At 42.8% G+C, this 70,669-nt stretch overlaps 4 protein-coding genes across 8 annotated transcripts; all 4 read left to right on the top strand.

The window, feature by feature from the left end:
• Positions 1-35,611: 35,611 nt before the first annotated feature.
• On the top strand, positions 35,612-39,386 carry LOC121576441 (ADP-ribosylation factor 4-like). Of its 2 annotated transcripts, none has more exons than XM_045222568.1 (6): positions 35,612-36,199; positions 36,375-36,455; positions 36,577-36,686; positions 37,198-37,269; positions 37,667-37,712; positions 38,431-38,517. In XM_045222568.1, exons 1-6 carry the CDS (start codon positions 36,133-36,135, stop codon positions 38,433-38,435), a joined length of 381 nt encoding a protein of 126 aa, XP_045078503.1. In that variant the 5' UTR covers positions 35,612-36,132; the 3' UTR covers positions 38,436-38,517. The 2 variants fall into 2 exon arrangements, with proteins under 2 accessions (XP_045078503.1, XP_045078502.1); XM_045222567.1 differs by lacking the exon at positions 37,667-37,712 and adding an exon at positions 39,094-39,386 and having other exon boundaries at positions 35,621-36,199; positions 38,431-38,559.
• Positions 39,387-43,056: 3,670 nt separating this feature from the next.
• On the top strand, positions 43,057-47,653 carry LOC123481068 (ADP-ribosylation factor 4-like). Of its 2 annotated transcripts, none has more exons than XM_045222566.1 (6): positions 43,057-43,910; positions 44,086-44,166; positions 44,288-44,397; positions 44,854-44,925; positions 44,971-45,016; positions 45,735-45,821. In XM_045222566.1, exons 1-6 carry the CDS (start codon positions 43,844-43,846, stop codon positions 45,737-45,739), a joined length of 381 nt encoding a protein of 126 aa, XP_045078501.1. In that variant the 5' UTR covers positions 43,057-43,843; the 3' UTR covers positions 45,740-45,821. The 2 variants fall into 2 exon arrangements, with proteins under 2 accessions (XP_045078501.1, XP_045078500.1); XM_045222565.1 differs by lacking the exon at positions 44,971-45,016 and adding an exon at positions 46,450-47,653 and having other exon boundaries at positions 43,264-43,910; positions 45,735-45,863.
• Positions 47,654-54,222: 6,569 nt separating this feature from the next.
• LOC121576428 (ADP-ribosylation factor 4-like) lies at positions 54,223-57,845 on the top strand. Of its 2 annotated transcripts, none has more exons than XM_041889572.2 (6): positions 54,223-54,810; positions 54,986-55,066; positions 55,188-55,297; positions 55,809-55,880; positions 56,277-56,322; positions 57,043-57,129. In XM_041889572.2, exons 1-6 carry the CDS (start codon positions 54,744-54,746, stop codon positions 57,045-57,047), a joined length of 381 nt encoding a protein of 126 aa, XP_041745506.1. In that variant the 5' UTR covers positions 54,223-54,743; the 3' UTR covers positions 57,048-57,129. The 2 variants fall into 2 exon arrangements, with proteins under 2 accessions (XP_041745506.1, XP_041745499.1); XM_041889565.2 differs by lacking the exon at positions 56,277-56,322 and adding an exon at positions 57,706-57,845 and having other exon boundaries at positions 54,232-54,810; positions 57,043-57,171.
• Positions 57,846-61,732: 3,887 nt separating this feature from the next.
• LOC121576418 (ADP-ribosylation factor 4) lies at positions 61,733-66,450 on the top strand. 2 transcript variants are annotated; one of them, XM_041889554.2, is made up of 6 exons: positions 61,733-62,523; positions 62,699-62,779; positions 62,901-63,010; positions 63,468-63,539; positions 63,585-63,630; positions 64,349-64,435. In XM_041889554.2, exons 1-6 carry the CDS (start codon positions 62,457-62,459, stop codon positions 64,351-64,353), a joined length of 381 nt encoding a protein of 126 aa, XP_041745488.1. In that variant the 5' UTR covers positions 61,733-62,456; the 3' UTR covers positions 64,354-64,435. The 2 variants fall into 2 exon arrangements, with proteins under 2 accessions (XP_041745488.1, XP_041745479.1); XM_041889545.2 differs by lacking the exon at positions 63,585-63,630 and adding an exon at positions 65,957-66,450 and having other exon boundaries at positions 61,873-62,523; positions 64,349-64,477.
• Positions 66,451-70,669: the final 4,219 nt, after the last annotated feature.

Raw genomic sequence — 70,669 nt, 5'->3', positions numbered from 1 at the left:
AATTGAAGTGGGTCTAGGGTGGCAGGTAAGGTAGAGGTGATATGATCCTTGACTAGTCTCTCAAAGCACTTCATGATGACAGAAGTGAGTGCTACGGGGCGATAGTCATTTAGTTCAGTTACCTTTACTTTCTTGGGTACAGGGACAATGGTGGCCACCTTGAAGCACATGCTCTGAGGACGCGGCTAGGGATGCCATCTGGGCAGACAGCCTTGCGAGGGTTAACATGCTTAAATATCTTATTCATGTCGGTCACGGAGAAGGAGAGCCCACAGTCCTTGGTAGCAGGCCGCGTCGGTGGCACTGTATTATCCTCAAAGCGGGCGAAGAAGGTGTTTAGCTTGTCCGGAAGCAAGACGTCAGTGTCCGCGACGTGGCTGGTTTTCCTTTTGTAGTCCGTGATTGTCTGTAGACCCTGCCACATACGTCTCGTGTCTGAGCCGTTGAATTGCGACTCCACTTTGTCCCTATACTGACGTTTTGCCTGTTTGATTGCCTTGTGGAGGGAATAACTAAACTGTTTGTATTCTGCCATATTCCCAGTCACCTTGCCATGGTTAAATGCGGTGGTTCGCGCTTTCAGTTTTGCGCGAATGCTGCCATCTGCCACGGTTTCTGGTTAGGGTAGGTTTTAATAGTCACAGTGGGTACAACATCTCCTATACACTTCCTAATAAACTCAGTCACCGTATCAGTATATACGTCAATATTATTCTCTGAAGCTACCCGGAACATATCCCAGTCCGCGTGATCAAAACAATCTTGAAGCGTGGATTCCGATTGGTCAGACCAGCGTTGAATAGTCCTTAGCACAGGTACTTCCTGTTTGAGTTTCTGCCTATAGGAAGGGAGGAGCAAAATGGAGTCGTGGTCAGATTTGCCGAAAGGAGGGCGGGGGAGGGTCTTGTATGCATCCCGGAACTTGGAGTAGCAGTGGTCGAGTGTTTTAGCAGCGCGAGTACTACAGTCAATGTGTTGATAGAACTTTGGCAACCTTTTCTTCAAATTTGCTTTGTTAAAATCCCCAGCTACAATAAATGCAGCCTCAGGATATGTGGTTTCCAGTTTGCATAAAGTCCAGTGAAGTTTTTTGAGGGCAGTCGTGGTATCGGCTTGAGGGGGGATATACACAGCCGTGACTATAACCGAAGAAAATTATCTTGGGAGATAATAAGGTCTGCATTTGATTGTGATTGTCAACGTCCTGAGTGGCGCAGTGGTCTAAGGCACTGCATTGCAGTGCTAGCTGTGCCACTAGAGATCCTGGTTCGAGTCCAGGCTCTGTCGCAGCCGGCCACGACCGGGAGACCCATGGGCGGCGCACAATTGGTCCAGCGTCGTCCAAGGTAGGGGAGGGTTTGGCCGGCAGGGATGTGGGTTCGTTTCCCACGGGGGGCCAGTATGAAAAAAAACAAAAAACAAAACAAACAAACAAAAAAACATGTATGCATTCACTAACTGTAAGTCGCTTTTGATAAGAGCGTCTGCTAAATGACTAAAATGTAAATTAGTGAGTAATATACTCGGAAGTGGTGAATGTTGTGCACGCCTCCTAAATTGGATTAGAAAGCCACTCCGAGTACCTTTCCGCCGGCGTTGTTTTGGGTCAGCCTCTGGAATCAGTTCAATTGCCCTGGGGGGTGCGAACAAAGGATCTGCTTTGGGAAAGTCGTATTCCTGGTCGTAATGCTGGTAGTGCTGGTGAGTTACCGCCGCTCTGATAAGTTTCCTAAGAGCTAGAAGCAAGGCAGCCCTCTCTGTCGGCGGCATTTTCTTTTTCGGAGACTTGTCCCATAGCCACTCCTGCAATGTCTTCGCTGAAAAACATCCCCACAACATGATGCTGCCACCACCATTCTTCAACGTAGGGATGGTATTGGCCAGGTGATGAGCGGTGCCTGGTTTCCTCCAGACGTGATGCTTGGCATTCAGGCCAAAGAGTTCAATTTTGGTTTCATCAGACCAGAGAATCTTGTTTCTCATGGTCTGAGAGTCCTTTAGGTGCCTTTTGACAAACTCCAAGCAGGCTATCATGTGCCTTTTACTGAGGAGTGGCTTCTATCTGGCCACTCTACCATAAAGGCCTGATTGGTGGAGAGCTGCAGAGATGGTTGTCCTTCTGGAAGGTTCTCCCATCTCCACAGAGGAACTCTGGAGCTCTGTCAGAGTGACCATCGGGTTCTTGAACCAAGGCCCTTCTTCCCCGATTGTTACGTTTGGCCAGGCGGCCAGCTCTAGGAAGAGTCTTGGTGGTTCCAAACTTCTTCCATTTAAGAATGATGGAGGCCACTGTGTTCTTGGGGACGTTCAATGCAGCAGACATTTTTTGGTACCCTTCCCCAGATCTGTGCCTTGACACAATCCTGTCTTGGAGCTTTACGGACAATTCCTTCGACCCCATGGCTTGGTTTTTGCTCTGACATGCACTGTCAACTGAGGGACCTTATATAGACAGGTGTGTGCCAAATCATGTCCAATCAATTTAATTTACCACAGGTGGACTCCAATCAAGTTGTAGAAACATCTCAAGGATGATCAATGGAAACAGGATGCACCTGAGCTCAATTCTCATAGCAAAGTGTCTGAATACTTATGTAAATAAGGTATTTCTGTTTTTATTTGCTAAAATTTCTAAAAACCTGTTTTTGCTTTGTCATTATGGGGTACTGTGTATTTGTATTTATTATGGATCCCTATTAGCTGCTACTCTTCCTGGGGTCCAGCAAAATTACGGTAGTTATACATTTTAAAACATATTAAGTGTGTGCCCTCAGGCCTCTACTACTCTATAACACAAAATCCATGTGTACATGTGTGTATATTGTGTATGTTATCATGTGTTTGTATGCATGTCTATGTTTGTGTTGCTAAAATGTAAAATGTAAATGTATAGTCTGTTCTTGACTTGGGGACTGTGAAGAGACCTCTGGTGGCATGTATTGTGGGGTATGCATGGGTGTCCGAGATGTGTGCCAGTAGTTCAAACAGACAGCTCGGTGCATTCAACATGTCAATACCTCTCACAAATACAAGTAGTGACGAAGTCAATCTCTCCTCCACTTCGAGCCAGGAGAGATTGATGTTAGCTCTCTGTGTACATGTAAGGGCCAGCCGTGCTGCCCTGTTCTGAGCCAATTGCAATTTTCCTAAGTCCCTCTTTGTGGCACCTGACCACACGGCTGAACAGTAGTCCAGGTGCGACAAAACTAGGGCCTGTAAGACCTGCCTTGTTGATAGTGCTGTTAAGAATGCAGAGCAGCGATCTATTGTAGACAGACTTCTCCCCATCCTAGCTACTGTTGTATCAATATGTTTTAACCATGACAGTTTACAATCCAGGGTTACTCCACGCAATTTAGTCTCCTCAACTTGCTCAATTTCCACATTATTCATTACAAGATTTAGTTGAGGTTTAGGGTTTAGTGAATGATTTGTCCCAAATACAATGCTTTTAGTTTTTGAAATATTTAGGACTAACTTATTCCTTGCCACCCATTCTGAAACTAACTGCAGCTCTTTGTTAAGTGTTGCTGTCATTTCAGTCGCTGTGGTAGTTGAAGTGTATAGTGTTGAGTCATCCGCATACATAGACACACTGGCTTTACTCAAAGCCAGTGGCATGTCGTTAGTAAAGATTGAAAAAAGTAAGGGGCCTAGACAGTTGCCCTGGGGAATTCCTGATTCTACCTGATTCTAATCTTTTGTTGGAGAGCCTTCCATTAAAGAACACCCTCTGTGTTCTGTTAGACAGGTAACTCTTTATCCACAATATAGCAGGGGGTGTAAAGCCATAACACATACGTTTTTACAGCAGCTGACTATGATCGATAATGTCAAAAGTCGCACTGAAGTCTAACAAAACATCCCCCACAATATTTGTATCATCAATTTCTCTCAGCCAATCATCAGTCATTTGTGTATGTGCTGTGCTTGTTGAATGTCCTTCCCTATAAGCGTGCTGAAAGTCTGTTGTCAATTTGTTCACTGTAAAATAGCATTTATCTGGTCGAACACACATTTTTCCAGAAGTTTACTAAGGGTTGAAAACATGCTGATTGGTTGGCTATTTGAGCCAGTTAAGGGGGCTTTATTATACTTAGGTTGGGGAATAACTTTTGCTTCCCTCCAGGTCTGAGGGCACACACTTTCTAGTAGGCTTAAATTGAAGATATGGCAAATAGGAGTGGCAATATCATCCGCTATTATCCTCTGTAATTTTCCATCCAAGTTGTCAGACCCTGGTGGCTTGTCATTGGTGATCGACAATAACAATTTTTCACCTCTTCCACACTACTTTACGGAATTCAAAATTACAATGCTTGTCTTTCATAATTTGGTCATATACTTGGATGTGTAGTGTCAGCGTTTGTTGCTGGCATGTCATGCCTAAGTTTACTAATCTTGCCAATGAAAAAAACATTAAAGTAGTTGTCAATATCAGTGGGTTTTGTGATGAATGAGCCATCTGATTCAATGAATGATGGAGCGGAGTTTGACTTTTTGCCCAAAATTTCATTTAAGGTGCTCCAAAGCTTTTTAATATCATTCTTTATGTCATTTATCTTTGATTCATAGTGTAGTTTCTTCTTGTTTTTATTCAGTTTAGTCACATGATTTCTCAATCTGCAGTACGTTTGCCAATCGGTTGTACAGACAGACCTATTTGCCATCTCTTTGTGGAGTGATGAGGGGAAAAAAAATTTCATCCATTTTAGAATAAGGCTGTAACGTAACAAAATGTGGAAAAGGGGAAGGAGTCTGAATACTTTCCGAATGCACTGTAGCTACAGCAATACTAGGCTATTACGTATTACAGTTGCTGTCCTTAGAGACATGCATATGTAGCCAGATGATCAAATCAAATTAAATCAAATCTTATTTGTCACATGCTTCGTTAACAACAGGTGTATACTAACAGTGAAATGCTTATTCACAGGCCCTTCCCTGGCCAGTGTCTCTGGTCTGTGTACCAGCAGATTGTGTTGATGAGTGTTACTCCAGTGTCTGTCCTGAGGAGTGAACGAGGGCGTGTGTGCCTTTGTGCCGGTCTGAGTGTGTTTGTGCATGTGTGTGTGTGTGTGCGTATGTGTCTGTCTGTCTGTCTGTCTGTCTGTCTGCTCTCCAGGAGAAGAGATGCCTCATATCGCAGTTTTGCCATTTCAGTATTTATTTCTATGAAAGAGCCTTTGCAGTTCAGAATGTGCAGTTCAGAATGTAACTTTGTACAATATGAAATTACTATATATGAATATAAATTGTATATGAAACATTGAAATGGCTTGGGTTTATTGTTTTGACAATGATTGTTATTGAAATTATCGCGATGGTTGAATTGGAGAGAGAGAGCCTAAGTTCAAGCCAGATGGGGGTTCTTGCAAGGTGGATGGTCCTACTTCCATTGAACTCAGTCCTTCTGAGCTATGCACTACACTGAGTGTACAAAACATTAAGAACACCTTCCTAATATTAAGTAGCACCCCCTTTTGCCCTCAGAACAGCCTCATTTCGTCAGGGCATGGACTCTACAAGGTGTTAAGCGTTCCACAGGGATGCTGGCCCATGTTGACTCCAATGCTTGCCACAGTTGTGTCAAGTTGGCTGGATGTCCTTTGGGTGGTGGACCATTCTTGATACACATGGGAAACTGTTGAGCATGAAAAAACTTTTGTCTTGCCCATTCACCCTCTGAATGGCACACATGCACAATCCATGTCTCAATTGTCTCAAGGCTTAAAAATCCTTCTTTAACCTGTCTCCTCCCCTTCATCTACACTGATTGAAGTGGATTTAACAAGTGACATCAATGAGGGATCATAGCTTTCGCCAGGATTCACCTAGTCAGCCTGTCATGGAAAGAGCAGGTATTCCTAATGTTTTGTACACTCAGTGTACACTACATGGCCAAAAGTATGTGAACATCCCTTCAAATTAGTGTATTTGGATATTTCAGCCACACCCCTTGCTGACAGGTGTATAAAATCGAGCACACAGCCATGCAATCTCCATAGACAAACATTGGCAGTAGAATGGCCTGTACTGAAGAGCTCAGTGACTTTCAATGTGGCACCGTCATAGGACGCCACCTTTCCAACAAGTCAGTTCGTCAAATTTCTGCCCTGCTAGAGCTGCCCGAGTCAACTGTAAGTGCTGTTATTGTGAAGTGAAAACGTCTAGGAGTAACAACGTCTCAGCCGTGAAGTGGTAGGCCACACAAGCTCACAGAACGGGACCGCCATGTGCTGATTTCGCGTAGCGTGTAAAAATCATCCGTCCTCGGTTGCAACATTCACTACTGAGTTCCAACCTGCCTCTGGAAGCAACATCAGCACAAGAACTGTTCATCGGGAGCTTCATGAAATGGCTATCCATGGCCAAGCAGCCGCACACAAGCCTAAGATCACTATGCGCAATGCCAAGTGTCGGCTGGAGTGGTGTAAAGCTCACCGATATTGGACTCTGGAGCAGTGGAAACGCGTTCTCTGGAGTGATGAATCTCGCTTGACCATCTTGCAGTCTGACGGACGAATCTGGGTTTGACGGATGCCAGGAGAACGCTACCTGCCCCAATGCATAGTGCCAACTAAAGTTTGGTGGAGGAAGAATAATGGTCTGGGGCTGTTTTTCATGGTTCGGGCTAGGCCCCTTAGTTCCAGTGAAGGGAAATCTTAACACTACAGCATACAATGACATTCTAGACGATTCTGTGCTTCCAATTTTGTGGCAACAGTTTGGAGAAGGCCCTTTCCTGTTTCAGCATGATAATGCCCCCGTGCACAAAGCGAGGTCCATACAGAAATGGTTTGTCAAGATCGGTGTAGAACTTGACTGGCCTGCACAGAGCCCTGACCTCAACCCCATCGAACACCTTTGGGATGAATTGGAATGCAAATTGTGAGCCAGGCCTAATCGCCCAACATCAGTGCCCGACCTCACTAATGCTCGTGGCTGAATGGAAGCAAGTCCCCGCAGCAATGTTCCAACATCTAGTGGAACGCTTTCCCAGAAGAGTGGAGTCTGTTATAGCAGCAAAGGGGGGACCAACTCCATATTAATGCCTATGATTAAGGAATGAGATGTTCGACGGGCAGGTGTCCACATACTTTTGGTCATGTAGTGAATGTACATAAAGGTAGAGTGACTAGGCAACAGGATAGATAATAAACAGTAGCAGCAGCATATGTGATGAGTCAAGAGTTAGTGCAAAAAGAGTCAATGCAGATTGTCCGGGCAGCTATTTGGTTAGCTATTTAGCAGTCTCGCAGTTGTAAATGAGAACTTGTTCTCAACTGGCTTACCTGGTTAAATAAAGGTGAAATAAAATAATATAAAAATGGCATGGGGGTAGAAGCTGTTTAGGGTCCTGTTGGCTCCAGACTTGGAGCATCGGTACTGCTTGCCGTGTGGTAGCAGAGAGAACAATCTGGGACTTGGGTGGCTGGAGTCTGACAATCTTTAGGGCTGGATGGCAAGGACCTCGGCCCCAGTGATGTACTGGGCCGTACACACTACCCTCTGTAGTGTCTTACGGTCGGATTCCAAGCAGTTGCCATACCAAGCGGTGATGCAGATAGTCAAGATGCTCTCAATGGTGCGGCTGTATAACTTTTTGAGGATCTGAGGGCCTATGCCAAAGCTTTTAAGCCTCCTGAGTGGGAAGAGGCATTGTCGTGCCTTCTTCACGACTGTGTTGCTGTGTGTGTGGACCATGTTAATTCCTTAGTGACACAGAGGAACTTGGACGATATTGCCACTCTCGACCCGCTCCACTACAGCCCTGTCGATGTGGATGGGGGCGTGTTCGGCCCTCCATTTCCTGTAGTCCACGATCAGCTCCTTTGTCTTGCTGACGTTGAGGGAGAGGTTGTTGTCCTGGCACTACACTGCCAGGTCACTGACCTCCACCCTATAGGCTGTGTCATTGTCGTCGGTGATCAGGACTACCAAGTCGTGTCATCAGCAAACTTAATGATGGTGTTGGAGTCGGGCGTAGCCACGCAGTCGTGGGTGAAAAGGGTGTACAGGATGGGACTAAGTACGCACCTCTGAGGGGCCCCAGTGTTGAGTGTCAGCGTGGCGGATGTGTTGTTGCCTACCCTCACCACCTGGGGGCAGCCCGTCAGGAAGTCCAGGATCCAGTTGCATAGGGAGGTGTTCAGACCCAGGGAACCGAGTTTATTGATGAGCTTGGAGGGCACTATGGTGTTGAACGCTGAGCTGTAGTCAATGAACAGCATTCTCACATACGTGTTCCTCTTGTCCAGGTGGGAGAGGGCAGTGTGGAGTGCAATAGAGATTGCATCATCTGTGGATCTGTTGAATTGGAGTGGGTCCTGGGTGTCTGGGATGATGGTGTTGATGTGAGCCATGAGCCTTTCAAAACATTTCATGGCTACAGATGTGAGTGCTACGCGGCGGTAGTCATTTAGACAGGTTACCTTGGCATTCTTGGGCACAGACTGTGACTGCCTCTGACTTACACAGCCAATATGATCATTGACTAATGAGCCATCTGTGCTGTGTCTGAACCTAGATCACTACACCACTAGCACTGTGGTTTATGATACCTTCTGCTGGGCAATCTGACTGGTATCATCATCATGGATAATAAACACTTGATGAGTTTAGTAGTGGTTCTCAAAACATGATGATGATGATTGTGTGTGTGATCACTAAATCTGATCACTAAATTATATTATTATTATATTTTATTTTTTGGATTTACGTGTATTGTTTTATATTGTCAGGTATTACTGCATTGTTGGAGCTAGGAACATAAGCATTTTGCTACACCCGCGATTATATCTGTTAAATATGTGTAAATTTGATTTGATCATTACTAAATAACATTATTTCTTACCTTGCTGCAGTACAAATTAAACGCTGTGTAGACACATCTCTTTGCATGAGCGGCATTGTATTTCAATATGGCATTTTAAAATGAGGAATGCACACCAATAAATGTCATTAAAAATGTTCTGCACGGGAGGCACTTGCCTTTTTTTGCCAGTAACTGTCTTCGCCTTGATTTCTGGGGTCTTGGCGCCACCTCATGGTCACTTCAGGTAACAACATTTATTATTTCTACAATCTTGGATTTGATGTATCGTTTTCTCTTGAACACATTTGACCGAACACCACAAACATTCTTAACACAAATAATGGATTCCTGCATTTGGTTGAGGAGAAATGTTGTCCTCTGTAGCTCAGTTAGTAGAGCATGGCGCTTGCACCGCCTGGGTTATGGGTTAGATTCTCGTGGCGACCCACATGTAAAATGTATGACTAACATGCTGACTAACAGTTAGTTGATTTTGTCCATCCACACCAGACGTGATCAGGTAACGCAGGTTGAAATATCAAAACGAACTCTGAACCAACTATATTAATTTGGGGACAGGTCGAAACGCACAAATGTTGCTAGCTAATTTGTCCTGGGATATAAACATTGGGTTGTTATTTTACCTGAAATGCACAGACAATTAATCCACAGATAAAAGAGTAAACATAGTTAATTTCTAGTAATCTCTCCTCTTCGGTCTTCTTCTTCTTTGGATTTTATATGGCGGTTGGCAACCAACTTTGAGGTGCATTACCACCACCAACTGGACTGGACTGGAGTGTGGACCTTAGTTCAGCTTCAATGACCCATGTGGGTATATGCTCCTAAAAAAACAATGAGGAGATGGGAGAGGTGGGACTTGTAGCGCGTCATGCGTAAAAAAAATAGAACCAAGGTCTATTTTAGCGCCTGGCTACGCAGACGCTCGTTGACGGTTGGGTGCGGAGAGCTCGAGTAAAGGACGCCCAGGTAGCGAAGAAGGACCGAAGTTTATTGCTCATATTTTATCGAAAGCACTATGAATAAGTGTAGAAAGGTATATGGAGTCCCTTGAGAAAGCAAGAAACAGATGTATGTCAGGAGAAGTGCAGTATTATCATAAGGAAACGTATACCTGGATGACGAAGGAGGAATGGAGGGAAAAAGAGAGGCAGAGGAGGTCTAAGAGAGAGAGGGAGGAAGACTGTGAGCCTGAGTCTGTTAAAAATGGCAGAAAAAAGGGAGAAGGTTTGTTAAAGAAGAATGGTAGGAAATGTAAGCAAAGTGAGCTGAAGACAGGAGGAGAAATGGAAGTGAATGAGGGTGAAGTATTGGAGGTGGTAGGTGTGGTGAAGTACTCAGAGCTCGAGGATTGCACAGAGGGTCAGGATGAAGATGAGTCTGTGACAGTAGGAGTGAAGTTTGTGGAAAAAGTGGAGCCTTGCCTTTTGGCTGATCCATTTGTGGTTTCAAGATGGGTGAAAAGAGCGTTGGGTAAAGTGGAATCGGTGAGGGTAACCAGAAGTGGTCTAGTGATAATTGTTTGTGTTTCTGTTGGTCAGAGGGAGAAGGCGCTCAGATTTAGACAAATGGGGGAAAGAATGGTGAATTGTTTCGCTCTCAAGAAAAGAAAAAAGAAAATGTATTCACTAACTGTAAGTCGCTCTGGATAAGAGCGTCTGCTAAATGACTAAAATGTAAAATGTAAATGTAAAAGGAGTGATTACTGGGGTAGCGGTAAATGTAAAAGTTGACCAACTGAAGGGGAAGATTCCTGGTGTGTGTGATGTTCGTCGTTTGGTGCGACACAAACGGGGGCGAGAGTGGGGAAACAGAGGAGTCATTGTCTGTTCTTTTGAGTTTTTAAGTTGAGTCTTTGCCTGATAAAGTGAAGTTAGGGTATATAAGTTATCCTGTACGAGCTTATGTGCCGAATACATTACGATGTTACAGGTGTCAAACTTATGGGCATGTGGCAGCAGTGTGTAGGAGGGAGGTTCCAAGGTGTGAGAAGTGTGCAGAAGGGCATGAGACAAAAGAATGTGTAGCATTGGGGAAAGTAGTGGTATGTGCTAATTGTAGGGGTGCTAATGGGGCTGGGGATCAGAAATGTCCCATGCGAGAGAGGCAGGTTGAGGTTTCCAGGGTAAGAGTAGTGAAGAAGTTGTCATATGCTGAGGCAGTGAAGAAAGTAGAGGAAGATGGGTCAAGGGGGAGGAGTGGTGAGAGTAGTAGATATGTACCAATGCAGAGAGATAGGCCAACAAGTGATATATGTTTCAGTAATATTGGATTTATAGCAATGGTTATTAATTGTTCTGCAGGGATGGAACATAAGTCTAAGAAAATTGAGGTTGTGGTGGCAGCTGCAGAGAGGTATTTGGGTGTGCGAGACTTGACATCAGAAGAGTTACAGGGAGTGTTAAGTGGTGATGTTCCATCATCTCAGGTTGAGGGCATGAGGTAGGAATGAATATATTTAAATAGTGGAGTGGGGTGGTGTTAATTATTAATAATAATTTTGAATTTGTAAGTGTAGTGTTAGATGGTAGGGTATTTCTTTATTTTATTTTATTTTTCAAGCAAAATATAAGGGAGTTGTACTCCAGTCTAGTAGGTGGCGGTAATGCAACAAATTGGATGCCAACCGCCGTTAAACCTCATCAAAGAAGAAGAAGACGCTCGTTGACTTGCATGAGCAGTTTGGATGAAATTATTGAATAACATGTATGTGTACATTTATTTTGCAACCCGAGTGGTGTGGTCAGCATGTACAGTGAGGGAAAAAAGTATTTGATCCCCTGCTGATGTTGTACGTTTGCCCACTGACAAAAAAATTATCAGTCTATCATTTTAATGGTAGGTTTATTTGAACAGTGAGAGACAGAATAACAACAAAAAAATCCAGAAAAACGCATGTCAAAAATGTTATAAATTGATTAGCATTTTAATGAGCTTTCTGGATCAGTTCCCACCGTTCCTGCACCTCCTGGAAGAAACCTTCTGGATCAGTTCCTACTGTTCCTGCACCTCCTGGAAGAAACCATCTTTCCTTATCATATTTTACAGGTCAGGCAGGGGTTAGTTCTTCCAAGGACGTGAAGTTGATTTGAATCATCAATACTTTAATCTATTGCCGTGAAAAACAATACATATGCACACAGTAGATTTTAACAACTTTACAGGGATAACACAATAACATCAATGACTTATTACCATTGTGGTCCCATTGATTTGTTACAGTTAGTTAGGGTGATATATCAGCTTTTTCCCTAAAGGGGAGAGATGTAGGAGTTGTAAATTATAAAAGAACACTTGTAGTTAGTGAGTCTAATTTCAACATGACAGTACCTGATTTCCTACTGGGAATAGGTTGCTCTATGAACAAGGGCATTTTCACATGGACGTCCTCCCAGGTGTCTCTGAACTTTGCAGTACCTGATTTCCAGATGATGAAGCATGTGTTTTGCTAAATTTCACCAATTAATAATGAGCATTGGTGTTCATCATTTTCTCTCTCTCTCTCTCTCATCATGACCAGTGTGCTGGACAGGAGCATCTTTCAGGTCGACCACACTGTGGCACCCTCAGCTCACTGATGGGGCTTCCCATCCACTTGGCATCGGATGGTGGCGGTGGTGGAGGGACGTCATCTCAGTCTATGACTCCACGTTGTTTTCCTTGTGGGACGTGTCGGTGTTGTTTCTCAGGAGCTTGGGCACCATCACATTAAAAAAGAGTTGAAGAAACATTGAAGAAGTGCAATAGATCAAGAACATGACGCATGAGCAACACAGGACATAATAACCATGTTAAGAAGACAAGGTTTATTTGAGCTATGGTCAGCGCCATTTTAAATTGCCATAGTAATGACTGACACCAGCGCGTCACTGGCAGGAATCAGCAAATGTGACTAGTTTCAGGAAACTAAGGCGTATGTCGCATGTCACGACTTCACAGGAGAGGGATTCAAATGTTTATTTTAGTTTTTTATCAAAATGCGTTTTTTGGCAGAAATGCCTTCTGAAACATTTGACCTTTCATGTGCCTTAATAACAAACGTGTATGCCATCTATAAATACGAATAAAGTTATTAAATTACAAGCCTAGTTGGTTTAGCCACAGAAAAAGACAGGAACCTTCCCGCTAGCCATGATTGGCTGAGATAATGAATGGGCTGGACATGCCGAGAAATGAGTTTCGGATTGGTCTGCCGTGTAGCATCTTCTGTCTATAAAATGAGCTGCTCGTTATGTGTAGATAATCCTTTCTACTGCAGTTTTTTCGAAATATATAACGTTAGCCATGGAGAACTGCAAATGTGTTGCTACTGCTCTCAATAACATTGATGCCCTGAATTTATCAGGCGCTATCGACAAAGGACAGTTGGAAAAAGTTGTGATGGACTACTTTCAGGAGGACGATCGTACCATGCTGACTCTCTCTGACTCTGAAAATGAATCAGACGATGAGGAAATCCCTGATTTAGGTAAAAACATTTTCATTGTAGAGTCTTCTGATGACAGTGATGGGGAAGAAACGGCAATCAACAGTGTTGTTGTCACGGAAGAAGTTGACCAAGTTTTGAAATCAGTGGAATGTATGGTAGAAGCAGAGGATGATAAGGAGATTAATAGAATTCTGACGTTTGATTGACACCTGTCTCCGGATTACATCTTCAAACTAAGGGCAACCCCATGGCATCCGTGACAGAGAGGGAGAAAGATCTGATGATTCTTATGGCATTGCACATGTGAACCAGAGTGACTTGACACAACGGGCCAAGCAAGCTGTACAAACAAAACGGAAACAACACAGGATGTCTTATTTAATGAAAGGGGTTGCAGTCTGCCTTAAAGCGTTCATCCATGTATACGGGTAAGAGTCTAGCTACAGTTTCAGATATTATACGTTTCTAATTTTGTCAGAAAGTTGTTTTTATTGCAAGTTAAAGCTTACTTTTAGCTAGCTAGCTGACGTTAGGGGGCTGGCTCGCTAGCTAACATTACGTGTATGATCTGTGTAGTAATATTATCTCAGAAAGCCATTTGCATTGCTAGTTATAGCCTAATGTTAGCTAGCTAACATTGAACCTATCTGGTTAACTTTAGCTAGCTATGACCATCGGTTGTATTGCTAGTACTCTGTGGATTGGGATTATGGTTCATTGTTTAGCTAGCTAGCTAGCTACATGTCTAAACAAAAGACTCCAGTTCACCAGATGATTACTTGACCCATCAAGTTAGCCAGGTGTGTCTGTCTGATTATTATATCTATTGTATAATAATGCAAAAAATATTGGTATCTGGAATTTGTCTTTCAGCATCAGTAGAACACACCCGACTCTCCTCCACCAGTCATACAAGGAGAATGGTCAAATGCCTCCCATCAAAAGTGAGAGCTGGCCCAAGCAAGCACAGGTTACACCTGAAGCATGAGGACTTGCAGTGAGTTGTGAACTTCATCAACAACTACACAGAGGATAATGCAATAGTATTACCAGGACGCCACCCAGGACACAAACACTTTGGTGGAAAGCTTCTGCCATCTCATGTGACAAAAGCAGCGGTGTGGCTTCTCTACAAGGAATCGATGACAACACTTGGTATGTAAAGCATAAACAACACATTTTGATTATTTAATTTACCTCCAACATGATTGGCACTACTTTTATTGATCTCACATTATTTGTTCATTTTCCAGAGGTATGTGTAGTTGGGCTGTCTTCCTTCAGGAATCTGTGGAGAAAATTGCTGCCCCACATCTTAAGCACTAAGCTTGTGCTGGCAGTGCCAGAGGAACAACTATCAGGTCTTCCGATCTGCCAATCTGCCAGAAGCTGTTAAGTCAGCCAAGCTGAAGAAGCAAGAGCAACATCTCCTGCTTGTTCAGAGTGAGCGGTCTGTCTACCAGAAGATGGTTGCTGACTGCAAGACCACCTGTCAAGACCTGCAGTTGTCTCTGGGGGGCCCTACTGAACCAGCAAGCAAAGACATAATCAGGATGCATTACAGCTTTGATTTTGCTCAACAAGTAAGCAACATTTTCTTCTTTATACTGATTAAGGACACATATACAGTGGGGAGAACAAGTATTTGATACACTGCCGATTTTGCAGGTTTTCCTACTTACAAAGCATGTAGAGGTCTGTAATTTTTATCATAGGTACACTTCAACTGCGAGAGACGGAATCTAAAACAAAAATCCTGAAAATCACATTATGATTTTTAAGTAATTAATTTGCATTTTATTGCATGACATAAGTATTTGATACATCAGAAAAGCAGAACTTAATATTTGGTACAGAAACCTTTGTTTGCAATTACAGAGATCATACATTTCCTGTAGGTCTTGACCAGGTTTGCACACACTGCAGCAGGGATTTTGGCCCACTCCTCCATACAGACCTTCTCCAGATCCTTCAGGTTTCGGGGCTGTCGCTGGGAAATACGGACTTTCAGCTCCCTCCAAAGATTTTATATTGGGTTCAGGTCTGGATACTGGCTAGGCCACTCCAGGACCTTGAGATGCTTCTTACGGAGCCACTCCTTAGTTGCCCTGGCTGCTTTTACTGAGGGAAGGAGGTTGTTGGCCAAGATCTCGCGATACGTGGCCCCATCCATCCTCCCCTCAATACGGTGCAGTCGTCCTGTCCCCTTTGCAGAAAAGCATCCCCAAAGAATGATGTTTCCACCTCCATGCTTCACGGTTGGGATGGTGTTCTTGGGGTTGTACTCATCCTTCTTCTTCCTCCAAACACGGCGAGTGGAGTTTAGACCAAAAAGCTCTATTTTTGTCTCATCAGACCACATGACCTACTCCCATTCCTCCTCTGGATCATCCAGATGGTCATTGGCAAACTTCAGACGGGCCTGGACATGCGCTGGCTTGAGCAGGGGGGACCTTGCGTGCGCTGCAGGATTTTAATCCATTACGGCGTAGTGTGTTACTAATGGTTTTCTTTGAGACTGTGGTCCCAGCTCTCTTCAGGTCATTGACCAGGTCCTGCCGTGTAGTTCTGGGCTGATCCCTCACCTTCCTCATGATCATTGATGCCCCACGAGGTGAGATCTTGCATGGAGCCCCAGACCGAGGGTGATTGACCGTCATCTTGAACTTCTTCCATTTTCTAATAATTGCGCCAACAGTTGTTGCCTTCTCACCAAGCTGCTTGCCTATTGTCCTGTAGCCCATCCCAGCCTTGTGCAGGTCTACAATTTTATCCCTGATGTCCTTACACAGCTCTCTGGTCTTGGCCATTGTGGAGAGGTTGGAGTCTGTTTGATTGAGTGTGTGGACAGGTGTCTTTTATACAGGTAACGAGTTAAAACAGGTGCAGTTAATACAGGTAATGAGTGGAGAACAGGAGGGCTTCTTAAAGAAAAACTAACAGGTCTGTGAGAGCCGGAATTCTTACTGGTTGGTAGGTGATCAAATACTTATGTCATGCAATAAAATGCAAATTAATTACTTAAAAATCATACCATGTGATTTTCTGGATTTTTGTTTTAGATTCCGTCTCTCACAGTTGAAGTGTACCTATGATAAAAATTACAGACCTCTACATGCTTTGTAAGTAGGAAAACCTGCAAAATCGGCAGTGTATCAAATACTTGTTCTCCCCACTGTATATACACAGTACCAGTCAAAAGTTTGGACACACCCACTCATTCAAGGGTTTTTCTATATTTGTATTATTTTCTACATTGTAGATGGCGCTGGAGAGGATGGCTGCCGTTTTATTGACTCTTAACCAACCATGCTATTTTGTGTGTTTTTTCGCATTGTTTGTAACTTATTTTGTACATAACGTTGCTGCTACCGTCTCTTATGACCGAGAAGAGCTTCTGGACATCAGAACAGCGATTACTCACCTTGAACTGGACAAATAATTTTTATTTAATGAGTCGGACGAGAGGTATTTGCTCCAGACACCCGACAGGGCCCTCATCCCCGTCATTCGCAGTAGAAAGAAAAGGAGATATCGCGGAAGGAGATCGGGGTGTTTGGTAAGGAGCCGGCTATGAGTGGCTAATCTGCCTTTGCCATCGATACTATTGGCCAATTTACAATCGCTTGATAATAAAGTGGACGAACTACAGGCACGAATATCCTACCAACGGGACATAAAAAAACTGTAATATCTTATGTTTCACAGAGTCGTGGCTGAACGAAGACATGAATAACATACAACTGGCGGATTATACACTGTATTGGCAGGATAGAACAGCAGCATCTGGTAAGACAAGGGGTGGCGGTCTATGTATATTTGTAAACAAAAGCTGGTGCACGATATCTAAGGAAGTCTCAAGGTTTTGCTCGCCTGAGGTAGAGTATCTCATGATAAGCTGTAGACCACACTATCTACCAAGAGAGTTTTCATCTATATTCTTCGTAGCTGTCTATTTACTACCACAAACCGATGCTGGCACTAAGACCGCACTCAATTAACTGTATACGGCCATAAGCAAACAGGAAAACGCTCATCCAGTGGCGGCACTCCTAGTGGCTGGGGACTTTAATGCAGGGAAACTTAAATCTGTTTTACCTCGTTCAATCTGTTTACCGCTCCTTCTCCTGTGCCCAGTTGATAATCACCCCGATAATTGCCTCGAAACTGAACCGAAACTAATTTAACACATAACAGATCAAAGTAAACTATGATGGGGGAGAAAGGGGGAGAATGGGTGAGTTGATGAGAGAGGGGAAGCGAACGATGCAGAATTATGTAATCACAGTCACAGTGTCACTACCAAGCATTTGGTTGTCCATCACTGGAGGTTGGTGGCACCTTAATTGGGGAGGACGGGCTTGTGGAATGGTATCAACAACACCAGACAAATCGTTTCCATGTGTTTGAGGCAACTCTATTCGCTCTGTTCCAGCCATTATTATGAGCCGTCCTCCCCTCAGAAGCCTCCACTGTTGTCCATAGTCCATACAATCATTGCTAGCTAGCTGTTGACATGTTTTTGTACTGTAGCGAGCCATCACAATACAACCTCCGTCAGTAATACCACCGACGCGTTTTGGTGATGATGTATCCAGAATGGTTTCACACAGAGACCTTTCCTCAGCAGGCTAACATTAGTGAATGATGTCATATGGCTTACAGCCATATGGCAATTGATCTATAGTTCAACAACACAAAATACATGTATGTACAGTGCAGTGGGACCAGTGGCCAAGGTCTCAGGTCTGACAACCAATGCCTGAGAGTAAAACTGAAAGCAATAGCTAGCCACTGTTAGCATAGGATAGGTAAAGTGAAGGAAAAAAGTTTTTGATCCTCTGCTGATTTTGTACGTTTGCCCACTGACAAAGAAATGATCAGTCTATAATTTTAATGGTAGGTTTATTTGAACAGTGAGAGACAGAATAACAACAAAAAAAATCCAGAAAAACACATGTCAAAAATGTTATAAATTGATTTGCATTTTAATGAGGGAAATAAGTATTTGACCCCCTCTCAATCAGAAAGATTTCTGGCTCCCAGGTGTCTTTTATACAGGTAACGAGCTGAAATTAGGAGCACATCATTTGGGATGCTGCCATGTTAGTAAAATAATGTGGGTTTGTATGTGCATTGAAGTGTGGTTTGTGTTCACATTTCAGTTCCTCTTCTTCTGAATCACTGTGCAGCTGTTGTCTCAGTTTCTCTGTGCTGGGGAGCTCCCAACCCCTCTCTGGCACTAAAAATACCCCAGAGCCCTCTACCTGTATAGTGCACTACTTTCGACCATCCTCTACCTGTATAGTGCACTACTTTCGACCATAACCCTGCTCAAAAGTAGTGCACTATATAAGAAATTGGGATGAATATGCTGTACATTCACATAGATGACACAGGGAGATAATAATTAAAGTGGTCTGTGATTTCGTAAACTTTAACTTGATATTGCATCTCCTATTTGCCATATAATCAATTTAAGCCTACTAGAAAGTGTGTGCCCTCAGGCCTGGAGGGAAGCAAAAGTCATTCCCCTACCTAAGAATAGTAAAGCCCCCTTTACTGGCTCAAATAGCCGACCAATCAGCCTGTTACCAACCCTTAGTAAACTTTTGGGAAAATTGTGTTTGACCAGATACAATGCTATTTTACAGTAAACAAATTGACAACAGACTTTCAGCACGCTTATAGGGAAGGACATTCAACAAGCACGGCACTTACACAAATGACTGACGATTGGATGAGAGAAATTAATGGTAAAAAGATTGTGGGGGATGTTTTGTTAGACTTCAGTGCGGCTTTTGACATTATCGATCATAGTCGGCTTCTGTAAAAACGTATGTGTTATGGCTTTACACCCCCTGCTATAGTGTGGATAAAGAGTTACCTGTCTAACAGAACACAGAGGGTGTTCTTTAATGGAAGGCTTTCCAACAAAATCCAGGTAGAATCAGGAATTCCCCAGGGCAACTGTCTAGCCCCCTTACTTTTTTCAATCTTTACTAACGACATGCCACTGGCTTTAAGTAAAGCGGATGACTCAACACTATACACTTCAACTACCACAGCGACTGAAATGACAGCAACACTTAACAAAGAGTTGCAATTAGTTTCAGAATGGGTGGCAAGAAGTAAGTTAGTCCTAAATATTTCTAAAACTAAAAGCATTGTATTTGGGACAAATCATTCACTAAACCTCAACTAAATATTGTAATGAATAATGTGGAAGTTGAGGCAGGTCAACAAGGCAGGTCTTACAGGCCCTGTTGTCGCACCTACAGTTGTGGTCAAAAGTTTTGAGAATGACACAAATATTAATTTTCACAAAGTCTGCTGCCTCAGTTTTTATGCTGGCAATTTGCATATACTCCAGAATGTTATGAAGAGTGATCAGATGAATTGCAATTAATTGCAATGTCCCTATTTGCCATAAAAATTAACTTAATCCCCAAAAAACATTTCCACTGCATTTCAGCCCTGCCACAAAAAGGACCAGCTGACATCATGTCAGTGATTCTCTCGTTAATCACTCTGTCATGCTGATTGAGTTAGAATAACAGACTGGAAGCTTTAAAAGGAGGGTGGTGCTTGAAATCATTGTTCTTCCTCTGTTAACCATGGTTACCTGCTTCACAGGCAAGGATATTGCTGCTAGTAAGATTGCACCTAAATCAACCATTTATCGGATCATCAAGAACTTCAAGGAGAGAGGTTCAATTGTTGTGAAGAAGGCTTCAGGGCGCCCAAGAAAGTCCAGCAAGCGCCAGGACCGTCCCCTAAAGTTGATTCAGCTGTGGGATCGGGGCACCACCAGTGCAGAGCTTTCTCAGGAATGGCAGCAGGTAGGTGTGAGTGCATCTGCACGCACAGTGAGGCAAAGACTTTTGGAGGATGGCCTGGTGTCAAGAAGGGCAGCGAGGAAGCCACTTCTCTCCAGGAAAAACATCAGGGACAGACTGATATTCTGCAAAAGGTACAGGGATTGGACTGCTGAGGACTGGGGTAAAGTCATTTTCTCTGATGAATCCCCTTTCCGATTGTTTGGGGCATCCGGTAAAAAGCATTTCCGGAGAAGACAAGGTGAGCGCTACCATCAGTCCTGTGTCATGCCAACAGTAAAGCATCCTGAGACCATTCATGTGTGGGGTTGCTTCTCAGCCAAGGGAGTGGGCTCACTCACAATATTGCCTAAGAACACAGCCATGAATAAAGAATGGTACCAACACATCCTCCGAGAGCAACTTCTCCCAACCATCCAAGAACAGTTTTGTGACAAATAATGCCTTTTCCAACATGATGGAGCACCTTGCCATAAGGCAAATGTGAGAACTAAGTGGCTCGGGGAACAAAACATCGACATTTTGGGTCCATGGCCAGGAAACTCCCCAGACTTTAATCCCATTGAGAACTTGTGGTCAATCCTCAAGAGATGGGTGGACAAACAAAAACCCACACATTCTGACAAACTCCAAGCATTGATTATGCAAGAATGGACTGCCATCAGTCAGGATGTGGCCCAGAAGTTAATTGACAGCATGCCAGGGCGGATTGCAGAGGTCTTGAAAAAGAAGGGTCAACACTGCAAAAATTGACTCCTTGCATAAACTTAATGTAATTGTCAATAAAAGATTTTGACACTTATGGAATGCTTGTAATTATACTTCAGTATACCATAGTAAGATCTGACAAAAATATCTAAAAACACTGAAGCAGCAAACTTTGTGAAGACAAATACTTGTGTCATTCTCAAAACTTTTGACCACGACTGTAGACTACTGTTCAGTTGTGTGGTCAGGTGCCACAAAGAGGGACTTAGGAAAATTGCAATTGGCTCAGAACAGGGCAGCACGGCTGGCCCTTACATTTACACAGAGAGCTAACATCAATCTCTCCTGGCTCAAAGTGGAGGAGAGATTGACTTCATCACTACTTGTATTTGTGAGAGGTATTGGCATGTTGAATGCACCGAGCTGTCTGTTTGAACTACTGGCACACAGCTCAGACACCCATGCATAACCCACAAGACATGCCACCTGTCCCCAAGTCTCTTCACAGTCCCCAAGTCCAGAACAGACTATGGGTCGCAGTACTACATAGAGCCATGACTACATGGAACTCTATTCCACATCAAGTAACTCATGCAAGAAGTAAAATTAGATTTAAAAAACAGATAAAAATACACATTATGGAATTGCGGGCACTGTGAAGCAACACAATCATAGGCACAGACACATGCATACAAACACACGATCACATACGTACTATACACACACGTACACATGGATTTTATGTTGTAGATATGTGGTAGTAGAGTAGTGGCCTGAGGGCACACACTTATTGTGTTGTGAAATCTGTTGTGAATGTATTGTTTTTACAATTGTAGAATTCCCTTAATTTTGCTGGACCCCAAGAAATGTGGTAGTGGATCAGCGGTTTTCCTCTTGTTTTGTCAGTCATTGAAGAGCTTAGAGAGCTACAGTATGTTAATGTTGTCCTTAGAGTCCCCTTTGACTCCTTTCCAGTTTCAGTGATGATCCAATTAATTGCCCTGACAATATTTTTTTCTGTCGTGACTAACCACAGACCAGATAAACAGATACAACATCCTCAATAATGGTTTGAACAAATCTGCTTACTTATTTTTTTGCTACATCTGTTTTACTGCATAGTATTTCATCCTCTGAAATACATTTTTGTATTATAAATTGGTCCCTGACAAGTAAATTGACTAAAATACAACATGTCGAATGGCTCACTAGTTAATAAGACATGTATTTTGAGCCAACACAGAGTCTCAGCACACTTACATTTTAAAATTGAGCAAAAATCATTGGGTTGGTGGAGTATTCCATGTCAGATCAACAATTTCCCAATTTTAAGTCCAGCCAACTTGAACATTTAAGCTACATGGATTTTCCTAAGCTGCATTTTCTTAATATAATTTTTTATAGCCTCGTACAACCAGCCTGATCTCACAAGCTTAGATAAATGATTCGCTACACATGAAGTGGATACTGCTTTCAAGAGTACGAGTGCTGATCTAGGATCAGGCCACGCTGTCCATATAGTCGTATTCACCATACTCTAAAAGGCTAAACTGACCTTGGATCAGCACTCCTACTCTGCAACGCTTTATGAATACGGGGCCTGAGCTTGAGTGTGATCATACAAGCATACAACTTCCCCATATCCGTCCTCAAAGAGTCAATAGACAGTTTTACTTAACTGTTAAGTTCCACTGGCCATGCAAAACACCAACAGGGGTAGAATTATGGTGGAAAACGTTTGCTAGACATTAGCCCTTGTTTTCTTTAATTCATGAGACGATGGATGGTTGGGCAGGCGGTCTCTGTCAGGTTATTTTTTATGTAAAGATAGCAAGTAGCTGTTCTAATCTAATCTTTGGGATAGAACTGGCCCTGAGGTTACAGTTATACTATGGCAATTACAGAAATCAGGCCCTGGGGTTACAGTTATACTATGGTAATTACAGTAATCAGAGCAATCACCTACTTTTAACTAGGGATGCACAATTACGGTAACTTTCCCAAGATCTTCTAGAAACCCTGGTTAAAGGATTCCCAGATGTTCTCCTTATTCCAGGAATCTTCCAATCGTGGATTTCTGGAAAACCAGGGAATTTGGGGAAAGTTACTGGAATTTTGCAACCCTATTTTTAACTTACTAAGCCTAAATCTCAAACCAAACCCTTTGACCCCTTCAATCACTCGATTTGCGTGTTCACAAATCAATCGAGTCAATCTCAATGGCTAGTTGTCAAGTTGTCGAGGGCTCCACTGCGCCCTTTGGCAGCCTCTTTACCTAGTGGGCATCCTGTGCCGACTCGGTGCCTTTTTGGCAGATGGGTAAATAAACCCATGGAAACTGTTGAAGGTTAATTGAAAATGTTACATTTGGCAGAGAAAACGTATGGTTACCCTGCGGTTCAATGAGAATATGAGTGAGATGTCTCACTATGGGATTCGCTCAGGGGATCAACGTCTGTTGGAGACAGACAGGTCGAGTGACCTGTCATTCTCAAGCATCTCTTCCTTGCACTCTTGCCAGCAGGGACATGCGGTGAGACATCTCACTCATATTCTCATAGAACCGGGGTTACGCAAGTAACCCTAAATTATATTTCAAATACTTTTTTTTTTGTCTCACTATTGGATATGCTCTCCGAAGCCAGAGTAGTCCCAATAGCATCACCCCTTAAGAGCAGGGATCATCATTTCTTCTTGAGCAGATGGTCAGGGGGCCGGAATATAATTACAAATTGTTTGTAGATTGCAAATTGACTGCAAGAAACCCAAACAGATATCATATTGTACTAAAACGTACTCATTTTAAATCTTGCTCACATTTGTATACGATTGCTGGTGTTTTTACAGTCTTTTATGTCCAAACATTTTTATTATGTTTTGCTCAGAAAACTTCACCAAATAAAATCACCAGCCCGCTGACCACCAACGAAGGCGCAGCAGGTAAATAGCTCATAAATGTATGAGGGGTGGCCCAAGATACCGTAACGCAAATTGCCTGTAAGGTGATCCCTTAGAACAGAGCCCAAGAGGTAGCCATATCTCTGGTGGAACGAGCCCTCCATATGGAAAATATATAGAAGAATTTAGCAAGATTCTTATTTGTTCTACCTGGAACTTGTAAATAATACCTATGGCAGCAAATACACTTACAAGATTCATAGAAGATTCTTGTAAAATGTGACTTATGTGGGTGGTTAACATTTAGACATAACATAAATGTTGCATGTATTATATAAAAAACATACAAGAGACATGTAAGCTAAGCCTTCTGAGGTCTCACACATTTCAAAGCACTTGCATACATCAAATCAAACATTATTGGTCACATACACGTGTTTAGCAGATGTTATTGCGGGTGTAGCGAAATGCTTGTGCTTCTAGCTCCGACAGTGCAGTAATATCTAACAAGTAATATCTAACAATTTCACAACATACAGTGGGGAAAAAAAGTATTTAGTCAGCCACCAATTGTGCAAGTTCTCCCACTTAAAAAGATGAGAGAGGCCTGTAATTTTCATCATAGGTACACGTCAACTATGACAGACAAATTGAGAAAAGAAAATCCAGAAAATCACATTGTAGGATTTTTTATGAATTTATTTGCAAAATATGGTGGAAAATAAGTATTTGGTCACCTACAAACAAGCAAGATCTGGCTCTCACAGACCTGTAACTTCTTCTTTAAGAGGCTCCTCTGTCCTCCACTCGTTACCTGTATTAATGGCACCTGTTTGAACTTGTTATCAGTATAAAAGACACCTGTCCACAACCTCAAACAGTCACACTCCAAACTCCACTATGGCCAAGACCAAAGAGCTGTCAAAGGACACCAGAAACAAAATTGTAGACCTGCACCAGGCTGGGAAGACTGAATCTGCAATAGGTAAGCAGCTTGGTTTGAAGAAATCAACTGTGGGAGCAATTATTAGGAAATGGAAGACATACAAGACCACTGATAATCTCCCTCCATCTGGGGCTCCACGCAAGATCTCACCCCGTGGGGTCAAAATGATCACAAGAACGGTGAGCAAAAATCCCAGAACCACACGGGGGGACCTAGTGAATGACCTGCAGAGAGCTGGGACCAAAGTAACAAAGCCTACCATCAGTAACACACTACGCCGCCAGGGACTCAAATCCTGCAGTGCCAGACGTGTCCCCCTGCTTAAGCCAGTACATGTCCAGGCCCGTCTGAAGTTTGCTAGAGTGCATTTGGATGATCCAGAAGAGGATTGGGAGAATGTCATATGGTCAGATGAAACCAAAATAGAACTTTTTGGTAAAAACTCAACTCGTCGTGTTTGGAGGACAAAGAATGCTGAGTTGCATCCAAAGAACACCATACCTACTGTGAAGCATGGGGGTGGAAACACCATGCTTTGGGGCTGTTTTTCTGCAAAGGGACCAGGACGACTGATCCGTGTAAAGGAAAGAATGAATGGGGCCATGTATCGTGAGATTTTGAGTGAAAACCTCCTTCCATCAGCAAGGGCATTGAAGATGAAACGTGGCTGGGTCTTTCAGCATGACAATGATCCCAAACACACCGCCCGGGCAACGAAGGAGTGGCTTCGTAAGAAGCATTTCAAGGTCCTGGAGTGGCCTAGCCAGTCTCCAGATCTCAACCCCCATAGAAAATCTTTGGAGGGAGTTGAAAGTCCGTGTTGCCCAGCGACAGCCCCAAAACATCACTGCTCTAGAGGAGATCTGCATGGAGGAATGGGCCAAAATACCAGCAACAGTGTGTGGAAACCTTGTGAAGACTTACAGAAAACGTTTGACCTGTGTCATTGCCAACAAAGTGTATATAACAAAGTATTGAGAAACTTTTGTTATTGACCAAATACTTATCTTCCACCATAATTTGCAAATAAATTCATTAAAAATCCAACAATGTGATTTTCAGGATTTTTTTTCTCATTTTGTCTGTCATAGTTGACGTGTACCTATGATGAAAATTACAGGCCTCTCTCATCTTTTTAAGTGGGAGAACTTGCACAATTGGTGGCTGACTAAATACTTTTTTCCCCACTGTATATCCAATACACACAGATCTAAGTAAGGAATGAATTAAGAATATATACATATGGATGAGCGATGTCAGAGCGGCATGGACTAAGATACCGTAGAATAGTATAGAATACAGTATATACATATGAGATGAGTGATGAAAGATATGTAAACATTATTAAAGTGGCTAGTGTTCCATTTCTTAAAGTGGCCAGTGATTTCTAGTCTATGTCTATAGGCAGCAGCCTCTAATGTGCTAGTGATGGCTATTTAACAGTCTGATGGCCTTGAGATAGAAGCAGTTTTCAGTCTCTCGGTCCCAGCTTTGATGCACCTGTACTGACCTCGCCTTCCGGATGATAGCGCGGTGAACAGGCAGTGGCTCGGGTGGTTGATGTCCTTGATGATCTTTTTGGCCTTCCTGTGTCATCGGGTGCTGTAGGTGTCCTGGGGGGCTGGTAGTATGCCCCCGGTAATGCGTTCGGCAGACCACACCACCCTCTGGAGAGCCTTGCGGTTGCGGGCGGTGCAGTTGCCGTACCAGCGGTGATACAGCCCGACAGGATGCTCTCAATTGTGCATCTGTAAAAGTTTGTGAGGGTTTTAGGTGCCAAGCCAAACTTCTTTGCCTCCTGAGGTTGAAGAGGCTCTGTTGCGCCTTCTTCACCACACTGTCTTTGTGGGTGGTCCATTTCAGTTTGTCAGTGATGTGTACGCCAAGGAACTCCTCTCCCTCCACTTCTCTTCTCCTCCCCCTCCTGTCCTGCTCCTGTCCTCCTCCTCCTCCTTTCCTCCTCCTCCCCCTGTTCTCCTCTCCTCTTCCTCCCCTCCTGCTCCTCCTCGCGGTGGACTTTTTTTTTCAGAAAGTGTCACATTGTCTGACGTCATCGATGCAAGCAGAGGAGAGAAGAGGAGGAAGCGGAGAGGACAGGAGGAAGAGGAGAGGGGGAGGAAGAGGAGGAGGGGATGAGCAGGAGAAGGAAGGGGAGGAGAGGAGGAGGAGGAGAGGGGGAGGAGGAGAGGAAGAGGAGGAGGAAGAGCAGGGGGAGGAGGAGGGGATGAGCAGGAGAAGGAAGGAGAGGGGGAGGAGGAGAAGGAAGGAGAGGGAGGAGGAGAAGGGGGAGGTGGAGAGGAAGGGCGAGGAGAGAAGAGGAGAAAAGGAGGAGAGGAGGAAGCAGAGAAAAGGAGAACAGGAGGAGGAATGACTGATAGCAGCAGTGAATCTATTTAGTTATTAAGTGGAGATCTCTCAACAATCATTCTCACGATAGCACATTGGTAGTACTCATTTTCAGAACATACACTTTTAATATTCATAGATGACACATATAATTCATATAACTGAATACATGATTGTGGTGCATTTCCTACAAAGATATGGCATGACATAGACAAAATATTATTGTGTATGTCATATAAGGCATATAAGTTAACACATATACAAGTACACCACTGATATACTGTGTAAGGAAAAACATACAAAATTGTACCAGATCCTTAATAGATTACTTATTAGATTTTTGTACAAATAATCTTCTGCCATACCAGATTCATATTTGATTTTCATGATTATTTTCCATATGGGCTTCCGGGCTCTAACCCTTGCGTTTATATTTTCCAATACAATAGCCTCCACTATCCAAAGGGATCAGTGGAGGCTGGTGACTTGAAAAATTGAGGAGGATGGGAGACCCACGGTATAGGCGCAGTACGCACGGAGACGTCAAAGTGTGTTTCAAAAATCGTCAAAGAATAATTATTTTAACCTAAAGCATTTAATAAATACATTTATAGTACAATATTGTGGTGAATGGGAATGAGAGGGCTACTTACACAGTGACGGAAAGAGATCACAGCAGTGATTGAATGAGGTTATGAGGCATGGGTTGAGGTGTTCAGAGGCTTGACCAATGCAGGACAGGATTTGACTGGGAAGGCAAAAAACAATATCACAACACACTACACAGTTAGACAAAAGAGCTAAGAATGAGTTAGTCCAAGCAAGGAGTAAAATCATTGATGTGTAATAATGTGATTGTGTTTGTGTATGTGATTGACTCTACATACAGTAAAGAGAGAAAATTGATAGGGATACTCACAGTGCTTGGAGGGGAAACATTCAATGTGCCAGTGGATGAGCGGGCACATGAGACGTGGCTTCAGTTCATGTCAGTAGAAAGTTGACAATGGTAGTGGAGTGGAGTAGTCATCACCTCTTAATCAGGGAACAGGAGGGGACTGTATCTGCTATTTGCTGTAAACACAAATAGCAGATACATTACATTGTAGGTTTGGACAACGAGTTTCTCTATGAAATTAAACTCTGACATCTCAAAATTCATAAATTCAAACACAGACTGCGCATCTCGCCCACTTGACACATCAAAGTAGCCCAAGAAACGTTCCGGAATAAAGCCCTGATCATCCACATACCTGACAACTGCAAGCAGACTGGTGGCACCATAGGTCCCAGAGCAGTGGGGCAGTCTTTACCCCCTGGGGCCTGGAGTTGTTCCTTATATGTTAACCTAACTAGGAAAACTCTGGACCCTATAAGGTATGACAGTGATAAATCAGTTGTAAAAAGGTTTTATATGGGCTATGATGGGACCAGTTTTTCCTAATCAGGTCACATGGTTTTAAAAAACTCCGGGAAAAATATTCTGGCCCTGGGGGGTATGAAACCCTGTCAAACTGCAGCTACCTTATATTTGTTCATATACATTTTATTTAGACTAGATTAGGAGGGGGATTTCCTCTACCCAGACACATAGCCAACAACTGATAGACAATAGAACTCACAGGGCTGAGCTTGCTTTATGCATGTTTGCATCATGCAGGCCTATGCAACTGTAGGCCTTATAAAAAACATCTGTCATCACTATTATGTTGATTGATTGATTGATTAATTCCAGTTTTAAAAAATTGATTAAAAACATATCAACTAAATTTGATCACGTTCACATTTTCTCCTGACACACAAATGGACTATAAACACATAACGTTACCAATTAGTTTACCCTGACCAGATGGACAGGGCACATAGGCTGTTTGCAGCTGCTCTTATTAGTAGCCTACAGTTGATAAGACTGAATTTTTTTCTCGTTTTCATCCCATAAAGAATGTCAGATGTCTGATGTTTAGGTGTAGTCTAGGCTGCTACAACATTTATGTCATGAGTTTTTTATTGTGCCTGTCCGGAGTGATTATGTGTTATCTGTTATATCTAGCCTAGTTGTAAAAGAACGGACATCTGCACAGTTTCACATTGAACATCACTCTGTCGTTTAATGACATGTGCCACGCATTCTGACAACCCATTCATCCGTAACGCAGCACACTGTCGTAAACCATAACAACGTACAGTACGACGTACAGCACGTCGTACCATACATAACATTTCCCCCCCCTTTCCAAAACCAGGGACTGGTACCATATATAAAATGTCCATAGGGCAAGAACCTAGAGTGATACCTGTAAGAAATAAACATTAACCCTTAAACGGATGGACTCTCCAAACTAGCCAGTTCAGTCCATTAACCTGGAGGTTGACTAAGACACCTAACGGAGCCTAAGAATGAAAAGAGGTTAAGTAGTCCCCCAGATAAGCAGGGCGAGTTCGTGCCCGCATAGGCCTTTCTTCCACCGTCACCGCTTGTGGCTCTGGCCCTTGGGGAACCCACAGAGGCTGGGGCTCAGGTGGTAGTGGTGGAGGAGGTCCATCCGGTGGCGTCTCTGGCCTGCATGTCTGTTTTGTGTGCCTTCGTGTTCCTTGAGGGGCAGGGACTTTTCTGAGGCGGCTGGCGTGCCAGCGTGATCCATTGCTCATCATGAATGTGGCGGGCCCCAGTTGTCGACTGACCTGCAAGGGGTCCGACCAGAATGAGGCCATTTTGTTGCACCGCTGAGGCCGTCGGGCTCGGACCCAGTCTGACACTTGAATGATCGACTTCTTCACGAATGGTGCTGGCGGTGGTAAACTGAATTCAGCCATCTTCGTCGCCAATGTTATATCTAGCCTAGTTGTAAAAGAACGGACATCTGCACAGTTTCACATTGAACATCACTCTGTCGTTTAATGACATGTGCCACGCATTCTGACAACCCATTCATCCGTAACGCAGCACACTGTCGTAAACCATAACAACGTACAGTACGACGTACAGCACGTCGTACCATACATAACATTATCATCTTTGCTAAATAAATACTGGAGAAAGGTGGAAATCCTACTTGAGCGCACGCGAAAAAATGCGCTGCGTCAACCTCTCTCTTTAATCTAACTTTTAATGGATGATGCGATGGAAGCTATCAATCATTCGGAATTGTTTTCGACATCCAAGAAAAGACAGTCGAAAGTTCGATATGTTGAGCAAGTAAAGCATCGTAACGTCTAATTACCTCTGCAAGCTCCTTGTAGTTGCCCTTGTTGGCGGAACTTTCCCTCTCGTCGTGTCCTCTAAAAGCCAATTATTGCATGCCCAAAAACGCAGTGGTTTTGATTAGCCGCTTTAGAACATCCCTGTTTCTTCTTACTTTCTCGTTATGTTGCGCAGTTTGAATACGCAGAACTTCATCATAATCGATGCAGCTTTTTTCCAGAAACTTGAATCTGATGTGGGCATTTATATGCTCCCTGCTTTTGTTTTTCCGTTTAGCTGAACGATCGATGTTCTTCAGGTCATTGTACCCACCTTTTGACCAAGGCTCAGACTTTCCAAAAAGCAGGCAAGGCCAGCAATACAGGCGGCTTGATGAAAGGGTCCCTGTTAAGTTAACCAGCTATACTTTTGATACCAGTTGGTATTGAACGCCCTCACCTTTTCATCCTTCTTCATGAAACTGATCTCAGGCAGAGGTCGACCCTCGCTTTTAATTCGCACCTTTTCCGTGTACCCCAGAGAATGAAAGGGGTTCTTCAACAAAAAGTCCACAACATTTTCGGCAGCGTTGGCAAAACAATTTATAATATACCACCTCCATCTCCTGTAATTTGAAAAAACTAATTTGAATTGAATAATTTCAAAAAAATGCTCATTCTTAATCTCTATCCAACAATGTCACCAAGCTTCTCAACACATAAAACCCTCATAATGCTCTGCAGCACAATCCCAATACAACACACTAGGGTCATGCTCAGATCCTAATTCTATGATTGGATGGACAACATGTCAGTTCATGCTGCAAAAGCTTTTATTGGTTGGAGGCCGTCCTCTGGAAGTGGTCATAATTACCATGTATGTCTATGGAAAGGGGTGAGGCCTACGAGCCTCCTAGGTTTTGTATTGAAGTCAATGTAGCCAGAGGAGGACGGAAGCTAGCTGTCCTCCGGCTACCCCAGATAGTGCTGTTGAAGTTACTGTAGACCTTCATTGCAAAACAGTGTATTTTAATCAATTATTTGGTGACATATGAATATATTTAGTATAGTTATATCTAAAAGTTTCACTATTTTTATTTTAATGAAATTTCACTGAGGAGGATGGTCCTCCCCTTCCTCCACTGTGGAGCCTCCACTGAAAGGGATAGCCCTTAACAAGATGGAGGCCCCAACTTGCAGGGAGGCGCCCAAATAACAAAGAGGTGTTTTCGCAATACTCTGGCTTTATCCAACAAATGTGTAACGCGCTACTGTAGACTGGAAGAGCTACGGGTGGAAACCATGGAAACCAAGCTCTAATGCGAGACAATCTCAGTTGCCGCTGACCTTAAGCATAAAGGCGGGATTTGGGTAACACGGTTACCTAGGAGAACCCTGGGTCAAACTGTAGGCACGAATAACAGGGCGTGCAGCCCACTCACTCACTTTGCAGGTGTAAAAGCGGTTTAGAAGGAGAGGTATTACATCTCCACGCTTTCCAGCGCCTCAAGAGACTGCCGTGAGGAAGCATCAAGCACAACAGACATGCCCCAAGACGGGTCTAAAGCCTTGAAGACTGGAGGTATGCGACGCACACCCTTTATCAACAACATAACAGAGGGTGTTCTACTGTGTAACTGTCGAGGCCTGTATTACAGGCAGTGGAGATCTAAACAGACCTTGGCAGTAGAGATCTTCCCTCTGTCCAAAAAGGTCCTGCAATGAAGCATAGAAACCTTGGATACAGAGCATTTAAGGAATGATCTGTGTAGGTCACACCACTTCTCAAAACTAGGATTTTGCTGTGCTTAGCTCTATTCCGTTTCTTTTTATCCCCCCCCCCCAAATAAATCCCTAGTCCTTGCCGATGACAAGCATAACCATAACATGATGCAGCCACCACCATTCTTGAAAATATGAAGAGAGGTACTCAGTGATGTGTTGTGTTTGCCCCAAACATAACGCTTGTATTCAGAACAAAAAGTTCATTTCTATGACAATTTTTTTGCAGTATTACTTTAGATGAATGTTTTGGACATTTTTTATTCTGTACAGGCTTCCTTCTTTTCACTACGTCATTTATGTTAGTATTGTGGAGTAACTACAATGTTGTTGATCCGTCCTCAGTTATCTACTATCACAGCCACTAAACTCTGTAACTGTTTTAAAATAACCATTGGCTTCATGGTAAAATCCCTGAGCGGTTTCCTTCCTCTTCGGCAACTGATTTAGGAAGGGCGCCAGATTCAACCAGCTAGCTAGCCTTACGGTGTGGGCTAACCAAGTCTCGATAACTAATTTTGTGATGCTAGCTACCACCGGAGACTGAGGAGTAGAAAATAAATGATACTCGAAGCAAAGCGTATATTTCGGTCAGTACTCAACACTATCGACAGGAGCGGAGGGTCTACATTCGGCAGCGTTAACCTCACGGTTCGCCTAAGAACAGTTCAGTTGGAAGACAGCAGTGCTAACCTCACGGTTGACATGAGAACAGTTCAGTTGGAAGACAGCAGTGCTAACCTCACGGTTGACCTGAGAACAGTTCAATAGGAAGACAGGGATCTAGTCATGCTGAGGAGAGCTTCAGGAGTGTAGTGATCTCTTCCGCAAAGAGGCAAGTGGTGCCTTATAAGGAGGAGAGGGGCTCACCTTATTCGCCACTCGACCTGTCGGTCTCCAACAGACGTTGTGTGATTGGTTCTTCGAGCCGTCAGTGACCCGCTGAACGAATCCCATAGTGAGACATCGAAACGAGTATTTGAAATAGAATTGCAACCCTTTTATGGCACCACCTCTCACTGGAACACCTTTATGTTATTTTGTATTGTGCTGGCTCGGCCTGCTGCAAGTAAAAAAAGGGGTTTTATCCAAGAAAATGAAAGAAGCATGTTATGCCATTTCTGATCAAGAGGAAAGGATTTTTAAAAATCAGGGACTGGACATTTAGTTGGGGTGTTAACAATGCAAAATCGACATCTAGTGGTAGGATTTCACAATTGCATGGAGAATGTCTGACAGTGACCCCTGATTAAATAGACAGTATGTTGTATAAAAACATTTCAACTATAGTATATAGCCTCAACATGATAGTATTGATTGTTGAGTATAAGGTTGTGTGTGAGCTCTTGGAAGTTCAGCAACTTCAATTTCAACAGCACTACCCGAGCCCAGTGCTTGCTGGCTTATTTTCCAAGTAACAGCATTGTGCTGAGATAGAGCTCTCCCACTGGGCACACGCTGGTTGAATCAACGTTGTTTCCACGTCAATTAAATTAAATTACGCTGAACCAACGTGGAAAAGACGTTGAATTGACGTCTGTGCACAGTGGGCTTCAATTTCCCTAAGGGAGATGTAAATTAGGACTAACCGAGGATTAACCTTTACAGTGTGGGAGAATAATCGCTCAGTCTCATTTGTCATTTTGGGGCCAATAAAGGAAATCATGCTTCTAATCGACAGTATTTAGTACTGTTTTCCTGAACTGAAACAGACATGGCCTCACCAGTGTTGTTTTGGTAATAATTAACTAGAAGGCCTACGTATATGTCTAATATCAATATGGTAATCATAACTAGCCTATACTCTTCTTTGAGAGCAGGTGCAGTGATATAGATGGCAAAAGGCATGAGACCTGGGTTCATATACTATTTCAAATCATTTATAGTACTTTATGTGGGCTTGAATAAGCTTTCCTGGTGCAATGGAACCAATAGAATAGTCGCAAACCCGCCCATCTGGCACTCCAGGCAGGCTAAAAACAAACGCTCAAAGTAGCTATTTGAAAGAGATTTTGAAATGATGCCCTTAATCTACTTCCCCAAAGTCAGATGAACTCGTGGAAACCATTTTTATGTATCTGATGTTGTCATTTAAGACATTAAATCATATTATCTCAAGCTTCTTAGTGTTACAGATCTATTTTGATTGATTATTTATTGGAAGTTTGTTTTATCCATGTTTTAAAGTCTGTCAGTTTATATTGACCTAAGCCAAGGTCAATGCCCTTATCTGGTCAAAGAATAAACTAGAAGAGACATAAATGTTTATAAAAAGGTGAATTTGTGTATGTTTTGTTTGTTTGTAGGTATTATAAATGATTCATAAAACTACTTTCAAACTTGAAAGAGCGAGATTACATGGTATTCTGGTCGCTTTTAAAACTGTTTATTATTTTTTTATTTTTTTATTCCATGGCAGAGACTAGGCTAGCCCACGTTTCCTACTGTGTGGGTTGCTACAATGTTTCCTGCTGTGTGGGTTGCTACATTGTTTCCTGCTGTGTGGGTCGCTACAATGTTTTGTTTTGATGATTTCTACAATGTTTAATTAGTTTAATTTGGAGAACAGCAAAAACAAGCAAAAATGACCCTAGCCATTAGCACATTGGTTGCTGTAGCTTCATTCACCTCAGTCGATCTACAAACACATAGCCTATTAGCTATACAATTTTTTTTTTTGTTTTACAGCTAATTTCCTGCAATTCTATAGATTTTGCATTGGGGTGGGGAGAATTGTTGGCAGATTCTACACATTTTGCCATAATCTTTGCCATGTTAATAAGACATCTGAGTGAGACTGATCAACAAAATCAATGTGGGCCCGCTGGAGGTCAGCGCCCCTGGGCACCCCCCACTGATGACGTGTTTTTGTTATTCTAAAAAATAAGGTCCAGACCTCGGTGTCCTCATACTGTATGTAGCTAAGCCCTGTTTACAGACTATAATCAAAGACAGTACAGTATGAAGATATGCTAAAACTGCTTCTCCGATAGATATCCCGATCACACTTGTAGGCGATGTCACGGCGACTATGGCTAACTAAAGTCATGCATAGGAACACGTCATCGTTTCGCGCCAAACTGCGAAAGTTCAGGCCGTCAAATCAAAGGCACTTGTTCGATATAAAGTTGCTTTTGACGAAAATGAAAACGTGTCAGCTTGTCACGTTCACGAGTTTGGAGTAATACCATGTTCTACTACTTAAAACATTGGCACGAATCTAGGCTGTGCTTTTAGATTTCAAGAAAATTAACAACTAAGGAAGAATTTTTCACTTCTATCATTGACCTCTCAAACTCAAAACCCCGGCCTTGTCTGTTTCGCCAGCGTTCCCGGAAGTCTCGCGATGTTCCGCCTCTGGGTTTAGAAACTGTGTGCAATAATAGCTTTCATTTAGAGGAAGTAATTTTTATGTGAATGAACAACACACTAGTATCTCATTACTAAATGGTTTGTCTTTATTTCATCACAGTTGCTTTCTCTGTTATTTTGCTTGAATAGGGAGCATTGTGAAATTCGCACACACACACACACACACACACCGAGGAGTTGACCTATTTCTCTGTAGAGCCGACGACAGTCACACGAAGCAACCTGGAGGCAATTTCTGTTGCAGATGCAAGTAGCAAGTGACATGTTCTCAAGCAACTTTGCTGATACACGAAGCAACTTAAACGCGATTGAAATTGACTCACGAAGCAACCCAGATGCAACTCTGTTGCCAGCAACAAAAATTGCATTACAGGTTGTTTCGTGTGACATCGACTTTAACTTCAGACAGTATTTAGATAACAGTGAATGAATAGCAGCCTTGTAGACCAATCAGATTATATCTCTACACATGAGAAACATTACAACATCCTGTATTCCGAGGCCAACAAAGTGAAAGTGACGTGGAGGAAACGGGTAGAGAGGAATCGGAGCAGTCACTTGCATGTTGTACCTGTGTGACCAGGCTGAAATGACAGTGCGCTGTGTTGGTGTCCCGTTGCACCTGTGGCTGAGTAGACTATATAAGCAGCGCAATGCAAACCGGTTGTATAAATCTGTGTGTGCCGCTGTCTACCCCTGCAGAATTGGTTGAAGAGCGAGATTGGCTGCTGCAGATCGTGACATTTTGCTCCTTTTGGATTATTTGATAAAGCAAAACATATTTTTAGCAATAATGGGTGTTATGGTTTCGCAACTCTTCTCTCGTTTCTTCGAGAAGAAACAGATGAGAATTCTGATGGGTAAGACTTATTTACAATTTTGTTAATGACATTGTGTTATTATTACAATGTTGCAATGTATTTGTTACAATGTGTGAAAACATTTACTTTGTTTGATTGATTTTACATAGGCCTATATTATACGCATATTATTAATATTACTTAGGTTTTAAAATGATCCATATTGTTCCCACAGTTGGGTTAGATGCTGCAGGGAAGACCACAGTCCTGTACAAACTAAAACTTGGAGAAGTTGTCACTACTATCCCCACTATTGGTAAGCATTGATTGATATATAGGGTATATGCACTGATTGACAACTTGCGCTTCATATATGTATTTGACCCAGGACTGCTAGACAGAGCATAGCTGAATGTCCTTTGTGCTGATCACCATAGGGTTCAATGTGGAGACGGTTGAGTACAAGAACATCAGCTTCACGGTGTGGGATGTAGGTGGTCAGCACGTCATCAGACCTCTGTGGAAGCATTACTACCAGAACACTCAGGTAGGACTAACCCTAACACTCTCAACTAACTCTAACCCTAACAATCTCAACTAACCCTAACCCTAACAGCCTCAACTAACACTAACATCCTCAACTGACCCTAATAGCCTCAACTAACCCTAACCCTAACAGTCTCAACTAACCTTAACCTTCTCAACTAAGCCTAACCCTAACACTCTCAACTAACCCTAACTCCAACAGTCTCAACTAACCCTAACAGCCTCAACTAACTCTAACAGCCTCAACTAACCCTAACAGCCTCAACTAACCCTAACAGCCTCAACTAACCTTAACAGTCCCAACTAACCCTAACCCTAACAACCTCAACTAACCCCAACAGCCTCAACTAAGCCTAACCCTAACAGCCTTAACTAAACACTCAGGTATCCTAACCCAAACAGCCTTAAATATGGGATCCATTTCAAATCCAGTCAATTCAAAAAATGAACTCAAATTCAAATTTTCCTCATTCCTTAAAAGCGTGTGTCTGTGTTCCAATGTCTTCATCCAGGGTCTTATATTTGTGGTAGACAGCAACGATCCTGAGAGGATAAATGATGCTACAGAGGAACTACAGAACATGGTGAGTCATCTGTCCTTCCATTCATTTGTCCTTCCATTTGTCTCCCGAGTGGCGCAGTGGTCTAAGGCACTGCATCGCAGTGCTAGCTGTGCCACTAGAGATCCTGGTTCGATTCCAGGCTCTGTTGTAGCCGGCCGCGACCGGGAGACCCATGGGGCGGCGCACAATTGGCCCAGCGTCGTCCAGGGTAGGGGAGGGAATGGCCGGCAGGGATGTAGCTCAGTTGGTAGAGCATGGCGTTTGCAACGCCAGGGTTGTGGGTTCGATTCCCACGGGGGGCCAGTATGAAAAAAATAATGTATGCACTCACTAACTGTAAGTCGCTCTGGATAAGAGCGTCTGCTAAAATGACTAAAATGTAAAAAATGTAAATTCATCTTTCCACACTTTCCTATAGCAACTCTTAAGTTTGCTGTTGGCCACCGGAGAGGAGCGTAGTAACGGTATAGTGTGACCTTTCTGATTACCTACAAGGAATGTAATAATACAGTAATATGACTGTTCTAATAGATATAGAAGATAGTGTTTTCCTGTTTAATGTGACTGTTCTGATTCCCTGTGTTCTGTGTTATCGATCCTCCACACAGGATGCAACCACAGATAAAACAATGAGACAGATATTTCACCGGATGTATAAATGTGAAGCATCCGCTTAGCGTTTCCACTCACTACCAAATATGGTAGTGAGAGGAAGCCCACTGGCCGGCAGTGGGAGAAGATGGAACGACATGGATTTTGGCTGACATTCTGCAAATTTTCTCATCAATTAAACATTTGATCTTAATACAGTTTTCTGTTCCCAATACTAAAATCTGTTATGAACAGAGTGGACTAAGTTTTGTAGATTTTACCCTTTGCAAAAGTTTTAAAAAATTGCGTTGTTTAGAAGGAGTGCAAAGGCGAATTTAGTTATTGCACACGTGCACTTCACAGAGGAGGCGTTCCCTAACGGAAATATGCAGATTTATGCTAGAACGCGTGCCCACCTCCTTGCTTGTTCTACCCACTATGACTCATTTGTTCCCACTGGAAACGACAGGCTGTGGTCTATCTTGGTTTAGTTGTAAAAATAATTGATGCAACATTACAGAGAAAAGTGTAATAACTCAGTGAGTGCTGTGGCTGTTCTGATTCCCTGTGTTCTGTGCTGTTAACCCACAGCTTGAAGAGGACCAGCTGAGAGATGTAGTTCTGCTGGTGTTCGCCAACAAACAGGACCTTCCCAACGCCATGTCTGTCAGTGACATCACAAATAAACTGGGACTGAGTAAACTTCAACTGAGTACTCCTGTAAGTATGACCATTTAGAATCTCTAAGGTTTCACAAGCCAATTCTAACTAGCGTTAGTGCAATGACTGGAAGTCTATGGTATCTACTAGCATGCTAGCAGTTAACATGCTAGCAGTTACCATAGACTTCCAGTCATTGCGCTAACACTAGTTAGCAATTGCGCTGACGCTAATTAGCAACTTCCTTCAAACTGCATGCAGAGACATAAAAATGGTATCCACAAGTTCACCTGACTCTGGGGAAGTAGATAAAGGGCTTAATTCCCCAAATCCTGATGTATCCCTTTAAATGTTAAACATGCTACAATGCGCCTCGGATTGAATCCCTGCCCAGATTTGGTAAATAATGCACTCTGACTGTTTGTCCTCTCTCCTCAGTGGTTTGTCCAGGCTACCTGTTAATGACTGACTGTTTCTCTTCTCTCTTCAGTGGTTTGTCCAGGCTACCTGTTAATCACTGACTGTTTGTCCTCTCTCCTCAGTGGTTTGTCCAGGCTACCTGTTAAGGACTGACTGTTTCTCTTCTCTCCTCAGTGGTTTGTCCAGGCTACCTGTGCGACCATGGGTTCAGGTCTGTTGGAGGGACTGGACTGGTTGGCTGACCAGCTTTCCAAACGCTAACTAGCTGAGTTGGCTCCGGGGTGAAGTTTCCCTTAGGTACAGATCTAGGATCAGCTTCCCCTCCCCCAATCCTAACCTTAACCATTAGTGGGGGAAATTTAAAACTGACCAGATCAGTGTCTAGGGTCAACTTCACCCTATAACAGCTGAGCTGAGGCCTCCTTAAGAACGACCAAGACACAACGTTTACTGAAGGACAACCATACATTCAGAACAAAACATTTACATTTACATTTTAGTCATTTAGCAGACGCTCTTATCCAGAGCGACTTACAGTTAGTGAATACATATTTTTTTATACTGGCCCCCCGTGGGAAGTTAGATGTGCCTTTCTGAAAAGTTTCCATTTGTTTTTATTTTTTTCTAATGCACTCTAATGTATTGCATAGATTGTAACATGGAAAGTTATAAATGTTTTATATTTAAATTATTTTATCACTGAATGAATGTAAGCAGATTCTTTATCAATCCCCCTGTATTTATTTCCTGACTTCCGATACCTCACTACCTCTAATAAAATCATGGTGTGTAAATGTATCTGCAGTCATTTTCTTTGTGGGTGTGGTCACTCTGCAGATGGAAGTGGAACAATTCAGAAACAACAAATACAATACAATTATTTCAGTAACTTGTGATGGAGAGCAAGACTAAAGGTCATCGGGGACATATTATTTGGAAACATATTAACGATGCGATATCGACATCTAGTGGTAGGATTTCACAATTGCATGGAGAATGTCTGACAGCGACCCTTGATTAAATAAACAGTATGATGTATAAAAACATTTAAACCACAGTATATAGCTTATTTTCCAATAAACAGCATTGTGCTGAGACAGCGATCTCCCACTGGGCACACACTGGTTGAATCAACGTTGTTTCCACATAATTTCAATGAAATTATGCTGAACCAACGTGGAAAAGACGTTGAATTGACGTCTGTGCACAGTGGGCTTCAATTTCCCTAAGGGAGATGTAAATTAGGACTAACCGAGGATTAACCTTTACAGTGTGGGAGAATAATCGCTCAGTCTCATTTGTCATTTTGGGGCCAATAAAGGAAATCATGCTTCTAATCGACAGTATTTAATACTGTTTTCCTAAAACGAAACAGACATGGCCTCACCAGTGTTGTTTTGGTAATTATTAACTAGAAGGCCTACTACGTACAGTGCATTCGGAAAGTATTCATTCATTTTGTTACTTTACAGCCTTATTCTAAAATTGATTAAATTAAATGTTATCCTCATCAATCTACATACAATACCCCATAATGATGAAGCGAAAACAGGTTTTTAGAAATCTTAGCACATTTATTAAAAATAAAAAACAGAAATACTTTATTTACATAAGTATTCAGACCCTTTGATATGAGACTCGAAATTGAGCTCAGGTGCATTCTGTTTCCATTGATCATCCTTGAGATGTTTCTACAACTTGACTGGAGTCCACCTGTGGTAAATTCAATTCATTGGACATGATTTGGAAAGGCACCACCTGTCCATATAAGGTCCCACAGTTGACAGTGCATGTCAGAGCAAAAACCAAGCCATGAGGTCGAAGGAATTGTCCGTACCGCTCCGAGACAGGATTGTGTCGAGGCACAGATCTGGGGAAGGGTACCAAAAAATGTCTGCAGCATTGAAGGTCCCCAAGAACACAGTGGCCTCCATCATTCTTAAATGGAAGAAGTTTGGAACCACCAAGACTCCTAGAGCTGGCCGCCCGGCCAAACTGAGCAATCTGGGTAGAAGAGCCTAGGTCAGAGAGGTGATCAAGAACCCGATGGTCACTGAAAGAGCTCCAGAGTTCCTCTGTGGAGATGGGAGAACCTTCCAGAAGGACAACCATCTCTGCAGCACTCCACCAATCAGGGCTTTATGGTAGAGTGGCCAGACGGAAGCCACTCCTCAGTAAAAGACACATGACAACCCGCTTGGAGTTTGCCAAAAGTCACATAAAGGACTCTCAGACCATGAGAAACAAGATTCTCTGGTCTGATGAAACCAAGATTGAACTCTTTGGCCTGAACGCCAAGCGTCACGTCTGGAGGAAACCTGGCACCATCTAAAATTTCTAAAAAACAGTTTTTGCTTTGTCATTATGGGGTATTGTGTGTAGATTGATGAAGGGAAAAAAACAAATTAATCAAATTTAGAATAAGGCTGTAACAAAATGTGGAAAAGGTCAAGGGGTCTGAAAACTTTCCAAATGCACTGTATCTGATGTTGTAATATAAGGCATTACATTATATCATATTATCTCAAGCTTCTTAGTGTTACAGATCGATTTTGATTGATTATTTATTGGAAGTTTGTTTTATCCATGTTTTAAAGTCTGTCAGTTTATATAGACCTAAGCCAAGGTCAACTCCCTTATCTGGTCAGAGAACAGACTAGAAGAGACACAAATGTTTATAAAAAGGTGAATTTGTGTATGTTTTGTTTGTAGGCATGATAAATTATTAATAAAACTACTTCGAAACTGGAAAGAGATTACATGGTATTCTGGTCGCTTTTGACACTGTTTGTTTTTTATATATTTTTTATTCCATGGCAGAGACTAGTCTAGCCCACGTTTCCTACTGTGTGGGTTGCTACAATGTTTCCTGCTGTGTGGGTTGCTACAATGTTTCCTACTGTGTGGGTTGCTACAATGTTTCCTGTTGTGTAGGTTGCTACAATGTTTCCTGCTGTGTAGGTTGCTACAATGTTTCCTGCTGTGTAGGTTGCTACAATGTTTCCTGCTGTGTGGGTTGCTACAATGTTTCCTACTGTGTAGGTTGCTACAATGTTTCCTGCTGTGTAGGTTGCTACAATGTTTCCTGCTGTGTGGGTTGCTACATTGTTTCCTGCTGTGTGGGTTGCTACATTGTTTCCTGCTGTGTAGGTTGCTACAATGTTTCCTGCTGTGTGGGTTGCTACATTGTTTCCTACTGTGTAGGTTGCTACAATGTTTCCTGCTGTGTGGGTTGCTACAATGTTTCCTACTGTGTGGGTTGCTACAATGTTTTGTTTTCATGATTTCTACAATTTTAATTAGTTTAATTTAGAGAACAGCAAAAACATGCAAAAATTACCCCAGCCATTAGAACAATGGTTGCTGTAGCTTTCACTTCAGTCGATCTACAAACACATAGCCTATTAGCTATATACTTTTTTTTGTAGTTTTACAGCTAATTTCCTGCAATTCTATAGATTTTGCATTGGGGTGGGGATAAATGTTGGCAGATTTAAAGCTAATTTCCTACAATTCTACACATTCTGCCATAATTTTTGCCATGTTAATAAGACATCTGAGTGAGACTGATCAACAAAATCAATGGGGGCCCGCTGGAGGTCAGCGCCCCTGGGCACCCCCCACTGATGACGTGTTTTTGTTATTCTAAAAAATAAGGTCCAGACCTCGGTGTCCTCATACTGTATGTAGCTAAGCCCTGTTTACAGACTATAATCAAAGACAGTACAGTATGAAGATATGCTAAAACTGCTTCTCCGATAGATATCCCGATCACACTTGTAGGCGATGTCACGGCGACTATGGCTAACTAAAGTCATGCATAGGAACACATCATCGTTTCGCGCCAAACTGCGAAAGTTCAGGCCGTCAAATCAAAGGCACTTGTTCGATATAAAGTTGCTTTTGACGAAAATGAAAACGTGTCAGCTTGTCACGTTCACGAGTTTGGAGTAATACCATGTTCTACTACTTAAAACATTGGCACGAATCTAGGCTGTGCTTTTAGATTTCAAGAAAATTAACAACTAAGGAAGAATTTTTCACTTCTATCATTGACCTCTCAAACTGAAAACCCCGGCCTTGTCTGTTTCGCCAGCGTTCCCGGAAGTCTCGCGATGTTCCGCCTCTGGGTTTAGAAACTCTGTGCAATAATAGCTTTCATTTAGAGGAAGTATTTTTTATGTGAATGAACAGCACACTAGGATCTCATTACAAAATGGTTTGTCTTTATTTCATCACAGTTGCTTTCTCTGTTGTTTTGCTTGAATAGGGAGCATTGTGAAATTCGCACACACACACACGGAGGAGTTGACCTCTTTCTCTGTAGAGCCGACGACAGTCACACGAAGCAACCTGGAGGCAATTTCTGTTGCAGATGCAAGTAGCAAGTGACATGATCTCAAGCAACTTTGCTGATACACGAAGCAACTTAAACGCGATTGAAATTGACTCACGAAGCAACCCAGATGCAACTCTGTTGCCAGCAACAAAAATTGCATTACAGGTTGTTTCGTGTGACATCGACTTTAACTTCAGACAGTATTTAGATAACAGTGAATGAATAGCAGCCTTGTAGACCAATCAGATTATATCTCTACACATGAGAAACATTACAACATCCTGTATTCCGAGGCCAACAAAGTGAAAGTGACGTGGAGGAAACGGGTAGAGAGGAATCGGAGCAGTCACTTGCATGTTGTACCTGTGTGACCAGGCTGAAATGACAGTGCGCTGTGTTGGTGTCCCGTTGCACCTGTGGCTGAGTAGACTATATAAGCAGCGCAATGCAAACCGGTTGTATAAATCAGTGTGTGCCGCTGTCTACCCCTGCAGAATTGGTTGAAGAGCGAGATTGGCTGCTGCAGATCGTGACATTTTGCTCCTTTTGGATTATTTGATCAAGCAAAACATATTTTTAGCAATAATGGGTGTTATGGTTTCGCAACTCTTCTCTCGTTTCTTCGAGAAGAAACAGATGAGAATTCTGATGGGTAAGACTTATTTACAATTTTGTTAATGACATTGTGTTATTATTACAATGTTGCAATGTATTTGTTACAATGTGTGAAAACATTTACTTTGTTTGATTGATTTTACATAGGCCTATATTATACGCATATTATTAATATTACTTAGGTTTTAAAATGATCCATATTGTTATCACAGTTGGGTTAGATGCTGCAGGGAAGACCACAGTCCTGTACAAACTAAAACTTGGAGAAGTTGTCACTACTATCCCCACTATTGGTAAGCATTGATTGATATATAGGGTATATGCACTGATTGACAACCTGCGCTTCATATATGTATTTGACCCAGGACTGCTAGACAGAGCATAGCTGAATGTCCTTTGTGCTGATCACCATAGGGTTCAATGTGGAGACGGTTGAGTACAAGAACATCAGCTTCACGGTGTGGGATGTAGGTGGTCAGCACGTCATCAGACCTCTGTGGAAGCATTACTACCAGAACACTCAGGTAGGACTAACCCTAACACTCTCAACTAACTCTAACCCTAACAATCTCAACTAACCCTAACCCTAACAGCCTCAACTAACACTAACATCCTCAACTGACCCTAATAGCCTCAACTAACCCTAACCCTAACAGTCTCAACTAACCTTAACCTTCTCAACTAAGCCTAACCCTAACACTCTCAACTAACCCTAACTCCAACAGTCTCAACTAACCCTAACAGCCTCAACTAACCCTAACAGCCTCAACTAACCCTAACAGCCTCAACTAACCTTAACAGTCCCAACTAACCCTAACCCTAACAACCTCAACTAACCCCAACAGCCTCAACTAAACCTAACCCAAACAGCCTTAAATATGGGATCCATTTCATATCCAGTCAATTCAAAAAATGAACTCAAATTCAAATTTGCCTCATTCCTTAAAAGCGTGTGTCTGTGTTCCAATGTCTTCATCCAGGGTCTTATATTTGTGGTAGACAGCAACGATCCTGAGAGGATAAATGATGCTACAGAGGAACTACAGAACATGGTGAGTCATCTGTCCTTCCATTCATCTTTCCACACTTTCCTATAGCAACTCTTAAGTTTGCTGTTGGCCACCGGAGAGGAGCGTAGTAACGGTATAGTGTGACCTTTCTGATTACCTACAAGGAATGTAATAATACAGTAATATGACTGTTCTAATAGATATAGAAGAGAGTGTTTTCCTGTTTAATGTGACTGTTCTGATTCCCTGTGTTCTGTGTTATCGATCCTCCACACAGGATGCAACCACAGATAAAACAATGAGACAGATATTTCACCGGATGTATAAATGTGAAGCATCCGCTTAGCGTTTCCACTCACTACCAAATATGGTAGTGAGAGGAAGCCCACTGGCCGGCAGTGGGAGAAGATGGATCGACATGGATTTTGGCTGACATTCTGCAAATTTTCACATCAATTAAACATTTGATCTTAATACAGTTTTCTGTTCCCAATACTAAAATCTGTTATGAACAGAGTGGAATAAGTTTTGTAGACTTTACCCTTTGCAAAAGTTGTTAAAAATTGCGTTGTTTAGAAGGAGTGCAAAGGCGAATTTAGTTATTGCACACGTGCACTTCACAGAGGAGGCGTTCCCTAACGGAAATATGCAGATTTATGCTAGAACGCGTGCCCACCTCCTTCCTTGTTCTACCCACTATGACTCATTTGTTCCCACTGGAAACGACAGGCTGTGGTCTATCTTGGTTTAGTTGTAAAAATAATTGATGCAACATTACAGAGAAAAGTGTAATAACTCAGTGAGTGCTGTGGCTGTTCTGATTCCCTGTGTTCTGTGCTGTTAACCCACAGCTTGAAGAGGACCAGCTGAGAGATGTAGTTCTGCTGGTGTTCGCCAACAAACAGGACCTTCCCAACGCCATGTCTGTCAGTGACATCACAAATAAACTGGGACTGAGAAAACTTCAACTGAGTACTCCTGTAAGTATGACCATTTAGAATCTCTAAGGTTTCACAAGCCAATTCTAACTAGCGTTAGCGCAATGACTGGAAGTCTATGGTATCTACTAGCATGCTAGCAGTTAACATGCTAGCAGTTACCATAGACTTCCAGTCATTGCGCTAACACTAGTTAGCAATTGCGCTGACGCTAATTAGCAACTTCCTTCAAACTGCATGCAGAGACATAAAAATGGTATCCACAAGTTCACCTGACTCTGGGGAAGTAGATAAAGGACTTAATTCCCCAAATCCTGATGTAGCCCTTTAAATGTTAAACATGCTACAATGCGCCTCGGATTGAATCCCTGCCCAGATTTGGTAAATAATGCACTCTGACTGTTTGTCCTCTCTCCTCAGTGGTTTGTCCAGGCTACCTGTTAATGACTGACTGTTTCTCTTCTCTCCTCAGTGGTTTGTCCAGGCTACCTGTTAATCACTGACTGTTTGTCCTCTCTCCTCAGTGGTTTGTCCAGGTTACCTGTTAATGACTGACTGTTTGTCCTCTCTCCTCAGTGGTTTGTCCAGGCTACCTGTTAATGACTGACTGTTTCTCTTCTCTCCTCAGTGGTTTGTCCAGGCTACCTGTGCGACCATGGGTTCAGGTCTGTTGGAGGGACTGGACTGGTTGGCTGACCAGCTTTCCAAACGCTAACTAGCTGAGTTGGCTCCGGGGTGAAGTTTCCCCTAGGTACAGATCTAGGATCAGCTTCCCCTCCCCCAATCCTAACCTTAACCATTAGTGGGGGAAATTTAAAACTGACCAGATCAGTGTCTAGGGTCAACTTCACCCTATAACAGCTGAGCTGAGGCCTCCTTAAGAATGACCAAGACACAACGTTTACTGAAGGACAACCATACATTCAGAACAAAAGTTAGAAGTGCCTTTCTGAAAAGTTTCCATTTGTTTTTATTTTTTTCTAATGCACTCTAATGTATTGCATAGATTGTAACATGGAAAGTTATAAATGTTTTATATTTCAATTATTTTATCACTGAATGAATGTAAGCAGATTCTTTATCAATCCCCCTGTATTTATTTCCTGACTTCCGATACCTCACTACCTCTAATAAAATCATGGTTTGTAAATGTATCTGCAGTCATTTTCTTTGTGCGTGTGGTCACTCTGCAGATGGAAGTGGAACAATTCAGAAACAACAAATACAAGACAATTATTTCAGTAACTTGTGATGGAGAGCAAGACTAAAGGTCATCGGGGACATATTTTTTGGAAACATATTAACGATGCAATATCGACATCTAGTGGTAGGATTTCACAATTGCATGGAGAATGTCTGACAGCGACCCTTGATTAAATAAACAGTATGATGTATAAAAACATTTAAACTACAGTATATAGCTTATTTTCCAATAAACAGCATTGTGCTGAGATATCGATCTCCCACTGGGCACACACTGGTTGAATCAACGTTGTTTCCACATAATTTCAATGAAATTATGCTGAACCAACGTGGAATAGACGTTGAATTGACGTCTGTGCACAGTGGGCTTCAATTTCCCTAAGGGAGATGTAAATTAGGACTAACCGAGGATTAACCTTTACAGTGTGGGAGAATAATCGCTCAGTCTCATTTGTCATTTTGGGGCCAATAAAGGAAATCATGCTTCTAATCGACAGTATTTAATACTGTTTTCCTAAAACGAAACAGACATGGCCTCACCAGTGTTGTTTTGGTAATTATTAACTAGAAGGCCTACTACGTACAGTGCATTCGGAAAGTATTCATTCATTTTGTTACTTTACAGCCTTATTCTAAAATTGATTAAATTAAATGTCATCCTCATGAATCTACATACAATACCCCATAATGATGAAGCGAAAACAGGTTTTTAGAAATCTTAGCACATTTATCAAAAATAAAAAACAGAAATACTTTATTTACATAAGTATTCAGACCCTTTGATATGAGACTCGAAATTGAGCTCAGGTGCATTCTGTTTCCATTGATCATCCTTGAGATGTTTCTACAACTTGACTGGAGTCCACCTGTGGTAAATTCAATTCATTGGACATGATTTGGAAAGGCACCACCTGTCCATATAAGGTCCCACAGTTGACAGTGCATGTCAGAGCAAAAACCAAGCCATGAGGTCGAAGGAATTGTCCGTACCGCTCCGAGACAGGATTGTGTCGAGGCACAGATCTGGGGAAGGGTACCAAAAAATGTCTGCAGCATTGAAGGTCCCCAAGAACACAGTGGCCTCCATCATTCTTAAATGGAAGAAGTTTGGAACCACCAAGACTCCTAGAGCTGGCCGCCCGGCCAAACTGAGCAATCTGGGGAGAAGAGCCTAGGTCAGAGAGGTGATCAAGAACCCGATGGTCACTGAAAGAGCTCCAGAGTTCCTCTGTGGAGATGGGAGAACCTTCCAGAAGGACAACCATCTCTGCAGCACTCCACCAATCAGGGCTTTATGGTAGAGTGGCCAGACGGAAGCCACTCCTCAGTAAAAGACACATGACAACATTTACATAACATTTACATTAACGTCATTTAGCAGACGCTCTTATCCAGAGCGACTTACAAATTGGTGCATTCACCTTATAGCAGTGGCATAACCACTTAACAATTTTTTTTTTGGGGGTAGAAGGATTACTTTATCCTATCCCAGGTATTCCTTAAAGAGGTGGGGTTTCAAATGTCTCCGGAAGGTGGTGAGTGACTCCGCTGTCCTGGCGTCGTGAGGGGAGCTTGTTCCACCATTGGGGTGCCAGAGCAGCGAACAGTTTTGACTGGGCTGAGCGGGAACTATGCTTCCGCAGAGGAAGGGGAGCCAGCAGGCCAGAGGTGGATGAACGCAATGCCCTCCTTTGGGTGTAGGGACTGATCAGAGCCTGAAGGTACGGAGGTGCCGTTCCCCTCACAGCTCCATAGGCAAGCACCATGGTCTTGTAACAGATGCGAGCTTCAACTGGAAGCCAGTGGAGTGTGCGGAGGAGCGGGGTGACGTGAGAGAACTTGGGAAGGTTGAACACCAGACGGGCTGCGGCATTCTGGATGAGTTGTAAGGGTTTAATGGCACAGGCAGGGAGCCCAGCCAACAGCGAGTTGCAGTAATCCAGACGGGAGATGACAAGTGCCTGGATTAGGACCTGTGCCGCTTCCTGTGTAAGGCAGGGTCGTACTCTCCGAATGTTGTAGAGCATGAATCTACAGGATCGGGTCACCGCTTTGATGTTAGCGGAGAACGAAAGGGTGTTGTCCAGGGTCACGCCAAGGCTCTTCGCACTCTGGGAGGAGGACACAACGGAGTTGTCAACCGTGATGGCGAGATCATGGAACGGGCAGTCCTTCCCCGGGAGGAAGAGCAGCTCTGTCTTGCCAAGGTTCAGCTTGAGGTGGTGATCCGTCATCCATACTGATATGTCTGCCAGACATGCAGAGATGCGATTCGCCACCTGGTTATCAGAAGGGGGAAAGGAGAAGATTAGTTGTGTATCGTCAGCGTAGCAATGATAGGAGAGGCCATGTGAGGATATGACAGAGCCAAGACACTTGGTGTATAGCGAGAATAGGAGAGGGCCTAGAACTGAGCCCTGGGGGACACCAGTGGTGAGAGCACGTGGTGCGGAGACAGCTTCTCGCCACGCCACTTGGTAGGAGCGACCGGTCAGGTAGGACGCAATCCAAGAGTGAGCCGCGCCGGAGATGCCCAGCTCGGAGAGGGTGGAGAGGAGGATCTGATGGTTCACAGTATCAAAGGCAGCAGACAGGTCTAGAAGGACAAGAGCAGAGGAGAGATAGTTAGCTTTAGCAGTGCGGAGAGCCTCCGTGACACAGAGAAGAGCAGTCTCAGTTGAATGACCAGTCTTGAAACCTGACTGGTTTGGATCAAGAAGGTCATTCTGAGAGAGATAGCAAGAGAGTTGGCTAAAGACGGCACGCTCAATAGTTTTGGAAAGAAAAGAAAGAAGGGATACTGATCTGTAGTTGTTGACATCAGAGGGATCGAGTGTTGGTTTTTTGAGAAGGGGTGCAACTCTCGCTCTCTTGAAGACGGAAGGGACATAGCCAGCGGTCAAGGATGAGTTGATCAGCGAGGTGAGGTAGGGGAGAAGGTCACCGGAGATGGTCTGGAGAAGAGAGGAGGGGATAGGGTCAAGCGGGCAGGTTGTTGGGCGGCCTGCAGTCACAAGTCGCAAGATTTTATCTGGAGAGAGAGGGGAGAAAGAAGTCAAAGCATAGGGTAGGGCAGTGTGAGCAGGACCAGTAGTGTCATTTGTCTTAACAAACGAGGATCGGATGTCGTCAACCTTCTTTTCAAAGTGGTTGACGAAGTCATCCACAGAGAGGGAGGAGGGGGGGATTCAGCAGGGAGGAGAATGTGGCAAAGAGCTTCCTAGGGTTAGAGGCAGATGCTTGGAATTTAGAGTGGTAGAAAGTGGCCTTAGCAGCAGAAACAGATGAAGAAAATGTAGAGAGGAGGGAGTGAAAAGATGCCAGGTCCGCAGGGAGTCTAGTTTTCTTCCATTTCCGCTCAGCTGCCCGGAGCTCTGTTCTGTGAGCTCGCAATGAGTCATCAAGCCACGGAGCTGGAGGGGAGGACCGAGCCGGCCGGGAGGATAGGGGACATAGAGAGTCAAAGGATGCAGAAAGGGAGGAGAGGAGGGTTGAGGAGGCAGAATCAGGAGATTGGAGGGAGAAGGATTGAGCAGAGGGAAGAGATGATAGGATGGAAGAGGAGAGAGTAGCGGGAGAGAGAGAGCGAAGGTTGCGGCGGCGCATTACCATCTGTGTAGGGGCAGAGTGAGTAGTGTTGGAGGAGAGCGAGAGCGAAAAGGATACAAAGTAGTGGTCGGAGACATGGAGGGGAGTTGCAGTGAGATTAGTAGAAGAACAGCATCTAGTAAAGATGAGGTCAAGCGTATTGCCTGCCTTGTGAGTAGGGGGGGGGCGGTGAGAGGGTGAGGTCAAAAGAGGAGAGGAGTGGAAAGAAGGAGGCAGAGAGAAATGAGTCAAATGTAGACGTAGGGAGGTTGAAATCCCCCAGAACTGTGAGGGGTGAGCCATCCTCAGGAAAGGAACTTATCAAGGCGTCAAGCTCATTGATGAACTCTCCAAGGGAACCTGGAGGGCGATAGATGACAAGGATATTAAGCTTAAATGGGCTAGTGACTGTGACAGCATGGAATTCAAATGAGGAGATAGACAGATGGGTTAGGGGAAAAATTGAGAATGTCCACTTGGGAGAGATGAGGATTATTGTGCCACCACCCCGCTGACCAGATGCTCTTGGGGTATGCGAGAACACATGGTCAGACGAGGAGAGAGCAGTAGGAGTAGCAGTGTTTTCAGTGGTAATCCATGTTTCCGTCAGCGCCAAGAAGTCGAGGGACTGGAGGGTAGCATAGGCTGGGATGAAGTCTGCCTTGTTGGCAGCAGAACGGCAGTTCCAGAGGCTGCCTGAGACCTGGAACTCCAGGTGGGTGGTGTGTGCAGGGACCACCAGGTTAGAGAGGCAGCAGCCACGCGGTGTGAGGCGTTTGTGTAGCCTGTGCGGAGAGGAGAGAACAGGGATAGGCAGAGGCATAGTTGACAGGCTGCAGCAAATGGCTACAATAATGCAGAGGAGATCGGAATGAAATGAACTAAACATCTGGGAAAGGAGAGAGCGGGGCCTCCCTCACCACAACTCCCAAATATAACTCTCCCAACTTCCACCTCAGAAACTATAATTGTTTCACTGAAACACCCGAATATAACTCTCCCAACTTCCACTTTAGAAATTATAATTATTGTAAACTACAGCGGTTCAATTTTTCTAGGAATAGACTCTAACTTACTTTATTCAGCTAGCTAACTTGGTACAGTATTCTTCCATGAAAAACCGCCCAGGGCACCGTATCCTATGACGCCATAGCTAACTAGCATGCTAGCATCCAATAACACACGGTTTAGCACCAATACTTGGTTACAACAAACTACCAATAGTGTGTTAACACACTAAACAGATAATTCGTGTCCGTGTCTAGTTCCTTTCATAACGCAGCAATAATTAAACGTTGGCTAGCTAGCACAAAGTCAGTCATGCTAGTGTCGTATCGAGTGAGTGGTGGCAATTATTGCTGATGAACAAAAGGAGTCTGCTCATACTGAACGTTGATCATAAGGTTTATTCAGATCACAAGCTTCAGCATGAGTGACAGGTGACATGACACCCGGAGAGTGACGCCTCAGAATGGCTGCTCGTTCTGCCCTCTCCTTCGTTTTCCCCCCTATTTAAAACAATGATGCTCCCTCTTCTGGCCAATCACCAGTCTCCCCTGGGGCGTCACCCTAAAACATTCCCTTTTGATACTAACATAAACAACATTCATTGTTCCTCCAAAACAGTCATAATCCTAATACACCACACTAGCTACACAAGTGGACTACACATCTCAAATGTTCAGAAAGGGAAGCTTTATGTTGCAAAATTCTCATTGACTAAAATTATATTGTATTTAGCTGCTACAGTACTGCTAGCTGGTAGTGTTGGCTAGCTAGCAATGGCTGTGGTGTTGACTTTGTTTGAAAAACGGCGTCGCTGCGAACGAATGTAGCTGGCTAAAATTATATTGTATTTAGTTGCTACAGTACTGCTAGCTGGTAGCGTTGGCTAGCTAGCAATGGCTGCGGTGTTGACTTTGTTTGAAAAACGGCGTCGCTGCGAACGAATGTAGCTGGCTAAAAGGATATTGTATTTAGTAGCTACAACCCGCTTGGAGTTTGCCAAAAGGCACATAAAGGACTCTCAGACCATGAGAAACAAGATTCTCTGGTCTGATGAAACCAAGATTGAACTCTTTGGCCTGAATGCCAAGCGTCACGTCTGGAGGAAACCTGGCACCATCTAAAATTTCTAAAAAACTGTTTTTGCTTTGTCATTATGGGGTATTGTGTGTAGATTGATGAAGGGAAAAAAACAAATTAATCAAATTTAGAATAAGGCTGTAACAAAATGTGGAAAAGGTCAAGGGGTCTGAAAACTTTCCAAATGCACTGTATCTGATGTTGTAATATAAGGCATTACATTATATCATATTATTTCAAGCTTCTTAGTGTTACAGATCGATTTTGATTGATTATTTATTGGAAGTTTGTTTTATCCATGTTTTAAAGTCTGTCAGTTTATATAGACCTAAGCCAAGGTCAACTCCCTTATCTGGTCAGAGAACAGACTAGAAGAGACACAAATGTTTATAAAAAGGTGAATTTGTGTATGTTTTGTTTGTTTGTAGGCATGATAAATTATTCATAAAACTACTTCGAAACTGGAAAGAGATTACATGGTATTCTGGTCGCTTTTGACACTGTTTATTTTTTATATATTTTTTATTCCATGGCAGAGACTAGTCTAGCCCACGTTTCCTACTGTGTGGGTTGCTACAATGTTTCCTACTGTGTTGGTTGCTACAATGTTTCCTGCTGTGTAGGTTGCTACAATGTTTCCTACTGTGTAGGTTGCTACAATGTTTCCTGCTGTGTAGGTTGCTACAATGTTTCCTGCTGTGTGGGTTGCTACAATGTTTCCTACTGTGTAGGTTGCTACAATGTTTCCTGCTGTGTAGATTGCTACAATGTTTCCTGCTGTGTGTCCTCATACTGTATGTAGCTAAGACCTAGTGACAGACTATAATCAAAGACAGTACAGTATGAAGATATGCTAAAACTGCTTCTCCGATAGATATCCCGATCACACTTGTAGGCGATGTCACGGCGACTATGGCTAACTAAAGTCATGCATAGAAACACGTCATCGTCTCGCGCCAAACTGCGAAAGTTCAGGCCGTCAAATCAAAGGCACTTGTTCGATATAAAGTTGCTTTTGACGAAAATGAAAACGTGTCAGCTTGTCACGTTCACGAGTTTGGAGTAATACCATGTTCTACTACTTAAAACATTGGCACGAATCTAGGCTGTGCTTTTAGATTTCAAGAAAATTAACAACTAAGGAAGAATTTTTCACTTCTATCATTGACCTCTCAAACTCAAAACCCCGGCCTTGTCTGTTTCGCCAGCGTTCCCGGAAGTCTCGCGATGTTCCGCCTCTGGGTTTAGAAACTCTGTGCAATAATAGCTTTCATTTAGAGGAAGTAATTTTTATGTGAATGAACAACACACTAGTATCTCATTACTAAATGGTTTGTCTTTATTTCATCACAGTTGCTTTCTCTGTTATTTTGCTTGAATAGGGAGCATTGTGAAATTCGCACACACACACACACACACACACCGAGGAGTTGACCTATTTCTCTGTAGAGCCGACGACAGTCACACGAAGCAACCTGGAGGCAATTTCTGTTGCAGATGCAAGTAGCAAGTGACATGTTCTCAAGCAACTTTGCTGATACACGAAGCAACTTAAACGCGATTGAAATTGACTCACGAAGCAACCCAGATGCAACTCTGTTGCCAGCAACAAAAATTGCATTACAGGTTGTTTCGTGTGACATCGACTTTAACTTCAGACAGTATTTAGATAACAGTGAATGAATAGCAGCCTTGTAGACCAATCAGATTATATCTCTACACATGAGAAACATTACAACATCCTGTATTCCGAGGCCAACAAAGTGAAAGTGACGTGGAGGAAACGGGTAGAGAGGAATCGGAGCAGTCACTTGCATGTTGTACCTGTGTGACCAGGCTGAAATGACAGTGCGCTGTGTTGGTGTCCCGTTGCACCTGTGGCTGAGTAGACTATATAAGCAGCGCAATGCAAACCGGTTGTATAAATCTGTGTGTGCCGCTGTCTACCCCTGCAGAATTGGTTGAAGAGCGAGATTGGCTGCTGCAGATCGTGACATTTTGCTCCTTTTGGATTATTTGATAAAGCAAAACATATTTTTAGCAATAATGGGTGTTATGGTTTCGCAACTCTTCTCTCGTTTCTTCGAGAAGAAACAGATGAGAATTCTGATGGGTAAGACTTATTTACAATTTTGTTAATGACATTGTGTTATTATTACAATGTTGCAATGTATTTGTTACAATGTGTGAAAACATTTACTTTGTTTGATTGATTTTACATAGGCCTATATTATACGCATATTATTAATATTACTTAGGTTTTAAAATGATCCATATTGTTCCCACAGTTGGGTTAGATGCTGCAGGGAAGACCACAGTCCTGTACAAACTAAAACTTGGAGAAGTTGTCACTACTATCCCCACTATTGGTAAGCATTGATTGATATATAGGGTATATGCACTGATTGACAACTTGCGCTTCATATATGTATTTGACCCAGGACTGCTAGACAGAGCATAGCTGAATGTCCTTTGTGCTGATCACCATAGGGTTCAATGTGGAGACGGTTGAGTACAAGAACATCAGCTTCACGGTGTGGGATGTAGGTGGTCAGCACGTCATCAGACCTCTGTGGAAGCATTACTACCAGAACACTCAGGTAGGACTAACCCTAACACTCTCAACTAACTCTAACCCTAACAATCTCAACTAACCCTAACCCTAACAGCCTCAACTAACACTAACATCCTCAACTGACCCTAATAGCCTCAACTAACCCTAACCCTAACAGTCTCAACTAACCTTAACCTTCTCAACTAAGCCTAACCCTAACACTCTCAACTAACCCTAACTCCAACAGTCTCAACTAACCCTAACAGCCTCAACTAACTCTAACAGCCTCAACTAACCCTAACAGCCTCAACTAACCCTAACAGCCTCAACTAACCTTAACAGTCCCAACTAACCCTAACCCTAACAACCTCAACTAACCCCAACAGCCTCAACTAAGCCTAACCCTAACAGCCTTAACTAAACACTCAGGTATCCTAACCCAAACAGCCTTAAATATGGGATCCATTTCAAATCCAGTCAATTCAAAAAATGAACTCAAATTCAAATTTTCCTCATTCCTTAAAAGCGTGTGTCTGTGTTCCAATGTCTTCATCCAGGGTCTTATATTTGTGGTAGACAGCAACGATCCTGAGAGGATAAATGATGCTACAGAGGAACTACAGAACATGGTGAGTCATCTGTCCTTCCATTCATTTGTCCTTCCATTTGTCTCCCGAGTGGCGCAGTGGTCTAAGGCACTGCATCGCAGTGCTAGCTGTGCCACTAGAGATCCTGGTTCGATTCCAGGCTCTGTTGTAGCCGGCCGCGACCGGGAGACCCATGGGGCGGCGCACAATTGGCCCAGCGTCGTCCAGGGTAGGGGAGGGAATGGCCGGCAGGGATGTAGCTCAGTTGGTAGAGCATGGCGTTTGCAACGCCAGGGTTGTGGGTTCGATTCCCACGGGGGCCAGTATGAAAAAAATAATGTATGCACTCACTAACTGTAAGTCGCTCTGGATAAGAGCGTCTGCTAAAATGACTAAAATGTAAAAAATGTAAATTCATCTTTCCACACTTTCCTATAGCAACTCTTAAGTTTGCTGTTGGCCACCGGAGAGGAGCGTAGTAACGGTATAGTGTGACCTTTCTGATTACCTACAAGGAATGTAATAATACAGTAATATGACTGTTCTAATAGATATAGAAGATAGTGTTTTCCTGTTTAATGTGACTGTTCTGATTCCCTGTGTTCTGTGTTATCGATCCTCCACACAGGATGCAACCACAGATAAAACAATGAGACAGATATTTCACCGGATGTATAAATGTGAAGCATCCGCTTAGCGTTTCCACTCACTACCAAATATGGTAGTGAGAGGAAGCCCACTGGCCGGCAGTGGGAGAAGATGGAACGACATGGATTTTGGCTGACATTCTGCAAATTTTCTCATCAATTAAACATTTGATCTTAATACAGTTTTCTGTTCCCAATACTAAAATCTGTTATGAACAGAGTGGACTAAGTTTTGTAGATTTTACCCTTTGCAAAAGTTTTAAAAAATTGCGTTGTTTAGAAGGGGAGTGCAAAGGCGAATTTAGTTATTGCACACGTGCACTTCACAGAGGAGGCGTTCCCTAACGGAAATATGCAGATTTATGCTAGAACGCGTGCCCACCTCCTTGCTTGTTCTACCCACTATGACTCATTTGTTCCCACTGGAAACGACAGGCTGTGGTCTATCTTGGTTTAGTTGTAAAAATAATTGATGCAACATTACAGAGAAAAGTGTAATAACTCAGTGAGTGCTGTGGCTGTTCTGATTCCCTGTGTTCTGTGCTGTTAACCCACAGCTTGAAGAGGACCAGCTGAGAGATGTAGTTCTGCTGGTGTTCGCCAACAAACAGGACCTTCCCAACGCCATGTCTGTCAGTGACATCACAAATAAACTGGGACTGAGTAAACTTCAACTGAGTACTCCTGTAAGTATGACCATTTAGAATCTCTAAGGTTTCACAAGCCAATTCTAACTAGCGTTAGTGCAATGACTGGAAGTCTATGGTATCTACTAGCATGCTAGCAGTTAACATGCTAGCAGTTACCATAGACTTCCAGTCATTGCGCTAACACTAGTTAGCAATTGCGCTGACGCTAATTAGCAACTTCCTTCAAACTGCATGCAGAGACATAAAAATGGTATCCACAAGTTCACCTGACTCTGGGGAAGTAGATAAAGGGCTTAATTCCCCAAATCCTGATGTATCCCTTTAAATGTTAAACATGCTACAATGCGCCTCGGATTGAATCCCTGCCCAGATTTGGTAAATAATGCACTCTGACTGTTTGTCCTCTCTCCTCAGTGGTTTGTCCAGGCTACCTGTTAATGACTGACTGTTTCTCTTCTCTCTTCAGTGGTTTGTCCAGGCTACCTGTTAATCACTGACTGTTTGTCCTCTCTCCTCAGTGGTTTGTCCAGGCTACCTGTTAAGGACTGACTGTTTCTCTTCTCTCCTCAGTGGTTTGTCCAGGCTACCTGTGCGACCATGGGTTCAGGTCTGTTGGAGGGACTGGACTGGTTGGCTGACCAGCTTTCCAAACGCTAACTAGCTGAGTTGGCTCCGGGGTGAAGTTTCCCTTAGGTACAGATCTAGGATCAGCTTCCCTCCCCCCAATCCTAACCTTAACCATTAGTGGGGGAAATTTAAAACTGACCAGATCAGTGTCTAGGGTCAACTTCACCCTATAACAGCTGAGCTGAGGCCTCCTTAAGAACGACCAAGACACAACGTTTACTGAAGGACAACCATACATTCAGAACAAAACATTTACATTTACATTTTAGTCATTTAGCAGACGCTCTTATCCAGAGCGACTTACAGTTAGTGAATACATATTTTTTTATACTGGCCCCCGTGGGAAGTTAGATGTGCCTTTCTGAAAAGTTTCCATTTGTTTTTATTTTTTTCTAATGCACTCTAATGTATTGCATAGATTGTAACATGGAAAGTTATAAATGTTTTATATTTAAATTATTTTATCACTGAATGAATGTAAGCAGATTCTTTATCAATCCCCCTGTATTTATTTCCTGACTTCCGATACCTCACTACCTCTAATAAAATCATGGTGTGTAAATGTATCTGCAGTCATTTTCTTTGTGGGTGTGGTCACTCTGCAGATGGAAGTGGAACAATTCAGAAACAACAAATACAATACAATTATTTCAGTAACTTGTGATGGAGAGCAAGACTAAAGGTCATCGGGGACATATTATTTGGAAACATATTAACGATGCGATATCGACATCTAGTGGTAGGATTTCACAATTGCATGGAGAATGTCTGACAGCGACCCTTGATTAAATAAACAGTATGATGTATAAAAACATTTAAACCACAGTATATAGCTTATTTTCCAATAAACAGCATTGTGCTGAGACAGCGATCTCCCACTGGGCACACACTGGTTGAATCAACGTTGTTTCCACATAATTTCAATGAAATTATGCTGAACCAACGTGGAAAAGACGTTGAATTGACGTCTGTGCACAGTGGGCTTCAATTTCCCCTAAGGGAGATGTAAATTAGGACTAACCGAGGATTAACCTTTACAGTGTGGGAGAATAATCGCTCAGTCTCATTTGTCATTTTGGGGCCAATAAAGGAAATCATGCTTCTAATCGACAGTATTTAATACTGTTTTCCTAAAACGAAACAGACATGGCCTCACCAGTGTTGTTTTGGTAATTATTAACTAGAAGGCCTACTACGTACAGTGCATTCGGAAAGTATTCATTCATTTTGTTACTTTACAGCCTTATTCTAAAATTGATTAAATTAAATGTTATCCTCATCAATCTACATACAATACCCCATAATGATGAAGCGAAAACAGGTTTTTAGAAATCTTAGCACATTTATTAAAAAAAAAACAGAAATACTTTATTTACATAAGTATTCAGACCCTTTGATATGAGACTCGAAATTGAGCTCAGGTGCATTCTGTTTCCATTGATCATCCTTGAGATGTTTCTACAACTTGACTGGAGTCCACCTGTGGTAAATTCAATTCATTGGACATGATTTGGAAAGGCACCACCTGTCCATATAAGGTCCCACAGTTGACAGTGCATGTCAGAGCAAAAACCAAGCCATGAGGTCGAAGGAATTGTCCGTACCGCTCCGAGACAGGATTGTGTCGAGGCACAGATCTGGGGAAGGGTACCAAAAAATGTCTGCAGCATTGAAGGTCCCCAAGAACACAGTGGCCTCCATCATTCTTAAATGGAAGAAGTTTGGAACCACCAAGACTCCTAAGAGCTGGCCGCCCCGGCCAAACTGAGCAATCTGGGTAGAAGAGCCTAGGTCAGAGAGGTGATCAAGAACCCGATGGTCACTGAAAGAGCTCCAGAGTTCCTCTGTGGAGATGGGAGAACCTTCCAGAAGGACAACCATCTCTGCAGCACTCCACCAATCAGGGCTTTATGGTAGAGTGGCCAGACGGAAGCCACTCCTCAGTAAAAGACACATGACAACCCGCTTGGAGTTTGCCAAAAGTCACATAAAGGACTCTCAGACCATGAGAAACAAGATTCTCTGGTCTGATGAAACCAAGATTGAACTCTTTGGCCTGAACGCCAAGCGTCACGTCTGGAGGAAACCTGGCACCATCTAAAATTTCTAAAAAACAGTTTTTGCTTTGTCATTATGGGGTATTGTGTGTAGATTGATGAAGGGGAAAAAAACAAATTAATCAAATTTAGAATAAGGCTGTAACAAAATGTGGAAAAGGTCAAGGGGTCTGAAAACTTTCCAAATGCACTGTATCTGATGTTGTAATATAAGGCATTACATTATATCATATTATCTCAAGCTTCTTAGTGTTACAGATCGATTTTGATTGATTATTTATTGGAAGTTTGTTTTATCCATGTTTTAAAGTCTGTCAGTTTATATAGACCTAAGCCAAGGTCAACTCCCTTATCTGGTCAGAGAACAGACTAGAAGAGACACAAATGTTTATAAAAAGGTGAATTTGTGTATGTTTTGTTTGTAGGCATGATAAATTATTAATAAAACTACTTCGAAACTGGAAAGAGATTACATGGTATTCTGGTCGCTTTTGACACTGTTTATTTTTTTATATTTTTTATTCCATGGCAGAGACTAGTCTAGCCCACGTTTCCTACTGTGTGGGTTGCTACAATGTTTCCTGCTGTGTGGGTTGCTACAATGTTTCCTACTGTGTGGGTTGCTACAATGTTTCCTGTTGTGTAGGTTGCTACAATGTTTCCTGCTGTGTAGGTTGCTACAATGTTTCCTGCTGTGTAGGTTGCTACAATGTTTCCTGCTGTGTGGGTTGCTACAATGTTTCCTACTGTGTAGGTTGCTACAATGTTTCCTGCTGTGTAGGTTGCTACAATGTTTCCTGCTGTGTGGGTTGCTACATTGTTTCCTGCTGTGTGGGTTGCTACATTGTTTCCTGCTGTGTAGGTTGCTACAATGTTTCCTGCTGTGTGGGTTGCTACATTGTTTCCTACTGTGTAGGTTGCTACAATGTTTCCTGCTGTGTGGGTTGCTACAATGTTTCCTACTGTGTGGGTTGCTACAATGTTTTGTTTTCATGATTTCTACAATTTTAATTAGTTTAATTTAGAGAACAGCAAAAACATGCAAAAATTACCCCAGCCATTAGAACAATGGTTGCTGTAGCTTTCACTTCAGTCGATCTACAAACACATAGCCTATTAGCTATATACTTTTTTTTGTAGTTTTACAGCTAATTTCCTGCAATTCTATAGATTTTGCATTGGGGTGGGGATAAATGTTGGCAGATTTAAAGCTAATTTCCTACAATTCTACACATTCTGCCATAATTTTTGCCATGTTAATAAGACATCTGAGTGAGACTGATCAACAAAATCAATGGGGGGCCCGCTGGAGGTCAGCGCCCCTGGGCACCCCCCACTGATGACGTGTTTTTGTTATTCTAAAAAATAAGGTCCAGACCTCGGTGTCCTCATACTGTATGTAGCTAAGCCCTGTTTACAGACTATAATCAAAGACAGTACAGTATGAAGATATGCTAAAACTGCTTCTCCGATAGATATCCCGATCACACTTGTAGGCGATGTCACGGCGACTATGGCTAACTAAAGTCATGCATAGGAACACATCATCGTTTCGCGCCAAACTGCGAAAGTTCAGGCCGTCAAATCAAAGGCACTTGTTCGATATAAAGTTGCTTTTGACGAAAATGAAAACGTGTCAGCTTGTCACGTTCACGAGTTTGGAGTAATACCATGTTCTACTACTTAAAACATTGGCACGAATCTAGGCTGTGCTTTTAGATTTCAAGAAAATTAACAACTAAGGAAGAATTTTTCACTTCTATCATTGACCTCTCAAACTCAAAACCCCGGCCTTGTCTGTTTCGCCAGCGTTCCCGGAAGTCTCGCGATGTTCCGCCTCTGGGTTTAGAAACTCTGTGCAATAATAGCTTTCATTTAGAGGAAGTATTTTTTATGTGAATGAACAGCACACTAGGATCTCATTACAAAATGGTTTGTCTTTATTTCATCACAGTTGCTTTCTCTGTTGTTTTGCTTGAATAGGGAGCATTGTGAAATTCGCACACACACACACGGAGGAGTTGACCTCTTTCTCTGTAGAGCCGACGACAGTCACACGAAGCAACCTGGAGGCAATTTCTGTTGCAGATGCAAGTAGCAAGTGACATGATCTCAAGCAACTTTGCTGATACACGAAGCAACTTAAACGCGATTGAAATTGACTCACGAAGCAACCCAGATGCAACTCTGTTGCCAGCAACAAAAATTGCATTACAGGTTGTTTCGTGTGACATCGACTTTAACTTCAGACAGTATTTAGATAACAGTGAATGAATAGCAGCCTTGTAGACCAATCAGATTATATCTCTACACATGAGAAACATTACAACATCCTGTATTCCGAGGCCAACAAAGTGAAAGTGACGTGGAGGAAACGGGTAGAGAGGAATCGGAGCAGTCACTTGCATGTTGTACCTGTGTGACCAGGCTGAAATGACAGTGCGCTGTGTTGGTGTCCCGTTGCACCTGTGGCTGAGTAGACTATATAAGCAGCGCAATGCAAACCGGTTGTATAAATCAGTGTGTGCCGCTGTCTACCCCTGCAGAATTGGTTGAAGAGCGAGATTGGCTGCTGCAGATCGTGACATTTTGCTCCTTTTGGATTATTTGATCAAGCAAAACATATTTTTAGCAATAATGGGTGTTATGGTTTCGCAACTCTTCTCTCGTTTCTTCGAGAAGAAACAGATGAGAATTCTGATGGGTAAGACTTATTTACAATTTTGTTAATGACATTGTGTTATTATTACAATGTTGCAATGTATTTGTTACAATGTGTGAAAACATTTACTTTGTTTGATTGATTTTACATAGGCCTATATTATACGCATATTATTAATATTACTTAGGTTTTAAAATGATCCATATTGTTATCACAGTTGGGTTAGATGCTGCAGGGAAGACCACAGTCCTGTACAAACTAAAACTTGGAGAAGTTGTCACTACTATCCCCACTATTGGTAAGCATTGATTGATATATAGGGTATATGCACTGATTGACAACCTGCGCTTCATATATGTATTTGACCCAGGACTGCTAGACAGAGCATAGCTGAATGTCCTTTGTGCTGATCACCATAGGGTTCAATGTGGAGACGGTTGAGTACAAGAACATCAGCTTCACGGTGTGGGATGTAGGTGGTCAGCACGTCATCAGACCTCTGTGGAAGCATTACTACCAGAACACTCAGGTAGGACTAACCCTAACACTCTCAACTAACTCTAACCCTAACAATCTCAACTAACCCTAACCCTAACAGCCTCAACTAACACTAACATCCTCAACTGACCCTAATAGCCTCAACTAACCCTAACCCTAACAGTCTCAACTAACCTTAACCTTCTCAACTAAGCCTAACCCTAACACTCTCAACTAACCCTAACTCCAACAGTCTCAACTAACCCTAACAGCCTCAACTAACCCTAACAGCCTCAACTAACCCTAACAGCCTCAACTAACCTTAACAGTCCCAACTAACCCTAACCCTAACAACCTCAACTAACCCCAACAGCCTCAACTAAACCTAACCCAAACAGCCTTAAATATGGGATCCATTTCATATCCGGTCAATTCAAAAAAATGAACTCAAATTCAAATTTGCCTCATTCCTTAAAAGCGTGTGTCTGTGTTCCAATGTCTTCATCCAGGGTCTTATATTTGTGGTAGACAGCAACGATCCTGAGAGGATAAATGATGCTACAGAGGAACTACAGAACATGGTGAGTCATCTGTCCTTCCATTCATCTTTCCACACTTTCCTATAGCAACTCTTAAGTTTGCTGTTGGCCACCGGAGAGGAGCGTAGTAACGGTATAGTGTGACCTTTCTGATTACCTACAAGGAATGTAATAATACAGTAATATGACTGTTCTAATAGATATAGAAGAGAGTGTTTTCCTGTTTAATGTGACTGTTCTGATTCCCTGTGTTCTGTGTTATTGATCCTCCACACAGGATGCAACCACAGATAAAACAATGAGACAGATATTTCACCGGATGTATAAATGTGAAGCATCCGCTTAGCGTTTCCACTCACTACCAAATATGGTAGTGAGAGGAAGCCCACTGGCCGGCAGTGGGAGAAGATGGAACGACATGGATTTTGGCCGACATTCTGCAAATTTTCTCATCGATTAAACATTTGATCTTAATACAGTTTTCTGTTCCCAATACTAAAATCTGTTATGAACAGAGTGGAATAAGTTTTGTAGACTTTACCCTTTGCAAAAGTTGTTAAAAATTGCGTTGTTTAGAAGGAGTGCAAAGGCGAATTTAGTTATTGCACACGTGCACTTCACAGAGGAGGCGTTCCCTAACGGAAATATGCAGATTTATGCTAGAACGTGTGCCCACCTCCTTGCTTGTTCTACCCACTATGACTAATTTGTTCCCACTGGAAACGACAGGCTGTGGTCTATCTTGGTTTAGTTGTAAAAATAATTGATGCAACATTACAGAGAAAAGTGTAATAACTCAGTGAGTGCTGTGGCTGTTCTGATTCCCTGTGTTCTGTGCTGTTGACCCACAGCTTGAAGAGGACCAGCTGAGAGATGTAGTTCTGCTGGTGTTCGCCAACAAACAGGACCTTCCCAACGCCATGTCTGTCAGTGACATCACAAATAAACTGGGACTGAGAAAACTTCAACTGAGTACTCCTGTAAGTATGACCATTTAGAATCTCTAAGGTTTCACGAGAGAATTCTAACTAGCGTTAGCACAATGACTGGAAGTCTATGGTATCTACTAGCATGCTAGCAGTTAACATGCTATCGGTTACCATAGACTTCCAGTCATTGCGCTAACACTAGTTAGCAATTGCGCTGACGCTAATTAGCAACTTCCTTCAAACTGCATGCAGAAAATGGTATTCACGAGTTCACCTGACTCTGGGGAAGTAGATAAAAGGCTTAATTCTCCAAATCCTGATGTATCCCTTTAAATGTTAAACATACTACAATGCACCTCAGATTGAATCCCTGCCCAGATTTGGTAAATAATGCACTCTGACTGTTTGTCCTCTCTCCTCAGTGGTTTGTCCAGGCTACCTGTTAATGACTGACTGTTTCTCTTCTCTTCTCAGTGGTTTGTCCAGGTTACCTGTTAATGACTGACTGTTTTAATGACTGACTGTTTGTCCTCTCTCCTCAGTGGTTTGTCCAGGCTACCTGTTAATGACTGACTGTTTCTCTTCTCTTCTCAGTGGTTTGTCCAGGCTACCTGTTAATGACTGACTGTTTGTCCTCTCTCCTCAGTGGTTTGTCCAGGTTACCTGTTAATGACTGACTGTTTGTCCTCTCTCCTCAGTGGTTTGTCCAGGCTACCTGTTAATGACTGACTGTTTGTCTTCTCTCCTCAGTGGTTTGTCCAGGCTACCTGTTAATGACTGACTGTTTCTCTTCTCTCCTCAGTGGTTTGTCCAGGTTACCTGTTAATGACTGACTGTTTGTCCTCTCTCCTCAGTGGTTTGTCCAGGTTACCTGTTAATGACTGACTGTTTGTCCTCTCTCCTCAGTGGTTTGTCCAGGCTACCTGTTAATGACTGACTGTTTGTCTTCTCTCCTCAGTGGTTTGTCCAGGCTACCTGTTAATGACTGACTGTTTCTCTTCTCTCCTCAGTGGTTTGTCCAGGTTACCTGTTAATGACTGACTGTTTGTCCTCTCTCCTCAGTGGTTTGTCCAGGTTTCCTGTTAATGACTGACTGTTTGTCCTCTCTCCTCAGTGGTTTGTCCAGGCTACCTGTTAATGACTGACTGTTTGTCTTCTCTCCTCAGTGGTTTGTCCAGGCTACCTGTTAATGACTGACTGTTTCTCTTCTCTCCTCAGTGGTTTGTCCAGGTTACCTGTTAATGACTGACTGTTTGTCCTCTCTCCTCAGTGGTTTGTCCAGGTTACCTGTTAATGACTGACTGTTTCTCTTCTCTCCTCAGTGGTTTGTCCAGGTTACCTGTTAATGACTGACTGTTTGTCCTCTCTCCTCAGTGGTTTGTCCAGGCTACCTGTTAATGACTGACTGTTTCCCTTCTCTCCTCAGTGGTTTGTCCAGGTTACCTGTTAATAACTGACTGTTTGTCCTCTCTCCTCAGTGGTTTGTCCAGGCTACCTGTTAATGACTGACTGTTTCTCTTCTCTCCTCAGTGGTTTGTCCAGGCTACCTGTGCGACCATGGGTTCAGGTCTGTTGGAGGGACTGGACTGGTTGGCTGACCAGCTTTCCAAACGCTAACTAGCTGAGTTGGCTCCGGGGGTGAAGTTTCCCCTAGGTACAGATCTAGGATCAGCTTCCCCCTCCCCAATCCTAACCTTAACCATTAGTGGGGGAAATTTAAAACTGACCAGATCAGTGTCTAGGGTCAACTTCACCCTATAACAGCTGAGCTGAGGCCTCCTTAAGAACGACCAAGACACAACGTTTACTGAAGGACAACCATACATTCAGAACAAAAGTTAGAAGTGCCTTTCTGAAAAGTTTCCATTTGTTTTTATTTTTTTCTAATGCACTCTAATGTATTGCATAGATTGTAACATGGAAAGTTATAAATGTTTTATTTTTAAATTATTTTATCACTGAATGAATGTAAGCAGATTCTTTATACCTCACTACCTCTAATAAAATCATGGTGTGTAAATGTATCTGCAGTCATTTTCTTTGTGGGTGTGGTCACTCTGCAGATGGAAGTGGAACAATTCAGAAACAACAAATACAATACATTTGTTTCAGTAACTTCCCTCGTAATCCCTGAAGGGTCTGTGTGATGGAGAGCAAGACTAAAACTCACGTGTACATATTATTTGCGAACATTAGAAAATGTTTATGTTTAAACTTAGTCTCCTTCTCAAAATGTGCATCAGCCAATTAAAATCGTTGACGTAGTTGCACGTGATCAAACGCTATATGTTAGCTGCTCCCATCAGATAACCTGGCAGACTTAGCCAGAGAGGAACAGTTAAAGAAAGATGCCCAACTCGGCTGAAAATCTAGCTCCCTCCAGCAGGTGGCGTGTTTAAATTTTTTCGCCCACTAAGTAAGGAGTTTTTGTATGGAGGTCAATGAGTGTCTAATTTGGCCAACAACAAAAATGTATGGCTTATTTGCTCTGTGGGGTTTATTTAATTGAATAGAAGTTTCATAACGCTTAGGTTGTTACGAGTGTACTGTTAGTGAGCATTTCTCCTTTGCCAAGATAATCCATCCACCTGACAGGTGTGGCATATCAATAATAATAATAATAATATGCCATTTAGCAGACGCTTTTATCCAAAGCGACTTACAGTCATGCGTGCATACATTTTTTTTGTGTATGGGTGGTCCCGGGGATCGAACCCACTACCTTGGCGTTACAAGCGCCGTGCTCTACCAGCTGAGCTACAGAGGACCACATACTAACAAGAAGCTGATTCAACAGCGTGATCATTACACAGGTGCACCTTGTGCTGGAGACAATAAAAGGCCAATCTAAAATGTGCAGTTTTGTCACACAACAGATGTCTCAAGTTTTGATGGAGCATGCAATTGGCATGCTGACTGCAGGAATGTCAACCAGAGCTGTTGCCAGAGAATGTAATGTTAATTTCTCTACCATAAGCCGCCTCCAACGTCATTTTAAAGAATTTGGCTATACGTCCAACCGGGCTCACAACCGCAGACCACGTGTATGGTGTCGTGTGGGTGAGCGGTTTTTGCTGATGTCAACATTGTGAGCAGAGTGCCCCATGGTGGCGGTGGGGTTATGGTATGGGCAGGCATAAGATACGGAAAACAAACACAATTGCATTTTATCAATGGCAATTTGAATGCACAGAGATACCGTGACGAGATCCTGAGGCCCTTTGTCGTACCATTCATCTGCCGCCATCACCTCATGTTTCAGCATGAAAATGCACGGCCCCATGTCTCTATACAATTCCTGGAAGCTGAAAATATTCCAGTTTTTCCATGGCCTGCATACACACCAGACATGTCACCCAATGAGCATATTTGGAATGCTCAGGATCGACATGTACGACAGCGTGTTCCATTTCCTGCCAATATCCAGCAACTTCGCACAGCCATTGAAGAAGAGTGGGACAACATTCCACAGGCCACAATCAACAGCCTGATCAAGTCTATGCAAAGGAGATGTGTCGCGCTGCATGAGGTCACACCAGATACTGACTGGTTTTCTGATCCACACCCCTACCCTTCCTTTTTTACGGTATCTGTGACCAACAGATGCATATCTTTATTCCCAGTCTCGTGAAATCCATAGATTAGGGCCTAATTTCCTTATTTCAATTGTCTGATTTCCTTATATAAACTGTAACTGAGTAAAATCTTTGAAATTGTTGCATGTTCCGTTTATATTTTTGTTTAGTATAATATCATAGACAGGGCCATAGCCAAGGTCTTGAGTTTTAGTGAATTCCAAAGAAAGTTGAAGCTCATTTTCTGTATTTCTATACAATTTAAAAACTCTAAAATGCTATTTGGAGAACAGCAAAAACAGGCAAAAATGACCCCATACAATGGCTTGCGAAAGTATTCACCCCACTTGGCATTTTTCCTATTTTGTTGCCTTACAACCTGGAATTAAAATGGACTTTTTGGGGGTTTGTATCATTTGATTTACACAACATGCCTACCACTTTGAAGATGTAAAATATTTTTTCTTGTGAAACAAACTTGAGTGCGCATAACTATTCATCCCCCCTAAGTCAATACTTTGTAGAGCCATCTTTTGCAGCAATTACAGCTGCAAGCCTCTTGGTGTATGTCTCTATAAGCTTGGCACATCTAGCCACTGCGATTTTTGCCCATTCTTCAAGGCAAAACTGCTCCAGCTCTTTCAAGTTGGATGGGTTCCGCTGGTTTACAGCAATCTTTAAATCATACCACAGATTCTCAATTGGATTGAGGTCTGGGCTTTGACTAGACCATTCCAAGACATTTAAATGTTTCCCCTTAAACCACTCAAGTTTTGCTTTAGCAGAATGCTTAGGGTCATTGTCCTGCTGGAAGGTCAACCTCCGTCCCAGTCTCAAATCTCTGGAAGACTGAAACAGTTTTCCCTCAAGAATTTCCATGTACAGTGAGGGAAAAAAGTATTTGATCCCCTGCTGATTTTGTACGTTTGCCCACTGACAAAGAAATGATCAGTCTATAATTTTAATGGTAGGTTTATTTGAACTGTGAGAGACAGAATAACAACAAAAAAATCCAGAAAAACGCATGTCAAAAATGTTATAAATTGATTTGCATTTTAATGTGGGAAATAAGTATTTGACCCCCTCTCAATCAGAAAGATTTCTGGCTCCCAGGTGTCTTTTATACAGGTAACGAGCTGAGATTAGGAGTACATTCTTAAAGAGAGTGCTCCTAATATCAGCTTGTTACCTGTATAAAAGACACCTGTCCACAGAAGCAATCAATCAATCAGATTCCAAACTACCTACACAAGGCTGGAATGGGCTACAAGACCATCGCCAAGCAGCTTAGTGAGAAGGTGACAACAGTTGGTGCGATTATTCGCAAATGGAAGAAACACAAAATAACTGTCAATCTCCCTCAGCCTGGGGCTCCATGCTGAGTCCCTACGCTGTGAAGGACTGAAATCCTGCAGCGCCCGCAAGGTCCCCCTGCTCAAGAAAGCACATATACAGGCCCATCTGAAGTTTGCCAATGAACATCTGAATGTTTCAGAGGAGAACTGGGTGAAAGTGTTGTGGTCAGATGAGACCAAAATGGAGCTCTTTGGCATCAACTCAACTCGCCGTGTTTGGAGGAGGAGGAATGCTGCCTATGACCCCAAGAACACCATCCCCACCGTCAAACATGGAGGTGGAAACATTATGCTTTGGGGGTGTTTTTCTGCTAAGGGGACAGGACAACTTCACCGCATCAAAGGGATGATGGACGGCGCCATGTACCGTAAAATCTTGGGTGAGAACCTCCTTCCCTCAGCCAGGGCATTGAAAATGGGTATTGGATGGGTATTCCAGCATGACAATAACCCAAAACACACGGCCAAGGCAACAAAGGAGTGGCTCAAGAAGCAGCGCATTAAGGTCCTGGAGTGGCCTAGCCAGACCTTAATCCCATAGAAAATCTGTGGAGAAAGCTGAAGGTTCGAGTTGCCAAATGTTAGGCTCGAAACCTTAATGACTTGGAGAAGATCTGCAAAGAGGAGTGGGACAAAATCCCTCCTGAGATGTGTGAAAACCTGGTGGCCAACTACAAGAAAAGCCTGACCTCTGTGATTGCCAACAAGGGTTTTGCCACCAAGTACTAAGTCATGTTTTGCAGAGGGGTCAAATACTTATTTCCCTCATTAAAATGCAAATCAATTTATAACATTTTTGACATGCGTTTTTCTGGATTTTTCTGTTGTTATTCTGTCTCTCACTGTTCAAATAAACCTACCATTAAAATTATAGACTGATCATGTCTTTGTCAGTGGGCAAACGTACAAAATCAGCAGGGGATCAAATACTTTTTTCCCTCACTGTATTTAGCGCCATCCATCATTCCTTCAATTCTGACCAGTTTCCCAGTCCCTGCCGATGAAAAACATCTCCACAGCATGATGCTGCCACCACCATGCTTCATTGTGGGGATGGTGTTCTCGGGGGTGATGAGAGGTGTTAGGTTTGCTCCAGACATTTTCCTTGATGGCCATAAAGCTAAATTTGAGTCTCATCTGACCAGAATACCATCTTCCATATGTTTGGGGAGTCTCCCACATGCCTTTTGGCGAACACCAAACGTGTTTGCTTCTTTTTTTCTTTAAGCAATGGCTTTTTTCTGGCCACTCTTCCGTAAAGCCCAGCTCTGTGGAGTGTATGGCTTAAAGTGGTCCTATGGACAGATACTCCA

This window comes from Coregonus clupeaformis, chromosome 1 (assembly GCF_020615455.1).
Source record: "Coregonus clupeaformis isolate EN_2021a chromosome 1, ASM2061545v1, whole genome shotgun sequence".
Lineage (NCBI taxonomy): Eukaryota > Metazoa > Chordata > Actinopteri > Salmoniformes > Salmonidae > Coregonus > Coregonus clupeaformis.
The sequence above is the reverse complement of the archived record's forward strand: the minus strand, read 5'-3'. Positions and strand labels throughout refer to the sequence as shown.

What these genes read in the sequence shown, in the direction of transcription:
- LOC121576418 (XM_041889545.2), top strand. Translation starts at nt 62,457, where the DNA reads ATGGGTGTTATGGTTTCGCAACTCTTCTCTCGTTTCTTCGAGAAGAAA. An exon ending in ACAGATGAGAATTCTGATGG is followed by an intron (nt 62,524 to 62,698) that starts GTAAGACTTATT and finishes TTGTTATCACAG; the next exon opens with TTGGGTTAGATGCTGCAGGG. An exon ending in ATTACTACCAGAACACTCAG is followed by an intron (nt 63,011 to 63,467) that starts GTAGGACTAACC and finishes GTCTTCATCCAG; the next exon opens with GGTCTTATATTTGTGGTAGA.
- LOC121576441 (XM_045222567.1), top strand. Translation starts at nt 36,133, where the DNA reads ATGGGTGTTATGGTTTCGCAACTCTTCTCTCGTTTCTTCGAGAAGAAA. An exon ending in ATTACTACCAGAACACTCAG is followed by an intron (nt 36,687 to 37,197) that starts GTAGGACTAACC and finishes GTCTTCATCCAG; the next exon opens with GGTCTTATATTTGTGGTAGA. An exon ending in AACTTCAACTGAGTACTCCT is followed by an intron (nt 38,560 to 39,093) that starts GTAAGTATGACC and finishes TTCTCTCCTCAG; the next exon opens with TGGTTTGTCCAGGCTACCTG.
- LOC121576428 (XM_041889565.2), top strand. Translation starts at nt 54,744, where the DNA reads ATGGGTGTTATGGTTTCGCAACTCTTCTCTCGTTTCTTCGAGAAGAAA. An exon ending in ATTACTACCAGAACACTCAG is followed by an intron (nt 55,298 to 55,808) that starts GTAGGACTAACC and finishes GTCTTCATCCAG; the next exon opens with GGTCTTATATTTGTGGTAGA. An exon ending in AACTTCAACTGAGTACTCCT is followed by an intron (nt 57,172 to 57,705) that starts GTAAGTATGACC and finishes TTCTCTCCTCAG; the next exon opens with TGGTTTGTCCAGGCTACCTG.
- LOC123481068 (XM_045222565.1), top strand. Translation starts at nt 43,844, where the DNA reads ATGGGTGTTATGGTTTCGCAACTCTTCTCTCGTTTCTTCGAGAAGAAA. An exon ending in CACTACTATCCCCACTATTG is followed by an intron (nt 44,167 to 44,287) that starts GTAAGCATTGAT and finishes TGATCACCATAG; the next exon opens with GGTTCAATGTGGAGACGGTT. An exon ending in CAGAGGAACTACAGAACATG is followed by an intron (nt 44,926 to 45,734) that starts GTGAGTCATCTG and finishes GTTAACCCACAG; the next exon opens with CTTGAAGAGGACCAGCTGAG.